Below are 72,089 nucleotides of genomic sequence, written 5' to 3'. Positions count from 1 at the left end.
CCTGTTGGTCTTAGCTAATGAGTTTAATTTAGAAAGTTGTCCAGATTGATGAGAACAATATATGTACAGAGTTTGGTGACTGTAGGAAAAACTAACCCCCCAACTTTTGTCAAAAGATGGCGCTATAGAGTGCCTGCTCCACGCCCATTTATGACCTTTTGCCAGTGTCTAACTATCATTAATATTGATGTGTGTGTTGAGTTTCATGAAATTCTAAGCATGTTATCTGCCTCGAAAAGACAGGAATCCAATTTTAAAGTTTGAGACGTTGCCATGGCAACAGCATTTGATTTATCATCGACCCCTTTACATATTCTTATCGGCCGTGTTTTGACATGATTTTGATGAAGTTTAAAGAAAATCAAGTAAAATTAAGAGGCTGATTTCAAAGCATTTTGAAAATGACACGCTTCCTGCTGCCAGTTGGTGGCGCTATAACTTGGACTCATAATAGTCACCTTTATGGAATCGGCATCATACAACGAACAATCTGGTGAAGTTTCATCAGAATCAGGCAATGTGTGCAACAGTTATTAGACACTTCCTGTTTCTCATTTCTCGCCATAACTTTGTCGCCTTGCCACGGCCAAACCGTTCGAGATATCAAAAATCCCCTCGCAATTTAGCGTCCCCAATGTCTTGAGATCATGCTGACCGAGTTTGGTGACAATCGTATGGAAATCCTGGGAGGAGTACGTTAAATTCCAGAGCATGCGCTTTTTATACAGCCCTAAATATCTCACTTCCTGTTGCATTGAGAAAATGACATAGAGTACAAAAGTTGTTCAGCTCAATGAGTTCTATATGTGTACCGAGTTTCATATGTGTACGTTCAAGTATGTGTGCTATATGGCCCTCAAAATTCCAGGGGGCGCTGTAGAGTCCCCCTGCCACGCCCCGGTACCAGCCTCTGTGGCGTCCTGATGGCCGCAGATTCCGACATGTGTGCAAATTTTCAAGAGTTTTTGAGTATGTTAAGACCCCCTTAAGTGCCCGGAAGGTTAACAAAAAATAAAAAAAAAAAAAAAAAAATAAGAATCCTTAGAAGAACAATAGGGCCTTCGCCCTTTTGGGCTCGGGCCCTAATTACAGTACTCTGTAACGAATTGTGATTTTAAAAGTAATTAAGTAAATTACTCAGGTTAATTTGTACTCAAGTACAAGTAAAATTACAGACTTAAAATTATACTCATAAAAGTACATATACCCAAAAAAAATTACTTAATCACAGTAACGTGAGTAGTTGTAATTCGTTACCTTCATAGGCAACTAGTCATATCTTCCGCTCCATGAAACACGTTAATGCTCAGAAGTACACATATATGGTTCTTTAATGTATTTGTTGGCAATGTCATTATTATTGTTGTTATTATTATTACTACTACTACTACTACTACTACTACATAAAAAAAGAGGTTTGTGTGTGACACTTCAGTGAAGCTTGACAACTTGACCGACAAAATGGCGGACGGGAACAAATCTTCTCAACGCAGGGAATTTGATTTGCGCAGGTACCTCCGACATTGAATAATTAACAACTAAACATAGTGAGCTTTGGCAAAAACCTACATTTACACACCAATTTCTTCAGGGAATTGAACACACAGGTACGTTAAGTGTGACAGGCAGCACAGCATATACTATCGATCATGGATGTATTCGTACCTTTTTGCCTTCCTAATGGCGTATTTTCAGCTGTCAGACGCAGCCAATGCGTGTTTTTAATGGAGTTATCAGAGAAACTGACACAAAAAGCACCGGCGGGTTTCTCAACCCTAGAGGGTTTTAATGGGGTTCGCTAATTTATGATAACACCACTGATCTAAAGAATATAATCGCGTTTTTTTTCCTGAGATTAAACAGCGGATTTGGCAACACTGAAACTCGCGTGTAGTGACATCGCCATTATATATATTTAATTAAGTCACTCTCACTGTGATATTCGTGTGAATAGGGGATAGATGTCAATTAATATTTCATACATTAGCGACTCCACAGTTTTAGAGTCACATCAGTTATTAAATGCGGTGCCAGTCTCGAACATTCCTTTGGCCATTCACGTATCGCGAGACTTGCCTTTTAAATGTAAACAGTTCTGTATTGTTTACCTGTTTACCTGGAGACCGCAGAATATCTCTGGCTATTATCTGTGAAAGACGCAAATCTTGTACATGCTTTATCCTGTGTATCCTGTTGAAGTTTAACTGTTGTCAAAAGACGAATTTCATCTGAAATCATCGGCTGACATCTACATCTGAGAGCACAGTTGTGCAGACCATTCAGACTCTGAACGTAGTCTCCGGACCATAGAGTCTACACAGCGTGCAGAGCTGCACAAACAGAAACACCCTGTGCCAACTGGATAAATCTGCACCTGATATTATTTCTTCAAGACCATCGTCCATCTCCAGCCAGTTGAGCCTCCACTACCAAAGTGCCATGGAGGCTTCTGTGGAGAAGAGCTCAAAAGGTGAGATTGAAATTTCAACTGTGATTGACACAGACCTCACAAATTCAAGAAAACAGGATAAAATAGATGGTTTATAGTAGGCCTAGGAGTCATATATCTGTTGTGTTCTTGTCATATTTGCTCTAGCATTAGAGAACGTAGCATTTGATGTCTGCTGGTAGTGGTCAACTCATGCTTTGGTCAATTTTAAAATGTAGTAAATGTATAATACATTGAATAATGTAGGCCTATCTGTTTGGAAAATGTCAATAACAAGTTATGTTAATTACCTTGTAATTTAATAGTACTATATATTCAGCTAGGTGCCAAGGCAAATAAAATGTTTAAGTTTGACTTCATGATAATAACCTTGGGTCATTTTTGTGGTTATTAGTATTTTCTAATTGTTTTTCCTACTTTAAGAACAACATACGAGCTGGACGAAGAAGAAAACCATGCCTCCTTTCTTCAGGAGAATATGTACGGCGGCAAAGCTCCCCTTCTGCTGCTCCCAGGACACAGTGGAGTCTCCACCAGAGCTGGACATCTCTACACCAGATGTCAATTTGTCCATCTCTAAGGAGAGTGTGGAGCGCCACAACAGCCAGGATATGCCGTGCTTTAGCGTAGGCACGTGCATCATCAAGAGAGGAACTGTGGACAGCCTGGACGGGTGCAACGATGACCATCTCTCCAATTCCGATAGCTACCAAGAGGAGTGTAGCGTTGTACTTCCAGGTCAAGTTCCTGTTGAGTCAGTGGGGGCTTCAGCTTGCCTGAGCCTAAAGGCACTGTCCAAAGTAGATGACTCTACACCCGACGTCATCTCTAAGGACAGTATGGAGAGGCTGCAATTGGAGGCTTCAGGTGAGAAAACAATAAAATGTCAACTAATTATTTAATCCAATGTCAGAGATGTCTCTAATAGTTGTGTTATTAAATTGGTTGATTTTAGTTCCACAAAAGGCCACAGAAGAACCTGAGAAAGGGAAAGGAGTCCGCTCTTTCTTCAGGAGAGTGTGGAAGGCTGTCAAGCGTCCTTTCCGCTCCAAGAATAAAGTGGAGCCTTTTGTGCCTCCTCAGCCAGAGCTGGATGATCCTGAGCCGTCACCTGCCCCAGAGTCCTTAGACATCGTCCCAACCAATGGTGAGTCTGTGATCATTATAACAAGATACATTTGCTTGAAGCCAAAAATAGTTGTATAAATTAAAACTGTCTTAGGAATGAACCAAAATGCAGTTTGTCAAATGTAAAGTTTTTATGCAAATGACTTTATAAGTTATTACAAATCTTGAAGAAGAACAAAGAAGAATTTGTTATACTGCTTTAAGCATTTTATGCAACTTCAAAGGATCTAGCATGCTTATATGTTCTCATGATTTTGTGTGTTTTTTCAGAATCTATTCGCTCTCGCTATCGAGTGAAAAAGATTATTGGACAAGGAGGCTACGGCAAGGTCTATGAGGGCATCCGAATTTCTGATGGCAAGAAGGTAGACAAATAGACAAACAGACAAACAATTCTGTATCCACTGTGTTTTTAAAGCACCTATAGTTTAATACTTAAATACTCAATTCTTTGTGGTTAAGCTAAGGTCAGGTGTTCAATATGCTCATCTGTGTTTTTGATCATTTGCAGGTTGCCATCAAACGTATTCGGAAGACTCCAAAGGATCAGTATCTTCAAATTGTAAGTTGGCTAAACATAATATGTGTTTAGTTGTTTTAGAGCTGATTATTGTAGATAAAACTAACCTTTTGTGGCATCTTTTCTCTAGCCTGGGTATCCGAAACCTCTCATTACAGAAGTTGCGCTGCTTCTAATGATGAAGGAAGAGCCCATAAGCCCTCACTCCATCCAGCTCTACGAGTGGTTTGAGCATCCCCGAAAAGTCACACTCATTATGGAGTTTCCAGATCCCTGTGAGAGCTTGCTGGACTTCATCAAAAACAATCCTCAAATGAGTGAGACAACAGCACGGCTCATCATGCGTCAGGCTGTGCAAGCGGTCCAGCACTGCGTTGAGCATGGTGTTTTCCACAACGATATTCATCCAGAGAATATCCTGCTGAGAAAACACACTTTGGAGCTCAAGTTGATAGACTTTGGCTGCGGTCATCTACTTGATAGCAAAGGCTACGACGGCACCAAATACAGAGGTGAGTTGGCATTTAGTGTAACAGAGTGTGGAAACCAGCATGTGGTGATTTATTGATCGTGAGATGCTTTAAAGTAAAATGTCTTGCTCACAGGAATAAAGGCTTACTTTCCACCTGAGCTCTTCATCTACGGCAAGTTCTACTGCGTCCAAACAAACGTCTGGGCTCTTGGAGTCTTGCTGTATGAGATGATGAACAGGTGTTCCCCGTTTGGTGACCGAGATGAAATCGTGCAAGCCGACGTCAGATTTGTCAACCCAGATTTATCTGAAGGTGAGAGAATAGCAGAATTAGCAAACATTGGTAGAGAGCATAGTAAAACACAAAGCTGTTTTCATACATGCCAACATTAGTGTCACATGATCATGACTAAGCGGCTCTCTCCTGAAAACAGAATGCCGTGATCTGATTCTTCAGTGTCTAACCCGTGATCTAACTGAACGGCCGGTCATCCAGGAGATCTTGCAGCATGGCTGGTTTGAAACAGTGGATCTAAAATGAAGAGAGGTGAGACATTTGTGCTGCCATCTTCAGTTTTGGATCATATATGATAAACATTTAAAATATGATTAGTGAAGTGAGTTAATAATCTTGTTGTACTATAATATATGAGGACAGGAAAAAGACTTGAGTAAAAGACAGTCAGTGTGAAGAATGCTCTGCTTTTTCTTTGCCAGGGTTGGACAAACGGCATCCAGTGAAAAAGCACATTGGATTAACAAATGCTGACGGTTGAGTAAATTATAAAAATTACAATTTAATAAATATATTAGTTTTAAAAGCTTAGTTTTAGTTTAGTTTTAAAACATGGTTGTAGCTTAGTTTTAAAACGTTTCATTAGGAAGCAATAAAAAATAGAAATAATGTATTAAAAATATATAAATAATATCTAATAAAAATATGAAAAAATAATACAATTAAACTGAGTATATAATAAAAATTATAATGTAATAAAAATGACATTAGTTTTAAAAGCTTAGTTTTAGATGCTTAGTTTTAATAGTTTCGTTTTAGCTTAGGTTTAAAATAAATGTTTTAAAAATTATAAAAGGATATATATATAAAATATTATATCTGATAAAAATATTCAAACATTGCAAAAAACTGAGTATTTAAAAAATATATAAAATATATTAGTTTTAAAAGCTTGTTTTTAGCTTAGTTTTAAAATGTTAAAATGTTTTATTAGGAAGCATTAAAAAATAAAGTATCAAATGATATGAAAAATATATATAAAAAAAGTTATCTAATAAAAATATAAAAATAATACAAATAAACTGAGTATATAAAAAATTTAGTTATACATATTATAACTTATAACATATTAGTTTTGAAAGCATGATCGTAGCTCAGTCTTTATTTTAACTAAATATTTTATTAGAAAGCTATAATATATATATATATATAATTTTTATTTTTTTAGCTAAAAGATGTATTAATAAATATATATAAATGAGATCTAATAAAAATACAAAAAATTCAAATAAAATAAGAATATAATAAAAAATAGAATTTAATAAATCTTGTTTTAGTTTTAAAAGCATGGATGTAGCTTAGTTTTTAAAATAAATGCTTTATTAGAAAGCAATAAAAAATGTATACAAAATTCTAAAAAAAAAAGTTATCTAATAGAAATACAAATAAACTGAGTATATAATAACAATTAAAATTTAATAAAAAAATGTAAAAAGTTTTTTATAAGTTTTAAAAGCATGGTTTTAGTTAAAAATATATCTATATATATTAAAAAATAATAAATGAAAAAAAAATGTAATAAAAATGCGGAAAAAAAATACAAAAAGCATGGATGACGCTGAGTTTTAAAATAAATATTTTATTAGGAAGCAATAAAAAAATAGAAAAATGTATAGAAAAATTATTTAAAAAAAGGCAAAAAAAACATTAGCTTTGTTTTAAAAGATTAGTTTAGTTATAATAGTTAACTTTTTATCTTGGTTTTAAAAGCATGGTTGTAGCTTAGTTTTAAAATGTTTTATTAAGAAGCAATAAAAATATAGAAAATGTATAAAAATTATAAAAAAAAATCTGATAAAATATTTAAAAAAATACCAATAAACTGAGTATTAAAAAAAGAATTTAATAAAAATATATTAGTTTTAAAAGTATTGTTGAAGCTTAGTTTTAAAATGTTTTATTAGAAAGCATTAACAATTTAAAAAAATATATAAAAAAAAATATTAAATTATATAAAATAATATTTATAAAAATTTATATCTAAAAAAATATTTAAAAAATAATACAAATAAACTAATTATATAATAGAATTAGAATTTAATATAAAATGTATTAGTTTTAAAAGCATGGATGTAGCTTAGTTTTAAAATAAATATTTTATTAGGAAACAATAAAAAAATATAAAAATGTATAAAAACTTCTAAAAAATATGTATACAAAAATGATATCTAATAAAAATATTGAAAAAATAATACAAATAAACTGAGTATATAATAAACATTATAATTTAATAAAAAATATTAGTTTTAAAAGCATGGTTTTAGTTTTAAAAGAAATGTTTTATTGGAAAGCTATATTTAGAATATATATCTAAAAAATTATTTAAATATATCTAATAAAAATACAAAAAAATAAAAAATACAAATAAACTGAGTATATAATAAAACTAGAATGTAATAAAAAATGTATTAGTTTTAAAAGCATGGTCATAGCTTAGTCTTAAAATAAATGTTTTATTTGGAAGCTATAAAATATATTTAGCTAAATATATATTAAAAAAATATAATATATATAAAATGATGTTTAAAAAAATACAAAAAAATACAAAAACTATTATGAGTATATAATAAAAATTTGAATTTAATACAAATTTGATTTGTTTTTATAAACATACAATAAAATTTATATAAAAATTTCTACAAAATAAAATAAAAACATATCTAATAAAAAATATACAAATAAAGTATATAATAAAAATTGTATTAGCTTTAAAAGCATGGATGTAGCTTAGTTTTAAAATAAATGTTTTATTAGGAAGCAATAAAAAAATGTATGTATACAAAATTATACAAAAATGATAGCTAATAAAAATATAAAAAATAATACAAATAAACTAAGTATATAATAAAAATTATAATTTAATAAATATTGTATTTGTTTTAAAAGCATGGTTGCAGCTTAGAAAAATAGAAAAAAAGAAAAATTATTTTAAAAAGGCAAAAAAAGAGCATTAGCTTTGTTTTTTAAAAGATTAGTTTAGTTTTAAATGTAGTTTTAGTTTAATTTCAAAAGCATATAGTTTTAGATGTTTAGCGTCTAAAACTATGCTTTTAAACCTAAGCTTTAATTTAATAAAAATATATTAGTTTTAAAAGCTTAGTTTTAGTTGAGTTTTACAATTTATTTTTATGATTTTTTTAAGTAAAAAAATATATAAAAATTGATATCTAATAAAAATATAAAAAAATAAAACAAATAAACTGAGTATATAATAAAAATTTGAATTTAATAAAAAATGTATTAGTTTTAAAAGCATTGTTGTAGCTTAGTTTTAAAATAAATGTTTTATTAGGAAGCAATTCACTTTTTTACAAAAAATTATACAAAAATGAAATCTAATGAACATTTTAAATACAAATAAAGTGAGTATATAATAAAAAGTATATGTTAATAAAAATATTGGTTTTAAAAAGCATGGATTTAGTTTTAAAATAAATGTTTTATTAGGAAGCTAAAAAAATATATCTAATAAAAAATGCAAAAAATAACACAATGAAACTGAGTATATAATAAAAATTATAATTTAACAAAAACATTATTTTTAAAAGCATGGTTGTAGCTTAGTTTTGAAATGTTTTATTAAGAAGCAAAAAATATATATATAAAAATGTACAAAATAAAATAATATAATAATATTATTTAAAAAAAACATTCAAAAATGATATTTAATAAAAATAGAAAAAAACAATACAAATAAACTGAGTATATATTGAAAATTATAATTTAATAAAACTTGTATTAGTTTTAAAATCTTAGTTTTAGAGGCTGTTTTTAACACTTTGTGTTGCTTTTTTGGTTGTAACTTATTTTTCAAATAAATGTTTTATTCTGTGACTTTATCGTGTGACTCTCTGCAGTGTATCTTCAAATAACTCACAGCATCACTCATGCACACTCTCTTTCACGCTGCCATTTTATCTTCATTTTCACAATTTTCAAACACTATTCAAAGTAAACATCTGCTAAGTCGCAGTGACTCCGTGTCGTCAGAGGATGATTTGGGTTTATGGGTTTGCGTATCTCTGTTGAGCACTGGACAAAGGGTATGATGAAAGCCATGAAGTGCAAATGGCATTATCCTGCACTTTCCACTGATAACTCACAATTAAAATGAGTGCCGCACTTGCACCAGACTCATGGCTCATACAGGTTTAGAAGAACAAGAATACCATAGCCATCTTAAAGGGGTCTTACCATCATTTTTATTACATTTTGCTTTGCAAAGTCTACTGATAATGTTAGACAATGCTTCTTGAACACAAATGTATTTTCAAACTACTCTTATCCACATTCTCTCTGCATCAAATGATGCACAATATATAATGCAAAAAGTTAAAATGACCATGATTTTCCGTTTGTCAGTCCTGAGTGTTGAAGGTGCAGTATGTAATGTTGACAGCTGGAAAGAGTTCTCACTCAGACTCGATGCTCACATGGGTTGCCAGATCGAGGAAACACAACAGGAACGAGCGCAATTGACAATGGCAGGCGACAAACCTTGGTCCGTTCACACCAGACGCAAATAAAGCGTTAAGCGCGAGTGATTTACATGTTCAGTCAATGCAAAGACGCGATAGACATCCAGCGGCACGAATTGAGGGTTTCGCGCCGCGTTAACCAAAACCTGAACCAAAGGTGTTTGTGGATGGCCAAACTGAACCTGGATTTCCAGGGCAGAGTCTTGACAACATTTGTGTTTCTTCTTATCATTTCTGGTCAGGTAGGTGAAATATTAGGCTAATATCTTCATTAATACTGCTCATATGTATCTTTACCAACTATTAACTTTAGTTCGTCATTTTTGTGGTTTAGACAGCATAAATTATCAGAACAATGTATTCAGTAGTACATTATCTGTGCAATCCATGCTGTTGTTTACATCTGAGTATGACTAGTAATGCTGCGTGTCTGTGTAACTGACCAAATCGTGATGTACTGTAAGTGCAAACCCTCTATATGCTGTGTTTTCCACCAACTGGCAACCCGGGGTGTCCAAATATTTCTGGGTGGAATCACAGACCAAAACTAAAACAGACATTCTGACACAGAACCACATTTCATACTAGAATAACTGGCTGTAGCATTGTTTTTAAACAAGTATGCAAACTTAGTACGTTTTCTAAATATCTGCAAGCATATTATTCTATGTATTTTCATTAGTGCTGTCAAAATTAGCAGGCGATTATTTTTTCCAGTTTAACAGCGTTAAAACTATATAACGCAGGGCCGGGGCTAGGGTTGGCCACCCCACTTGTGGTTTTTTTACTCACTCGCAGAGTCCTGCATGGGTCCTGTTTGCAGAGGTGTCACGTAACGTAGTACAAATACTTTGTTACCTTACTTAGGTAGAAATTTTGGGGATCTATATTTTACTGGAGTAATTATTTTTCAGCTGACTTTTTACTTCTACTCCTTACATTATCACGCAATTGACTTTTTGCACAATTACAATACTTATAGGCAACTAGTCATATCTTCCGCTCCATGAAACACGTTAATGCTCAGAAGTACACATATATGGTTCTTTAATGTATTTGCATTGTACTAAAATGCGTTCATTTTCAATGAGCATATATGCGGCTGAAACAGGTAGCCTAGTGCATCACAAATTTTTCAACATTAACCCCTTAAGCTCTGCAGCTATTTGGGGGATTTCCGCCTGCATTTGGCCTACCTAAATTCAAATGGTTCCCCTATACACATACAATGGAGGAAATAAAAAAAAAGGTTTCATTGTATAGAAAACCATTTAAACTACATAATATCAGTGTAATTCTTTATAAATAACACTATATAGGTTTCAAATATTACAATAAAAACAAAAAAAACATAGGCGCTTTTTGATTATTTTTTTTTCAAAAGTTTTTTTTTTGAAAGTCTGTTATTCAGGATTTAGGTGTCTCAGCTCTTTGCAAATTGTTTTGTTTGATTCCACTAGGTCTCAGGATATACCAGAAAAAAGATTTTTTCATATAACAGTTTCTAACTGGAAGTTTGCCCCCTTTCCCCCTTTTTTCCCCCTAAAAGTGTCCTTCTGTTTCTTTGCAAAAACAGGTTTTATAAAGCACATTACCCCACTGATTCTTGAAAATTTGGCAAAAACATGTCCCAACAAGAAAAGTGCTCATTCTGTTGGAAATGAAGAACATTTTCATAAATCAAAAGAATCAAGATTATAATCAGAGGGTCAGTTGCACATATGTAAGGTTCTTTTATAGTTTTCTTTTAATTTTGTATTAATTTAATTATCAAATCTGGCCCATTGCCTACAAAATCACTTGTCCTCAGATAGGAGATAATCATTTCAGCTTGATTAAAAAAGCAAAAGATAATCATTTAATTGAATAATAATTGTACTATATGAAAGAGTACATTGTAATATGTATCAAAAATTACAAACACTGTGTTTTGGATAATATTTACAATTATTTTTGGTTGCACAAAATGTGTCCCACATATGCGTCACCACCGTCAGATATTTATAAAAAGCAATAAAATCAGGCAACTACAAGGTCAACTGCATTCCTGAGGACCACATTATCAAATCTTCAGCTCTACTGCATGCTTCAAGATCAGCCAAGCTCCTGTAAATTTGCTATTTTCTCTTAAACTTGTTCATATTTTTGGACACTGCTACTGTGGCAACCATAACATGTCAACACCGTCTCTTTTGTATAAATAATATTAGATTTGATTATGACATAAATGTATACTTTTTAAAAACAAGTCTGAAGTAGCTAGCAACAGAGTGGAAACAAGATGGCTAATGTGAACAACTAATGCATATCATGGGAAATAGTAGGTTTTTGTCACCACCGTCAGGTTTTCTGTCTGACGGTGTTGAAATATTTGAAAAATGTTTTATCACAGTGCTCAGGATTGTTATTTGTTGGACCAAATAGTTAAATAAAGTTGTTAAACAAGAAGCCGTTGACTTGAGTGGTATACATTTTGGAATTTTATGTTGTAATGAGGCCACTGTCACCACCGTCAGATTAGTGTCACCACCGTCAGAGGGAGTTTTAATTTTTTTAAATAAATATGCATAGGGGCCTACAATATATTTTGTCAGTGCTGCTGAGTTATTAAAGTAATAGTCTCTTTTAATACAAAAATACATTTGTTAAATAAAAAACATTTTTTGTTTGATTTAAGCAAAAAGTAAACGTTGTAAAACGCTAAAAAGTAAAACGCCTATTTTATGAAAAAAATACAAAATGGGGAGGTGACACCAGTACATTGCTGAAAAGCTAAGACCTTGGTCTATAATAATATACATTCAGATGGTGTAATTAAACACATTTTTTTTTTTTGAAAATTAAAACCTGTTTTATCCAAATTCCCAAGAATCACTGACCCCTTAAAATACTATTTTACTATGTACCATAGCACTTTCCATGATTATTGACTGAATTATGTTTCATTTTTATGTTTGCCTGTGTATTTACTGAAACACCTACTGTACTTTACTGTCAATATTCAATATACACTCAATACATAGCTTAGCAGATTGTTTTGGTGTCCTTTACGTTTCAAAGTAATTATAAGAATAAAACAAACCTGAATAGAAGCACTGTAATACTTATAGACGCGCTTATGAGCCGCGGATCCTCTGCTCTCCATGGAAACGGCCCGTTATTTATTCATTTAGCGTCTATTTTGGATAATGGAGACCGCTATATTCCTCTGAGACGCATATCTCCGGTTTAAGAGTCCAAAAACTGCATATCCCACAAGCCCCTGCACCGTCGAAGCATCTTGTGTGACCCGGAACCTCTCCATGACTCTTCTTCTTCTGCGCGTCTGGTGAGGGAAAGGTGTCATCGTTCACATCTCTGTTCAGCACAGCAGGCGGCCGGAGACTGTAACCTGATCTACTGAGACGCTCTGAATGCAGCCGAAGACACACACACACCTGCTTGAGCGCATCTGGCAAAACAATGGATTTCTCAGCAATGGAGCAACGCAAAAACGTGAGAATGGTCTCGTTTGAAAGAAGAGATCCTAATCTAAAAGATAAAATGGAGTTTGTGGCCGTTTGCGGCTAACTGAAGCAGTAGTATGTGGAGGAAAGTAATAGAATATATTATCATACTCTTCAAGTATATTCTAACATCGCGATTCAATTGAAGATTATTCGATCTGTGTTTGTCACACAATAAAATTTACATGGTCAGATTCTTGAGAATGAGAGCTTTCTTGTGATATATGACTTGTCTGTTTTGTGAAAAATATAAGAAATACACATTCTTTGTAATAATTCTTCACAATCGTTAGGCGGAAATTTGTGTGTGGAACAACATAAATTCTAAGCATAATTTTACTACTTTGTGTATCATAAAACTAAAAGTTATGGTATTCCTCGTAAAGAGGAGACTCTAAGCTTTCAAATGAGACCACATATGGGCTGATACTATATGAGGAAGGTCATGTAAATGAAGCATCAACATTTTGAAACAATTTTTGTAGAGTTTAAGAGGATAAAGGGACTTTTGCGATTAACTGAAGCGACACGTTTTTAGTGATTATCAAGGAAGAGCTATTGCGCACTCCACGGCTACATATAATCCGTTAGAATTTGAATAAAAGTTTTGTTTTTCGTCCTGCTAACGGCTGTATACCGGGTACAAGAAGCTAAATTTCGGGAGTGATAAGTCCCTCATGAATGAAGGATTAATTTTCGAAAAATATAATTTCTCAGAGCAGCAGACTACAGAAATATATTTGAATTTTCGTGTATTATTAATATATATATATATTTGTTAAATGCGTTGCAATTATTTATAAAAGTATAATGACTAAATCTAGGACTTTTTTTTTCACTGTACATTACTTTTCTTGTTGTGGTAAAAAGTTAATAGTTTTTCAGCACTGCAAGTTATTTTACATCATTTTATGATAAAAACACAGTATGACATTTTTATATATATTAAAACAATAACAAATAATTTCATAATGCTGAAGTCAGATCAAATTTAAATAAAAAAAACTGCTCATACGAACATGTGTGTAGCATATTTGTTTGTATCATGATTAAAAAGTTCTAATTTTCAATTTATTATTATTTTTTATTAAAAATGTTTAGTTGTAGTAGCAGCAACTGCAAAAACAGTTTCATGGCCAGAAAAAAATATTTATGGCTGGTAAATTCTCTCAAATCACCAAAAAATTTCGTTTGTATCATGATTAAAGTGGCAGATATGGCAAAAAGTTTTAGGCCCTGCTTGCAAGTGTAGAAATTACAACAAAAATATTGTAATTCCCCTACTGTAGAATAAGATCAAATAACATACCAGTGAAATACTCATTTTTATTTACTTTACAGAAATGTTTTCCAATATTACTGTCGTTGGAATAATAATAAAAAAATATATTATTATTATTATTCTTTTTTCGAATTATTTTTTTATTCTAATTTAGACTGAGACACCATATCACAACTAAAAAGAGGATTAAGTCCCCTTTAAACCTCAAGATCGAGTCAATTGACCAGCTTTTTTCTTTGTTTAGTTTGCACACTGAAATTGTATTGGAGCTCTTAATTGTGAACTCTCAAAGTGCACCAGATAGATGAATTTAACTGTAAAATGTACAAAATTTTCTTACGGGGGAGCATGCCCCCGGACCCCCCTAAAAACACTGCTGTGGGAATTCTCACTCCAAGCTGAACTCAAAAGTTGGCAGCCCTGGTTAAACCTATTAAAATGTTTTTAAAAAGCACATGGATCCATAGCGCCATCACTTGGCAATGTCGCAATGACCGTCATTTGTCAGTGCCTCACTTTAATGAGTGTGTAGATGACACGAAGAAGCGGACCTCAGCTACATTAAAAACAGATGGACGCTATTTGAATGGGTTCCTATGGAAACCGGAAAAGAAAAGCATTCAATCTGGCGCTCATCGTTTACTCAGGAAAAAGGTCTATAATACTTTGCGATTTAAAAAAACACAAGCAAAATAAAATAGTAAAAACCAAAACTGTTCGCCAAAAAACTAAAGCTTTTATTTTGATCTAAACCAGACTTTTATTTTGAAAAATGGTATCATGTTTCCTGTTGAAACTCTTTCGCTTGCTGCCGGTTTCAATCTGAATTCCCCCACTGATACAAAAGTAGCTGTAACTGTACAGCTGGAGATTCACGAAACTTCATATTGATTTGAATACCGGCTTGATGATCGGTATGATTTGTGAGTTGGCTTTTATTGTCAAATACCATTTATTTCTTCTTAACTGTCTGTTCTCACAACATATAGTACACTTATAGTATCATGTATAATACGTCCTCATGTCAACTCATGTCTGGCTACTGCGTTTCAATATTTAAATGGTTGATTATAACTCTTACAAATCAAATGCCAGCCGTTAAATATAAGTTAACAAATACTAATGAAATGATTATATTAGCTTGTTTGCAGATGCAATTAATGATTTCTAGGACAAGTGTATTAACACTCGTATGATTCAATTGAAAGGAAATACACTTACAGGGAGCTGAACTAATGAGTGGAAGGAGGAGAGGCAAACCCAATCGGGGTGGAGGACGGTTCAATAAACCCAGAGGAGGTAGAGGAGGAGGAGGAGGAGGAGGAGGTGGTGGTGGTGGAAGCAGGAAACCTGCTGCTGGATGTTGGGATGATGGAGATGATTTCAGCCTCGATTTTGGCCCCAGTCGGTCATTCAGGCCTCCCTCATCTAGAGGTTCAAGAGGTGTTCGTGGGGCTCGTGGGGCTCGTGGAGGAACCGCCAGAGGAAGATCTCAGGCACTGCCCAGAAAATATGAAGAGGAGGAAAAGAGAGACAGATTTAGACCTGAGCAAGTGCAACTGCCCCTGCAGAAGATACACATGACGTCAGAGAACAAACTACAGGTCAAAGAACTGCTGCGAGAACTTCAGAGTCAGGAGTATCAGACACCAAATAGGTGAACTTGAGTTTGTTTCTATTGAGGCAACAGTGGACTCCATTTTTATTTTTCCTCATTCATTTTCTCCATAGGGACCTCCACTCTAAGCAGTTGTTGGTTGGTTTACAGTGTTTGTTCAGTGTTTAATAATGTATTCTTGTCATGTAGTGGCTCTGATTATGAAGGTGGTGAGGAGGAAGAGGATGAGGAAGAGGAGTATGATGAGCTGGACCATCGTGAGGAAGGTCAGTTCTGGCAAACCAATGACGATGGAGTAGAGTGTGCCGAGAGTGATGACTGGATGGAGGACTTGGTTGAGGAGAAGCACACAAAGCCAGAGCCGGTGATCTCCCTGTTTGCTCTGGGCACTCTTTGCAGGTATGCGGCTCAAATTTTTTATTTTTCTAATATTTATTCTGATGAAAGATTGACATGTATAGTGATGAAAGCCAAAATATTAAATGTCATAGATTAATAATTATTGAGTAATCCACTATTTTGTGGAGGGAGGTCAAAATGGCAATTTTCACCTTAGATTCAGAGTCAAGTTACAGGGGGTGAAAAATTACTTCAGAGAGATGGCAGCATCATTATCTTATTTTTACACAGAGATTGGTAGTTATATTAGTAAAATCTGTTGACTTTAGCAATCTTTGTTGCATAATGTGCCAATGGTGACCATTCAAAAATGGGGAAATAGCACTTTTCAAGTTTTTCTCCAAAGTTTGCATGCCTGTAACTCACGAAGTATTGAAGATATTTTAATGCCCTTTTAGATAGTGGGTCATAGTTTTTGCTTGCAATAATTATGAACGTGACAGTACTTACACAAAAATGTTATATTTTTCACAGTGTGGTTAATAATCGTATTTCACGTAATAACGGCAAAAATAAACAGAAAATATAACTCAAAACTCCCTACTCTACATTACTGATAACAAAAATAAGAAGAAACATGATTATATTTCACTAATGGACCTCTTTTTTTGTTTTTCACCATAAATTATATGGTAATACATTAGTTTAAACTTGCAATAACCATAAATTTGAAAGTATTTTACCAAATAATTACATACAATGCAATGTTAAGCCATTTCCAGTTTTTCATCTTATAGTTAATATCTGTAATGATTGGTTTTTAACTGTATTATATGGAATAACTGTAAAAATAAAATAAAAAAAACAGTAAAAATGTAACACAAAACACTCTTGTGTACATTACTTCTAACTAAAATAAGAAGATAAAATAATTTGTATCTCTTTTTACTATTTAGTTTTTCCACAGTAAATTATATGGTAATTCATAGTTTTTATTTGCAGTAACCATAGATTAGACAATATTTTTCACTAGAAGTATAATGCAATATTAAGTCATTTACAGTTTTTTGTCTTATAGTTAATAACTAATGATTGGCTATTATACAGTAACTGTAAAAAATAACAGAAAAGGTACATAGTGTACATTAATGAGAAGATAAAATTATTCTATATGATGTGTCACGTAAGGGCTTCTTGGAATGTCTTTTTACTGTTTTTTCCACTGTAAATTACATGGGAATTCATAGTTTTTGCTTGCAATAACCATTTTTTTGACAGTATTTACACAGAAATTAAAGATTTTTCACTGTATGATTAATAATCGTATTGTACATAATAACAGCAAAAATTAACAGAAAATATAATACAAAACTTCCTAATGTACATTACTGATAACAAAAATGAGAAGATAAAATTTATACAAATTTATATAAAGTATAATCATATATGATGTGTCACACAGTGACTTCTGGGATTCTCTTTTTATAGTTGTCTTTTTTCCCACTATAAAATAATATGGTAATTCATATTTTTGCTCACAATAACCATAAATTTGACAGTGTTTTTCAGTAAAATTGTATATATTGCAATGTTATGCCATTTACAGTTTTTTATCTTATAGTTAATAACTGTAATGATTGGTTATTATGCAATAACTGTAAAAAATTCAAAAATTATGTACATTAATGAGAAGATACAATTATTTATATAAAATATAATCATATATGATGTGTCACGCAGGGACTTCTGGGAATCTTTTTTTACTATTTCGTTTTTCCACTGTAAATTATATGGTAACTCATAGTTTTTATTTGCAGTAACCATAAATTTGACAGTATTTTTCACTTAAAGTATAATGTTAAGTCATCTACAGTTATTATAATTGGTTATTATGTAATAACTTTAAAAATTAACAGAAAATATAACGCAAATATATAAAAAATATATATAATTTTTTTTTACTGTTGTTTCACTGTAAATTGTTAATTCAGCAGATTAATTCAATGTTAATTCAAAATAGTTTTTGCTTGCAATAACCATACATTTGACAGTATTTTATACAAAATATTTAATATTTTTCACTGTGTGATTAATCGTACTGTACATAATAACAGCAAAAATTTACAGAAAATATAATACAAAACTTCCTAATGTACATTACTGATAACAAAAATGAGAAGAAACATGATTATATTTTATTTTTAAATGTTTAAAACTTCCTTTTGCAGTTTTCACCATACTTTAAAAATGATAATTCACACCTTTACTTGCAATAACCATAAATAAAAAAATTACCAAAAAAGTTTTCTGTTTAAAAAATGTTTACAGTGTATTATAGCATAATGTGTACAGATAGTTTATTCCTGAATGGTAGATGGAGTGTGCTTTTTAGCTTGCTTTTATAAAGTACTAAATCACTCTTTGTTCACTTAGTGCACTGTATATGTAACTCAGTGTTTCCCATGTCGCAGATATGGGTTTGATCGTGAACGCTGTCGACAAGCTTTGGAGGCTGGAAAAGGAAGTGGACATGGTGAGGTTGGAGCGACATTAGAGCTCCTCCTGTCCCAGATGTTCAGAGAACGTTTCGGCTCCAGCGCCCTCAGCCCCCAAACATCAAACCTCCCTTCTCAGGATGAATGTGTAACTATGCGACAGGAAGAGGCCTTTGCTTTGACCGCAATCTACGGTGATCGCTTCTGTGAACGCATCAGCAGTCGTGTTTGGACTATACAGCTTGATTTGCTGTGGTTGGATGAAAGGCGTAACAAAATTTCAGACTCTGCGAATTGTAAGAAGCAGTCAGGGTCCAATCAAGTTTGTAAGTTTTATTTGAAGGGGGCGGGATGTAAGTTTGGAAACCGCTGCAAGTTCAAGCACCAAACTCATGAATCTAGCTCTTCCAGAGATGTTTGTAAGGGAAGTCAACCAGGGTTTAGCAGCACAGAAGCTCCCATTTACCAGCTGGAAGTTCGTTTTCAACAAGGTAGTTTATATCCTTTTCAACCTCCGTTCGTGGCCTTCAGTAGCACAGATGAATCGCTCTCAGGCGCGGGACGCCTCAGTGTTACAGAGTACCTGTTCGGTCAGTCACTAAGTGCTGCGCAGGAAGGAGAGCCGGTGGTCTACACCCTCATTTCCTCTCTGGAGGAGGATGGACCTGCCAGAGAGCTACTGTCAGCTGTTCATTACAAGTACAGTTCTCCGCCCCCTGTTCTGGCTCCGCCCACTGCCACTCCAGGCAGGAATCGGAGCAGTAGGAACACTGTAGACAACAGCATTACAGCCAATACAGCAACCAGAAATCAATCAACCAACACCAAAGAGAGCACCAACCACAGAGTGAGACAGAAGGAAGGTGAGGGATTGGGCATCTTAAAACTTTAATTATGTGTCATAAGGGTACATTTGTTTTTAAATTGAGATTTGACAAGATAAGCTTTCCATTGATGTATAATTTGTTATGATAGGACAATATTTGTCCAAGATTCAACTACTTGAATATCTGGAATCTGAGGGTGCAAAAAAATCTAAATATTGAGAAAATCGCCTTTAAAGTTGTCCAAATGAACTTTTTAGCAATGCATATTACTAATCAAAAAAAAAAAACGTTTTGAAATGTACAATATATCTTCATGTAACATGATCTTCATGTAGTAGTTCACTTTCAGAACAAGAATTTACAGATAATGTACTCACCCCCTTGTCATCCAAGATGTTCATGTCTTTCTTTCTTTAGTCGTAAAGAAATTGTGTTTTTTGAGGAAAACATTTCAGGATTTCTCTCCATATAATGGACTTCTATGGTGCCCCTGAGTTTGAATTTCTAAAATGCAGTTTAAATGCAGCTTCGAAGGGCTCTAAATGATCCCAGCCGAGGAAGAAGGGTCTTATCTAGCAAAACGATTAGTTATTTTCAAAAAACTTTTACAACTTATATACTTTTTAATGTCAAATGCTCATCTTGTTGAGCCAGACAAGACGAGCATCTGAGGTTAAAAAGTATATAAATTGTAATTCCTTTTTAGAAAATAACCCATCATTTTGCTAGATAAGACCCTTTTTTCCTCGCCTGTGATCGTTTAGAGCCCTTCGAAGCTGCATTTTGAAAGTTCAAACTCGGGGGCGCCATAGAAGTCCATTATATGGAGAGAAATCCTGAAATGTTTTCCTCAAAAAACATAATTTCCTTAAGACTAAAGAAAGAAAGACATGAACATCTTGGATGACAAGGGGGTGAGTACATTATCTATACATTTTTCTGTTCTGAAAGTGAACTACGCCTTTAATATCCTAATGATTTTTGGCATAAGAGAAAAATTTATAATTTCGACCCAAACAATGTATTGTTTGCTATTGCTACAAATATACCCATGTGACTTCTGACTGGTTTTGTGGTCCAGGGTCACAAATTTGAATGAATAGTTCACCCAAAAATGAAAATTCTGTTACTCACATAATATGTTTGTGTTTATTCAGAGGCGTCGTATGTAAGAGAGGATGTTGAAGATGAACAAGAAGATGGTGATGATGATGAAGATGAGGAGGAATGTATCCCAGTAGAGAACGAGAGCTATGTTAACTTAAGGAAGAGGATGGTTAAGATGTCCGAGGTCAAAACTGAGCAAATAACGCAAGAGAACAAGAAGCTCTGCAGAGAGTTTAAGAGGAAACAGGTAAAACACCCGATGCCTGTTGCAGACCTACCTTTCCTTAATTGCTTGGATGTGTGTGTGATTGTTTTTGGCATAGTATGAACATTTTCCCATCTTCTATCTGTTTTAAAAATCCACTTCAGTTTCTACACATTTTGGACTAATTGGGGTGCGCTACCTGTTGCTATTTTTACAGCAACACAACTCGGAAAATAAAATACTTAGGGGTGAGAATCTTTTGGTACCTCACGATTCGATTCATTTGGATTCTTGGGGTCACGATTCAGTGAAAAATCGATTTATTTAGATTTTAAAATTTTTAATAGGGATTCACAATTTTTCATCACATTTTTTGTGCATACTGGACAAAACGCACCAGTATTTTAATACAAAAACACACAAGTCTATAGTATGGGTAGTCCTGACTCAAAAAAATCTGTTACCTATTAACTTTTAACTTTCTAATAAATTAAAAATATTTTACACTTCCCATTAGGGATGTGTCCAAATCCGATTATGCTGTGTTCAGAAAGATAATGACGATCTCAAATCTCAAAAGTGAAAGTAAAAACCGAACACACATTCAAAAGCGGTTTCAGTGCCACACATATTAATAGCGTCTCCCTGATGCCCGCAATTTATATACAGTACACGATGATATAAAAAAACACTGAAATACATTTTTTCCTTTCAACTCGTATTTAGGGGTTTCGTAGTAGAAAGCCCTAAATACGAGATGAGAGGAAAAAATTTATTTCTTTTGACATTTGAGATTACACAGAGCGGCAGTAGGCCTACTTACCGCATATTTCACATTAGATGTTTGTCAGTGGTGCCCAGGATCTGCAATTCATTCACCATCATCCTATCAGTCATCTCTTCTTTCTCTATTTATGTGGAAAGGGAAATACATGATATGTACTCTAATGTAACAGGCTACTGCTAACCATGACCTTTAGTGGCTCTGTAGAACACTTTCTGAATACTTCCCATAATAACAAAAGATCAATAATTAATGTAATATTTTTATATAATATAATATCATCCGAACACTTACTGTACCCTTGCTGAAAATGGGGCAGGATGTATTTGTTTTTCCTCCTCCATTGTTGTATCTGTTTTGTTTTCAACAACACCATGCTTTAATAACTCATAGTATCTACAAAATTTATTTTTTAAATTTGCGAATCAATGTGAATTACTAGAAGACTGAATAACAATTCATTTGCAAATTGTTTTTTTTACACCCCTAAAAATACTAATACATTGACTACAGCTAGGCTTCAAGGCTAAGTGGAGACACGGGTCTTTAGGAAATTTTATTCATCCACAGACATATTCCCAATTTTCTTTTCTTTTTCTTATCGCTAAGAAATCAGTGAAGACTTGCATTGTTTCTCTTGTTGCCCTTTGACTGAAAATGTGTGTATTTCAAGTTGTGATAAAAATAGCAAAAGGTAGCGCCAGTAGCTCACCAAGTGCAACCATCTCATCAAAAATAATGGTGCCGTTCATAGTCCAAAATATGTATAAAACAATGTGGATTTTTTTTAAATCTTTCATGGGTTTTCTATTACATATTTCAGTAAGTTATATTAAGCCATAGAAGTCTTAATACCAGGGGTTCCCTTTGAGCGGGCTATTGCTGTTGTGAAAATAAAATGTGAAAATATCTTGAGCTTGTGTAACCACAGACCTTATTTCAGATATTTGAACAGAAACCCATTCCAAAAGACCATTGACTTTAGGACAGTGGAGTGCTAAAGTGCTACCTTGTTTCTGGCTTTTAGAACTCATTCCTTTTTTTCCTTATGCCTTCCTTCCAGTGAGTTTCAATTTTCTGAAATGCATCAAAAGCTTCTTAAAATGTTTCTGTATGACCAAAGAGCCATATCCCAAGACTTCTGAAATCATATGTGACCCTGGACCACAAAACCAGTCTTAAGTCGCTGGGGTATGTTTGTAGCAATAGCCAAAAATGCATTGCATGGGTCAAAATTATAGATTTTTCTTTTATGCCAAAAATCATTAGGAAATTAAGTAAAGATCATGTTCCATGAAGATTTTTTGTAAAATTCCTACTGTAAATGTATCAAAATGTAATTTTTGATTAGTAATATGCATTGTTAAGAACCTAATTTGGACAACTTTAAAGGTGATTTTCTCAGGATTTTGATTTTTTTGCACCCTCAGATTCCAGATTTTCAAATAGATGTATCTCGGCCAAATATTGTCCAATCCTAACAAATCATACATCAATAGAAAGCTTATTTACTGAGCTTTCATATTAAAAATTAAAATGATAAATTATATATATACATCTCAGTTTTGTAAAATTTAACCTTATGACTGGTTTTGTGGTCCAGGGTCACATATGATAGCTTTATGTAGAAAACAGATTAAAATGCAAGTTTATTCACTGAAAATCTTGTCCTCTGTTGTAGCTTTTAAATCAGATATACTGGCTATTAACACATTGCTTCAGGTTTGATGCTATGATTTCAAACTTGTTTCCCCAATGTCTTGTGACCAAACCTTATTATAGAGTACTTTTGAATAAGTTTGGAGCTTGATAGCACACTGTTTCCATTTCTTTCATTATGTGGAAAAGTCAGGATATTGTTAAAATGTTTACCTTTTGTGATACACAGAAGAAAGTGATAGAACATAGATATAGATTTTTCATCGTTTCATTGTGTGTTGTTCTCTCTGTCAGTCGTCGAGGCGCTATACATCGATGCAGGAGCAGAGGCAGAAGCTACCTGCATGGCAGAAGAGAGAGGCCATTTTGGAGTGTTTGGATAAGAACCAGGTTCTCGTCATTAGCGGGATGACTGGGTAAGACTAGTCAATTATATTCTGTTAAAACCAGCTTTTTATTTGGTTAAAATTGATGTTCTTGACATCTCTTCATGTTTAAATTAATGTAACTTCAGATGCGGGAAAACCACTCAGATTCCTCAGTTTATCCTGGATCATTTCCTCCACACTGGACGGCCGGATAGAGTGGCCAACATTATTTGCACTCAGCCACGGCGCATCTCTGCCATTGCTGTGGCCAGCCGAGTGGCCCAGGAACGAGCAGAGGCCCTGGGTCACTCTACAGGCTACCAGATCCGTCTGGAGACCGTCAGGGTAATGCAGTTTATACATACCAATCACATTTACTCTGGGTGCTACTTAAAGGGGTCATCGGATGCCCACAAGTTCATAAGACAAGTCTATAATATACTTTGGTTAAAAATTCCCAATAGTAGTGTAAAAAAACAGCTTTTTACATTTTCAAAATCAGCTCTGCAAAAACTCAACACATTTTAAGACATGGCCCCTTTAAATGCCAACGAGCTCTGCTCGCCCCACCCCTCTCTGAGATTATGAGACGTAATGTTTACTTTAGCCGCGTTTAGCTGCTGTGAAACTTGCCAACAAGCACATTACTAAGAAAGGCCATTCACAAAGATGCATAAAAAAAAACCTTTATACTCTCACTTCTGCTGTGGGTGAAGCTGTATCAGGAACGATTCGCACGAACATAGAGCATATGTCGATCGGGATCGGTGCTTTCCTTTTAAAACCAAAAATTAAAATCATGTTAAATTATTCTTGTGATGGCAAAGCTGAATTTTTAGTATTATTTCTCCAATCTTCAGTGTCACGTGATCTTTCAGAAATCATTCTAATATTCTTATTTGCTGCTCAAGAAACATTTATTATTATTTTTTAGAATTCTTTGATAAATGGAAAGTTTGAAAGAAATATTTGAAATTTGATTCTTGTAACATTATAAAAGCCCTTACTGAAACTTTTAAACAATTTAATACATGCTTGCTAAAAAAAGTATTAATGTCTGTATATGTTTTCTTGTGTTTAGTCTTCGACCACCAGGCTGTTGTTCTGCACCACCGGCGTCCTTTTGCGCAGGTTAGAGGGTGAATCTGAGCTCAGGGGTGTTACGCATGTGATCGTGGATGAGGTCCATGAACGGACAGAAGAGAGGTTTGTGGAAAGCACACATGCATATTACAACAGAGTCACACACATGAGTCTGACAATCACATGATTCCTGTCTCACAGTGACTTCCTGTTGCTGGTTCTGAAGGATTTGATTGTAAAAAGGACAGACCTGAAAGTAATTATGATGAGTGCAACCCTGAATGCTGAGCTCTTCTCAGAGTACTTCTACAACTGCCCCAGCATCCATATACCAGGTACTCCATCCCATTACCAACAAAAAAAGAAACTATATTTCTCAATAAAGGGGACCTATTATGCCGCTTTTTACAAGATGTAATATAAGTCTTAGATGTCCTCAGAATGTGTCTGTGTTGATAATAAGTTATAGCTCAAAAATACCCAACAGATCATTTATTGTATAATTGTGAAAATGGCTATTTTAAGTGGGAGCAGAAACACTGTTTTTGTCTCTTTAAATGTAAATGAGCTGCTGTTCCCCTGTTTGGTTTTGATTATCATGCCTATCACATTGAATTCATGTGTTTAAAAGCCATATCAGTTTAAACTTCTGCTACACAGCTATCACAGTGCATAGTACTAAACTAATTTCTCTTTCATGTCTTATTGCACTTAAACTGTCAAATACAAACATTATGTTAAAAAGGCACATGAGATACAAAACTGTCGGTTATGTCTGTGAAGATAAACAGCTGGGAAAGAAATCACGCAGCAGCAGCGTAATATACAGTAAATAAATCAATAAATCCACTGCTTTCTTGTCTCCTCTGAGGCTGGGACTCTAAATAGTGTTCTGTGCTCGTCTGTGCAACCAACGACAGAACAGTTACATGGGTGGAAATGTGAAGATTAAGGGGCAATAATATTATATGTCATGCTGGGAGCAAAATCTGAGCAGCTCTTTTTTTTCTAGGTTGGTAGATGCACCAAAGATTAGTAGTTTATAAGGATGTTGTCCATCACGCATTTCTTATTTACTTTTTCAAAGGACGTACATTCCCAGTGGAGCAGTTCTTCCTTGAAGATGCCATCGCTAAGACCAGGTATTCTCATAAAACAGTGGTTCCCAAATGTTTTCTGCAGAAACACACTTTCAGGAGGATTTATTTGAAACGTAATTCATTAATGGCAATTAACAAATTCAGTATCAACTTACTGAAAAAACTAAACAAGGATCTTTAAAGTCACTTTAAGTGTAGAAGCAAGTAAAGCATGCAGCTTTACTATGTGCTATAGTTTTATTTTTTACTATGTACTACAGCATGTTACAGTATATGTGACGCTATTGCAAACAGGAACAAGTATACATAGGAATTTTCTGTGTGTGCGTTATTTGAGCGGACTTTGCTGTGCACAACCATAGAGCGTAATATTGAGCAGAGATATTTTCGGGCAGCGCGGCAGATATTTTTGGCCGTTTTTCTCTTTCGAATCCCTTTAAAAAACGGTTGACTGTACACTAGCCTTGCCGCGCCCCCCAGTTTGGGAACCACTGTAAAAAATGTATTGCTATGTCTAGGATTACTATTCGTCTCACAAAAATAAAGATACAGTCTTTACAGCATGACATGTTTTGTTCTTTTGTTGTGAAGGTATGTAATTGAAGATGGTAGTCCTTATCGGCGCTCTACAAAGCAAAATCGTCCGTCTGGTCATGGTGGCACAGCTGGAAAGGGAAGGGCCCCTGTTGAAGACTTTGATGATGATGATCGCAGCTGGCCCTTTACAGCCTTTATGAAAAAGGATTCGGTCAAAGACTCTGTCCCTGATCAGCAGCTTAGTCAACAGGAGCTCACTGTCCGATATTCCAGTAAGAATATTTTATCATGTCTTACTGATTTATTACTAGATTGTTTTCTTTATGTCCTGTGCATGTCCAAATTTATTATTATTCTTTTTCTGTTTGGCCAACTCTAGTTGTGCTTATTTCTGTATTAAGTGATTGTACAAATTACAATCTGCTTATTAAATCATTTCTTTATTTTAGATCTCTCATATTAGATATCTTTTTGCATCTTTTGTTAAGATTACTCAAAGTCTGTAGTGAAAACATTGGCTGCTATGGATCTTGATAAAATCAACATGGACCTAGTGGAAAGCCTGTTGGAGTGGATTGTTGATGGAGAGCACAGCTACCCACCAGGTAAAGAGCACAATAAACCCTTGCACTAAACACCTCTTCAAATAATTACAGCCTTCTCAGAAAGGTTATAGAAATCATAGTGATTGACTGTATTTTTTGTGTGTGTGGGTGAATGCACAGGTGCTGTTTTGGTCTTTCTGCCAGGACTAGCTGAAATAAAGCAATTATATGAGCAGCTGCAGTCTAACAGAATGTTCAACAATAGAAGGAGAAACAGGTACATTGTTTTAATGGGCTATTGCTGTTCATGTAAATTGGCAGTTTATTAGTCTTAACAACTTTAAAGTAAAGGAAGTTTTTTTTAATTTTTTTTTTTTTTTGGAAAGAAATACTTTTTTTCAGCAGAAGTGACAAGGTAGAAATTTATAATGTATAATGTCCTACACTTTTGTGTATTTGAATCATTTCTAACAATGACTGTATGATTTTGAGATCTGTCTTTTCACACTGAGGACAACTGAGGGACTCGTATGCAAATATTACATAAGGTTCAAACAGTCATTGATGCTCCAGAAAGAAAAACAATGCTTTAAGAGCTGGGGGTGAAAAATTTTGAACAGAATGGAGATGTGTAAATTCTTCTTATTTTGCCTAAATATCATATTTTTTCACTTAGTACTGCCCTTCGGAAGCTACAGAAGATACTTACATGTTCCCCGGAAGACAAAATAAGTTAAATTTACCCTGATCTTCAAATTCAAATGCATTGTTTTTCCTTCTGAAGCATCAGTGAGTGTTTGAACCTTCTGTAATAGTTGCATATGGGCCCCTTAGTTGTCCTCAGTGTGCAAAGATGGATCTTTAAAGCATACAGTCATTGTTGGAAAGATTTAAAATGCTAGAAAACCAAAGAATTTGTGGGACAGCAGGCAGTTTAACTGTTCAGAACAACCAAGGGACTCATAAACAACCATCACTAAACAAAAAAACACATGTGGATCATTCAGGTAACAACACAGTATTAAGAATCAAGGGGATGTAAACCTTTTCAAGGGGTCATTTTTCATCATCAACTATTTTCTCTTGTGGACTTCATGTAAACTTATTTTATGTGAAATGTATGTTATTCAGGTCAGTGCTAAATTAACAATAACATTTTGTGTGGTCCGTGTTATTTTGGCTAAATTAATTTACATTTTGCAGATTCTGAAAGGGGGATGTAAAACGTTTGATGTAAATGTTTTGGATGATGATGTGTATTTATGATTGCATGTAATTTTTCTTTAGATGTGTAGTGTATCCTCTACACTCATCACTGTCCAATGAGGAGCAGCAAGCTGTTTTCACCCGCCCACCTGAGGGTGTGACCAAAATAATCATCTCTACCAACATTGCTGAAACTTCTGTTACCATTGATGATGTGGTGTATGTCATAGACTCTGGCCGGATGAAGGAGAAGAGGTTTGAGACGCTGTCGAAACTAAATGTTTATTTTTCATGGATAACATTGAATATTGTTTGTGGCTTTGCATGCATTATCATATGTTTCTGCACGTATTAGGTACGATGCTAGTCGCAGTATGGAGAGTCTGGAAGACGTGTGGGTGTCTCGTGCCAACGCTCTTCAGAGAAAAGGCCGTGCCGGTCGTGTGGCGTCAGGCGTCTGCTTCCATCTGTTTACAGGCCATAGCTTTACACACCACCTGAGCCAACAGCAGCTGCCTGAGATCCAGAGAGTTCCTCTGGAGCAGCTCTGTCTTAGGTAACCACCTTAAAACTGTAGAGTAGTTCACCCCAAAATTTAAATTTGCTGAAATGTACGAAAATGCACCCTCAGGGCATTTAAAATATAGATGAGTATGTTCATGGGAAGAGATTTGGAAAAATGTAGCATTACATCACTTGCTCACCAATAGATCCTCTGCAGTGAATGGGTGCTGTCAGAATGAGAGACCAAAGAGCTGATAAAAACATCACAATAATCCACAAGTAATCCACACAACTCCAGTCTATTAATTAATGTCTTGTGAAGTAAAAAACTGTGTTTGTAAGATTATATACGAGTCTGTAATCCATAAAGTCCATCCACTGTTGTCCTTTTATATCAAAATCCACCATCATATTTGCTTAGAACAGTTTTGGACTGTTTTTGCTTATAAATGGTGCTTGATCTGTGCATATTTCAAAGCAATATTATGGATAGAGGACTTGTATTTTAGCTGAAAGCAATGGTTTGAAATGTCTTGATGGATTTTTTTGCTTACAAATATGCAGTTTTTCACTTCATAGGACATTAAATTGATGGATGAGTCATGTGGATTATTGTGATGTTTTTATCAGCAGTTTGGACTCTCATTCTGACGGCACCCATTCACTCCACTGGTGAGCAAATGATGTAATGCTAAATTTATCCAAATCTCTTCCCATGAACAAACAAACTCTAATTCTTGGATGGCCTTCTCAGAAAATAATTTTTAGGTGAACTTTTCCTTTAAAGGAGACGTTCACTTCCAGAACAACATGTTCATGTCTTTATTTCTTCAGTCGTAAAGAAATTATGTTTTTTGAGGAAAACGTTTCAGGATTTTTCTCCATATAGTGGACTTCTATGGTGTCCAAGTTTGAATTTCCAAAATGCAGTTTAAATGCGGCTTCAAACGATCTCAGCCGAGAAAGAAGGGTCTTATCTAGCTAAACTATTGGTTATTTCTTTTTAAAAAGTTACAATTTATGCACTTTTTAACCTCAGACGCTCGTCTTCTCTTGCTCTGCCTGAACTCAGTTTTTTTCTGGTTCAAGACAGTTAGGGTATGTCGAAAAACTCCCATCTTATTTTCTCCTTTACTTCAAAATCGTCTTACATTGCTGTTTTACCTTTTTTGTAAAGAGCGTTTGATCTTCTTTGCATGTTCACTTTTCCTCAAAAAACATAGTTTCTTTCTGACTGAAGAAAGGAAGACATGAACATCTTGGATGACAAGGGGGTGAGTACATTATCTGTACATTTTTGTTCTGGAAGTGAACTTCTCTTTTAATATAAGCAAACTTAAAGGATTAGTTCACTTCCAGAATAAAAGTTTCCTGATAATTTACTCACCCCCATGTCATCCAAGATGTTCATGTTTTTCTTCATTCAAAATTAAATGTAGGTTTTTGAGGAAAACATTTCAGGATTTTTTTCCATATAGTTGACTTCAGTGGAAATCAACAGGTTGAAGGTCCAAACTGCAGTTAGCTAGGATCGTGTAGAGTCCACTATATGGAGAAAAATCCTGAAATGTTCTCTTCTAATTTCTTTTTTAACAAAGACAGACATGAACATCTTGGATGATATGGAGTGAGAAAATGGTCAGGGAATTTTAATTCTGAAAGCGAACTAATCCTTTAATGTGACACCCAAGTATGATTGTTTTAGCTCTTAAGTTTAAACTTGATTCCATTTCTGCTTTTCTCTCAGGGTTAAGGTGTTGGAGGTGTTTGCGGAGCGTCCTCTAGAGTCTGTTTTCTCTCAGCTTATTGAACCGCCCACAGAGGGCAGTCTGGAGGCCGCTAAACAGCGCCTGTGTGCCCTGGGCGCCCTGACGAACGAGGAGTCTCTGACTCCCCTGGGCTGGCATTTAGCATGTCTGCCTGTGGATGTCCGCATCGGTAAACTCATGCTGCTGGGAGCCATCTTTCGCTGCCTGGACCCTGCCCTCACCATCGCTGCCAGCCTGGCCTTCAAGAGTCCATTTGTAAGTCACCAGACACATATAGAAGATACTCCAGTTTAGCACTATGTTACCTGACTGAGATCCTGCCATACTTGCAGGTGTCTCCCTGGGATAAACGAGAAGAAGCTAATGAGAAGAAGTTGGCGTTCTCTCTAGCGAACAGTGACCATCTAGCTTTGCTGCAGGCGTACAAGGTTAGTACAGGCTCTTACAAAAGTAAAAAGTCGAAATTATGACATACTTAAAGGTTGTATCAGCGATTTCTAGCCTAAAACATAAAGTGTCAATTTCAGCTCACCTTTCTTCACGATCCGCTCGCTGCCTGCCCCATAAATTGTCTGTGAAAAAACCGCGTCTCTCTGGTCAGCCTAGGGTCCGAGATATGCCAAAAAAGCAAACAGTGTTCCAACCAATCAGCGTCAGGGGGTTCGTGTTGTGGACTTTCTTACTGGTGCTGGGATGTGAGGGAGGCGGAGCGAAAGTCCACAACACCAAACCCCTGACACTGATTGGTTGGAACACTGTTTGTTTTTGTGTGGAAAGGTTGGTAGTGCCGATTGTTTTTTTGGCATATCTCGGACCCTAGGCTGACCAGAGAGACGCGGTTTTTTCACAGACAATTTATGGGGCAGGCAGCGAGCGGATCGTGATGAAAGGTCAGCTGAATTTGACACTTTATGTTTCAGGCTAGAAATCGCTGATACAGCCTTTAAGTAATAATTATATGATAAAAAGTGAAATTATGACTTTCAAAGTCATAATTATGAGATAAAATTGACTTGAATAATATGAATTATTGACTTGTCATAATTTCAACTTTTGGCATGAATATTGTTCTAATGTGGTGGAAATGGGCTTCTATAACCACCAGTAGTTTTGCTTTTTTGCTTAAAATTTGTTGGATAATTTGATGCTTTTAGCTTTCAATAAAAGTGTATTTTACAGTACTTGAGCTTTTATTTAATTCTATTCACTGACTTTTGCATTTCACTCTGTTCACACCTGCATTTCAGTATCATTATTTTGATTTTCTTATTCTCAGCATTGGTTTTATTATGCAGATATTAGAAGCTAATAACACTGAATTTGGTTTCCAATTTCATAACCATAAATTACAAATTACCAGAAATTAATCATGATTTTGCAAAAGTATTAAGCAGCACAACAGTTTTCAATATTGATAGTAACACGAAACTGTTTATTTCATTTGAGCAATTTATCTCATTTACTGGTATTAAATTGCATTATTTATCTATTAGTATAAAAAAAATTATTTAAAAATGATAAAATACATATTGAAAGCTATACTAAATATTATGTATCTGTATACACTATAGTTCAGAAGTTTGGGGTCTGTGAGATTCCTTTGTTTTTGAAAGAAGACCCTTAGGCTACAAAAATATACTAAATACTGAAATATTATGAAGTTTGTGAAATAACAAATTACAATTTAAAATGTCATGTCACATGATCCTTCAGAAATTGTTCGAATATGCTGATTTGCTGCTCAAGAAACAATATTTTACATAATATTTACTCAATATGTGAACAGACTGAAAATATTTCAGTGAATTTCCATTGACAATGCCATCAGTAGATTTTTTTTTTTGTTAATGTTTTTGTTAATTAGACCATAATACACTTTTATCAGTCAATTCTGAAATTTTATGATCAGCCCTAGTATATTGATATACTTCTGATAATATCATCATTTTTTCATATTCTTTATGCATTTCCTATTAAGGAGCTGAGGCTTGTTCATTATTGGGTGCATGTACATTCATAGTTCACTCAGTTCATGTGCATGGAATATGCTGTTTAATATAATCATGAAGATTTGTGCTAATGTGTGACGTGTTTGCTCAGGGTTGGTGTAACGCAGCACAGAGTGGCTGTAAGGCTGGTTACCAGTACTGCAGAGAGAACTTCCTCTCAATCCGGGGCTTACAGGTGAGACTAGACTCTGATTGCCTCAGTGTAGATGTCAGTCATTTTGGCATACCTGCATAATTGTTCTGTGTGTGTGTTCTCTCAGGAGATAGCAAGTCTTAAAAGGCAGTTTGCGGAGCTTCTGTCGGACATTGGCTTTGTGAAGGATGGACTAAAGGCAAGGGTCATTGAAAAAATGAGCTCGAAAGGAAGTGATGGGGTGCTGGAGGCCACAGGTTATGAGGTAACAGTGATTCCTGAGTGCTGGGACAAAACTAATTACAGAACTCATATTATAACTGATACAGAAATTCAAGTTTTTACACACTTAAGATCATAGAAATATGGAAACCAGAAACTAGTGAGTGGTAATCTCACAATATGATAATATTGCGATAAGAAGTCAGTGTATTGACTTGTACCTGAACTTTAAAGGGGACTCAACCCTCTAGTATACTGTCTCAGTCTAAATTACATTCACACTGGTGTTATAGAAGCCAAACGAATTACAATATAATAATTATAATAACAATTTTATATTATTGTTATTTTCTGTTAATTCTCTGGAATTACAATACCTAATTTCTACACTTGAAAGAGATATTTTGAATTTTTGATATTTTGAATTTGAATTTGAATTAGGGCTGTGCAATAAATCGCAATCGCAAAAAAATCGCGATTTAAGCACATGCGATTTCTAAACCGCACACGGCTGCGATTTTATCTATCCCCCCAACGGCCCCCCCGCCCCCCTTGAACGTCAAGTTCATTTTATTTTCGATATAGCGCCACATCACAATAGAAGTCATTTAAGGTTATTTTTCCTATAGAACAGGTCTATACATAGTTCTTTTATTAAACATCCTAAATTGCCTTATGTTATTTATCTTATTTACACTAAGGCATGTCATTTCTGTCTCTTCATGGTCGCGTGATTACTCGTGGTCTCCTCCGCGAAAACACGGACTGGATCGCGGACTCCATTCATAAAAACCCAATTTACTATAGCGCGGAATGCCACGTAATACGTCGATTTTTGGATTAATAAATCAAAAGTTGGTCTGTCACTTAATTCAAATCGCGATATGGACTAGTGTCTGTGAAAACTGAAATGCAAAAAGACCGTTTTAATATGAATCCTGCATGTTCCGTTTGCTTCTTTATGTATGAATGGTGGAGACGCGTTTTATTTCTTTACTACATGCAGACTGAAGCACACGTGACGCTCCCGCTAATTTTTGGCATTTGCATCTCACATGAACAGATAAACTCAATCGCCAAATCGCTGCTAGCATCAGAAAACTAGCATCACATACACACAGAAACTTCACTGCAACCTGTCAAAATAAAAGTACGGTTTAACATGTAACAGAACAAAACAGTGTTTATATATTCCTATTTAAATAATTTACATAAAACAATATATATGATAAAAAAAAATATTACAACAATATTAACCACTTAATTATTATTTAAACGTTTTAAACTGAATATAATTTTTCTTCCACGCAATGATTGACAAAAATTAAAAGGGTTTATTTTTCATTTGATTAAAAATAAATGTTTATGCTTTTTCATTATCAGAAAAATTAAAACACATAAGAATTTCTAAAAAAAAAAAAAAAGCAAAAGATTTTAGAACCCTCAAAATGTTAAAATAGAGAGTTTTGGACTTATTTTTCCACTGAAATGAATGTATTCGTTATTGCACAAAGTAGGCTAAAGTACCGGGGGAAAAAAAGTAAAATGGCTTATTTATTTTATGTTGTCTGTTTTAAAGACAATTTTACAGTTTTGTTTATTAAACTTAATATGTTATTTCATGGTGAAATGTTTTGTTATGCACTGCTTGTGCACTGAATACATTTAGAATGTATGTATGTAGCTTGTTTGAAAAAGCAAAAAAAAAAAAAAAAAATCGCAAATAAAATCGCAATCGCAATATTCGTTCAAAAAATCGCAATATGATTATTTTGTCCATATTGCACAGCCCTAATTTGAATTCATACTGCACTTTTAAGCTTTTTATTTGGACAGAAACGGCAGTAGAGCTTTTATTTTGATGGAAAACTCCAGCTTCAGTGAAAACAGGCTTACAAAAATGCATCTCACTACAAAACTAGTGAAATACTGTAATCATCTGCCGTGAAAATGAAGCACAACTGGTGGCTGTTGCATTCCCAAAAGCGTGCTAAACTCACAGCACATGCAATAAACGAGTTCACTGCATTTACTGTGAACTGAGCCGTTCTGAGGCGCGAAAAACCCTGGATCACGAGCTGATCGCCTGAATGAAGTGCACGCTTCACTTTGAAAATTGCAGCAAAAACTTGATGAAGAGATTAAGCCATATTGTGCTTTTAGTTTTAGTCTGTTTGACAGAAACTGTGCCAAAGCATAATGGCCCAAATCACAACTTTAAAGACCTCTTATGTTAGAATATTTTAAAAATCTACACTTTTTGCCAGAAAGACCTACAGTATCTCACAAAAGTGAGTACACCCCTCACGCTTCAGCAACCATTTTAGTATATCATCTTAAGGGACAATACTGTAGAAATGAAACTTGAATATATTTCAGAGTAGTCAATGTGCAGCTTGTATAGCAGTTTGGATTTACTGTCCTTTGAAAATAACTCAACATACTACAGCCATTATTGTCAGAATAGCTGGCAACAAAAGTGAGTCCACCCGAAGTGATAACAGCAGTATGTTGTTTAACCATGCAAAGCCACATGTCCTATTCATCGTGTTTATGTTTTTTTTCTGCTTGACAGGACTATGCAAAGTTGTGTATCCTTGTATTAGAGCAGTTAAAATTAGGTGCTTTAGGTACAATTCTCTCATACTGACCACTCTCCACAAAGATGGCCAAGGCTACTAGAGGTTCAATAACCTGAAACCGAGTGACACTACAGTGGTCAGGGTCATACAGAGGTTTTCCAAGATAGGTTACATTCGGAACAGGCCTTGCAAGGGTCGATCAACAAAGTTAAGCACTTGTTCTGTGCATCGGGTGCAGAACCTGGCTTCAAAAAACTTGAAAAATTAAAAATGGCTTTAAAGGTTGCAGAAGTAGAAGGTCAGCTTGTCAGTGCTCAGACCATACACCGCACACTGCAACAAGTCGGTTTGCATAGGCATCGTCCCAGGAGGAAGTATCATCTGAAGCTGGCTCACAAGAAAGCCTGCAAACAGTTTGCTGAAGACAACCTGTCCAAGAGCATGAATTACTGAAACCGTGTCCTGTGGTCTGATGAGACTATAAGATAAACTTGTTTGGCTCAGATGGTGTCCAGTATTTAAGTATGTGTTGTTTTAGATTGTTGAGTACAATCTATACAAGGTATGTGAACCATTAGAATGAACTTATAACATGACCTGTTCTTTTAACAAAGTGATTTTCTGTCCCTCACAGGCCAACCTGAACTCTGATAACACAAATCTGATGTCAGCCATGTTGTGTGCCGCCCTCTACCCTAATGTAGTCCAGGTCAGTGCTCATATTTCTCTGGAATGATGTGTAAGATGTTTTATATGAATGTGTGTAAAATGTGCCATATATTGTTTAGGTGAGATCTCCTCAGGGGAAGTATAAGATCACCAGTAAAGGAGCTATGAAGATGCAGCCTAAAGCAGAGGAACTGCGCTTCATGACCAAGAGTGATGGAGCCGTCCACATACACCCCTCATCTGTCAACTTCTCTGTAACTATCTCACCTAAACTACATTTACTCTGAACTTGGCATCTAAAAAATTATGTTCATGAGGATTTTGTCCATCAGATTGGATTGTAAAAAGTGGGCATTTTGAGACTTTGTTAATAATATTTATAAAATATTATTTGACCTGTTTGTATATTCTTGGTTACATCATTTGTAGGATTGTATATGGGCCATTCTACCAAATTGGTGCAAACTGCTGTCCCACAACAAAAAAACACATTTTAAAAGCATTTAATTATTCAAATCTTAGATGTTTACTAAGATCCTTCTATTATCTATTGAAACCCACAATAATATTTAAAATATCAGTAAGCTTAATATATACACACACACACACACACACACACACACACACACACACACACATTTATTGTGTACTTTCAATTGGGAGGTGGGTGTCCCGAACTTGTGAAAAATATTTTTTGTATTTTTTTTCATTGTTGTTTCTGAAAGTATCTTTTTGATTATTCTTACCTCTTGATATAATCTTTTTGATAATTATTTACCTCTGAATTTTTTTATAAAATAGCAAAAAATATATATTTACAAGGTAGATATATACCCCTTCTAATTAAATGACTATTACTGTGTTTCAGTAGTGGCAAATTTAGGAAGAGGACAAATATTATACGTTTGTTTTTTTTTTTTACCGAAAATGACACACGCTTCTCTCAAAAGATAATAAGACAATGTACAAGAGGCATCATTGTGGAAAAAAAAAATTTCTCAGCTTTTATTAACATTTGAACAAAAAGTGGCATGTCCAAAATTATTCATACCCTTTTCAAACTGTCACAGTCTGTGGGAAAATCCCAAGTTCTATACCATTCCAAATAGTCCAAGCTGTTCTAAAGCATCCTAATTACCCTGATTCATTGGGAACAGCTGTTTTAATCAACTCAACAGGTGAATAACAGAAGCTCTCTGCTGTTGGTTTGTGGACAGTCATGGCTAAGACAAAGGAGCTTACTGAGGACCTGCGGCTGCGCATTGTGGCTGCTCACAAGTCAGGAAGGGCTATAAGACCATATCTAAATGTTTTGAAGTTCCAGTGGCTACAGTGCAAAGTATTATTAAAAAATACAAGACGTTCCGCACTGTGAAAAATCTCAGAGGACGTGGTCGGAAGTAGGGCTGGGCAATATATCGCATGTGATTGTCATGCGTATCTCATTAGTAAAGCCGGTTGTGTGATTAGTAGTACATTTTTAGATTTTACTAATCTTTAGATTTACTATTAATCGCAGAACCTGCTTAAATGATGAGATATGCATGCAATATATTGCCCAGCCCTAGTCGGAAGCCAAAAGTGACACCTGTGCTGGCCAGGAGGATAGTTAGAGAGGTAAAAAAAAAGAATCCAAGGATCACCACCAAGGCCATTCTGATGAATCTGAGCTCTGCTGGTGGCAACATCTCAAGGCAGAAAGTCCAGCGGATACTACACACCGCTGGACTTTCCACTTCACCACTTCTCCAGATAAGGCACACAAAAGGCTGCTTGACCTTTGCAAATGCTCATCTGGACAAAGAAGAAGACTTCTGGTCTTCTGTTTTATAGTCGGATAAAACTAAAATGTAAATGTTTGGCCACAATGATGTAGCCTTCATTTGGCGTAAAAAAGGAGAAGCCTTCAACCCTAAGAACACCATCCCCACTGTCAAACATGGTGGTGGGAACCTAATGTTTTGGGGGTGTTATTTAACCGGTGGACCAGGAATCACAGTAAACGGCACCATTAAAAAGGAGCAATACATCAAATCTCTAAACAACAACATCAGGCAGTCTGCAGAGAAACTTGTCCTTGGGCACCAGTGGACATTTCAGCACGACAACGACCCAAAACACACAGCAAAAGTGGTGAAGAAATGGTTAGCAGACAAAAACATGAACGTTTTGCAGTGGCCCAGCCAGAGTCCTGACTTAAATCTAATTGAGAATCTGAGGAGGGAGCTAAAGATCAGGGTGATGGCAAGGAGACCCTCCAACTTGAAAGAGTTGGAGCTCATCGCTAAAAATGAATGGGCAAAAATACCAGTGGAGACATGCAAAAAGCTGGTCAGCAATTATAGGAAGCATTTGATTGCTGTAATAGCCAATGAAAGCTTTTCTATTGATTTTTGAGAAGGATATGAATAATTTGGACATGCCACTTTTTGTTCAAATGTAAATAAAAGAATAAAAGTAATATTTTTTTCCACAATGACGCCTCTTGTACAACGTCTTATTATCTTTTGGGAGAAGCCTCATTTCCAGTCAAAAAAAAAAACTTGCTGGTTGAATAAAAGTAACTTTAAATCAATATTTGCCAGGGGTATGAATTATTTCAGGCTTGACTGTATATACTGTCTTAAATCAAGTTTGTTTAATTTTGTGTAGATACGGCACTATGACAGCCCATACCTGGTGTACCACGAGAAAGTGAAGACCAGTCGAGTGTTTATCCGTGACTGTACCATGGTATGCGTTTATCCCATGGTGCTGTTCGGTGGGGGTCAAGTGAGCGTGGAGCTGCAGCGTGGAGAGTTCATCATTTCTCTGGATGATGGGTGGATCAAATTTGCTGCTGCGTCTCATGAGGTAAAACAGACTTTCACTAGAGCATTTTACCATGCTAGGAGTATGCTGTGCCAGTATTTGATTTCAGACTGTGTTCATATAGGTGGCTGAGCTGGTGAAAGAGCTGCGGTGGGAGTTGGATCAGCTCTTAGAGGAGAAGATCAAAAATCCCAGCATGGATCTGATCAGCTGTCCTCGAGGATCTCGCATCATACACACCATAGTGTCACTCATCTCCACACAGTAACACAAGTCATCCAATACACAATGTTCTCCTCATACCACTCACATACTATTCACAATTAAAGGGATAGTTCACCCAAAAATGAAAATTCTGTCATTAATTACTCACCCTTATTTCGTACCAAACCCGTAAGAACACAATTAAAGGAGAAGTCCGGTGTGATATTGACCTAAAGTATAATGGATCATGATAGCGAGCGTGAACTTACCTTTCATAGCTCATCTCGGCTTGTCCCCTGCTCTCCGAAATCTGGCGTTAGTTAGCCGATGCTAACAACAGGTTGTCGTTGAGGGTGCCTCGGGCATCGGACTAGCCATGTAAATAAATCACTGTTTTACACCATTTACGAGGCACATAGTAGCTCCACACTTCATTGGTAGACTTCCAAGGGCCCTGACATTTAAAACGAGACATTGAGAACTTTGAAAAAGCACTGGTAGTTTATTTACAAGAAGATTTATACAGACAGTACCTTCAGGAAATTTACCGTTCGCCGCCATCTTGAATTTAGTCACGATAAGTCGAGTGACGAGCAGGAAGGAAACTACAACCTGATAAGTCACGTGAGTACTCGCGTTACTTTTGGACTGGAGTTAGTGCAGACAGTTGGTAATTGCAAGGATGTCAGACGATGAAGCTACTGAGTTTTATGAAGTAGTAGTTTAGTTTCCTTTCTGCTCATCACTCGACTTATCGTGACTAAATTCAAGATGGCGGTGACCGGTGATTTTACTAAGGGGAATGTCTGTATAAATCTTCTTGTAAATAAACTACCAGTGCTTTTTCAAAGTTCTCAATGTCTCGTTTTAAATGTCAGGGCCCTTGGAAGTCTACCAATGAAGTGTGGAGCTACTATGTGCCTCGTAAATGGTGTAAAACAGTGATTTATTTACATGGCTAGTCCGATGCCCGAGGCACCCTCAACGACAACCTGTTGTTAGCATCGGCTAACTAGCGCCAGATTTCGGAGTGCAGGGGACAAGCCGAGATGAGCTATGAAAGGTAAGTTCACGCTCGCTATCATGATTCATTACACTTTAGGTCAATATCACACCGGACTTCTCCTTTAAGATAGTTTTGATGAAAACAGCTTTCTGACCCAGCATAGACAGCAATAAAACAGTCCATGTGACATCAGTAGTTCAATTGTAATGTTATGAAGCTACTAGAATACTTTTTGTGTAAATAAAATAAAATAAAATAATGCCTTTATTCAACCATTTTTTTGTCAGATAGCTTTCGGATTTCATCAAAAATATCTTAATTTGTTTTTTGAAGATGAAACGAAAGTCTTAGGGGTTTGGAACGACATGAGGGTGAGTAATCAATGACAGAATTTTTTTTTTTTTTTTGGGTAAACTGTACCTTTAAATGACACCTGAAAACAGCCTTATAGCATGTCAGTAGACGGTTTTGCTGAAATGTAAAGGCACTTCATTTTAGTTTCATCTTCTTTTATAGAGTGAATGCAGAAACTGTCTATTGACATTGTGTGATTTCACACAAACGTTTCCTAAATCCCAGAGTCCATATTGGACTGCTTTAATGCAGTATTACTGAAACAAGCACTATCAGACAGCATGTGCATGAAACTTGAATGTATGGCATGAGGTATTTGAGTAAGAATTGTGTCAAATATAAAGATTACTATTGTGTTTTGAATTACTAACTGCTATTATAATGTGGGACTACTATGAAATGTTCTATTTTGGCCAAAAGATGGATTATCACATTTATTTAAAAATAAATGAACTGGATAAAAAAAATAACAGATTTTCTTATTTAAAAATAAACTTTTTTTTCCCTGATTAATATTTAAGCACTTAAGGTTACAAAATAATAATTGTATGAAATTTAAATATGTTTAAAATATTCATTACATGACTGCATTTTTTATTACAGTATTCCTTCAAAAATATATATCTTTTATAATCGAATTACAGGCTTTTTTCATTACATCACTAGCATTTTAAGGTTTGATTGTAGTTATAAGTTTTAATTTAGAAAATTATAGTATGAAAGCCTGTTTCCACCACTGATTAAAAAAAAATTTAATAAAAAAAGGCAACTGTGACTTTTTATCTCAGAATTGTGTGATACAAACTTGCAATTGTAAGTCGTGAGGTCCAATTCTAAAGGGGGAAAAAATACTAATGTTCTCAGAATCACGAGTTTATAACTCGCAATTCTGACTTAACTTGCAATTTGCAAATTATAAAGTCAGAATTCTGAGCTATAAATTCACAATTCTGAGAAAGTGTCACAATTGCGAGTTTATTTCACAGTTCTCATTTGCAATTCTTATAAATTTCAATTTCCGAGTTTATATCTCACAAATCTGAGGATAAAGTCAGAACTGCAAGATGTAAACTCACAATTGCGAGAAAAAAAGTCAGAATTGCAAGAAAAAAATTCACAATTCAGATTTTTTTTCTTCTTAAAATTGTGATACAAACTCGCATTATGACTTTTACTCAGAATTGCGAGTTTATATCTTACAAATCTGAGTCACGAGGTCCAGTTCTGAGGGGAAAAAAGACTGATATGTTCTCAGAATTTCAAGCTTATATCTAAATTCTGACTTAACTTGCAATTTGCATGTTATAAAGTCAGAATTGTGAGCTATAAATTCACAATTTTGAGAAAAAAGTCATAATTGTGAGATATAAACTCATATATAATAAGAGTCATAAACTTATATAAAGTATAAACTTCTTACTTTATAACTTGCAATTTCGAGTTTAAATCTCACAAATCTGAGAAAAAGTCATAATTGTGAGATGTAAACTCACCATTGTGAGACAAAGTCAGAATTGCAAGAAGAAAAAAAAATACAATTCTGATTCTCGCAAATCTGAGCCAATTCTGAGGGGGGGAAAAAACACTGATATGTTCTCAGAGCTTATATCTCAATTCTGACTTTATAACACAAGTTGCAAGTTAAGTCAGAATTGTGAGATTAAAACACTATTTTGAGAAAAAGTATGAATTGCGCGTTTATATCTCACAATTCTGACTTAATTCCCAATTTCAAGAAAAAGAGAAAAGAGAAAATATGACCTCTTTTCATTTGTTATTCAGTGGTGGAAAGGGCTTCCATAGAGTTGTAATGATGTTTAGTGTAAGATTTATTGTAGGGAAAACAAACATCCCCTACTAAAGCGAATTATGGACAATTGTAGAAATACAATATCATGGTCTTAGAAGCAGTACATTATGTTGGTCATGTTATATTCTGCCAGGAATAAATGTGCAGTTGTGTACTGTTGCAAAAGTAAAATTCACATTCTGAAGTAATTTTAGATCACTGAGAATGTAAAGCGTGTTGTGTGTTTGTACGTCTCTCCTGGCTTCAGCAGAGCATCAGGAAAATGAGCCTGAGAAGAGACAGAGATCAGGTACATTTCATTAATTTACAAATATTATGCCTTTTTCTTGGACTAAAGCAAAAACTTTACACTTAACTTTAAACTTTTGTTCTGTCTGAATTAAAATGTCCTTTAAATTCATGTTACCTGGTTAACAGCATCTGGCCAGTTCTGGGTCTCTAAACAGAAGGCACTGTGTTTGGAGTAAGCAGCTCCACCTTTTCCTTTCAGTGTCCCATCCAGGAAGTTAGAGGTGTAGAACTGAACCCCAGGCTGCGTAGTGCTCACCTCCAGAACACGACCCGTCCCAGGATGCACCACTCTACACAGACCAACATGTGCAGTAATATTAAGGCACATGAAGACTAATCACATAGTAACATAGGCCTGAGATCACACAGGTTACCGTGCACATTTTCGCTCCAGTGGCTGTTCACCAGGTGCACACAGACAGAAGTTGTGATCAAAGCCTGGACCAGGAAAGTCTTTCAGTCTAGAGCAAAGGAGGACAGGCTTTCTCAGGTCAAACAGGGTCTTCTCCACAGGTTTCACCTCACCTATACATAGTAAAGAAACAGGTTTGACCATTTATAGACATTTAAAAGATCGAATACTCTAAAGTAAAGAGTGATTAAAAAATACCTGTGGGGATCATTGTATCATCCACAGGCAGGTACGACTCAGCTGAGATGGTAACCTCATGGTCATAAATGTCTGGTGTCCCCTGCAGAAAGTAAGATATAAAATGACTAGTGGTGGGCATAGATTAATTTTTTTAATCTAGATTAATCTAGATTAAATCTTGAAATTAATCTAGATTAATCTAGATTAAAATGGCTAATTTAAATTCTGCTGAAGGCATTCAGAATATGTGTGCTACCCAAATAATGACTAAAAATAAGTCTTTGAGAACGGGTTTCTAAAGCCAGGTGGCGCATTAGATCAGGCGCTCATCTCCTGTTTCCAAAATGCATTACAAACTGCTTGACAATTGCATTTACAACACAATTAACTATACAAACTTGTGTAACCAAGTACTTCTGCGCAAAAGGCTGTACGACGTGCGCGTTCCCGTAAAATACACAGGCGCGCGGGTATGGATAGCCTATCTGCGTGCATAGTCTTCCAATAAACTGCGTTGCTTTTAGAAGCGTCAATTCAGTTGTTGCATATAGTTTAATGTCTTTATTTCGGGATTATCAAAGTAAATTATAACTCAAACTTGAGATTTTACTGGGGCACAGCAGATTTTCCCTGGGGCACGTGCCCCAGTAAAAAGGGTCTAGCAACGCACGCACCTGCCCTGAAGCGGCTTCACAGCTGCATCCATGTCTGCACGTCTCATTTGATGTGGTAATTTCACAGAAGTTGAAGACTCGTTCCCGCCTCCTACAGTGCAATTCAACTAGATATACGTCATCCGCGCTAAAATATCAAGGTGAAAGTCATCATATCTTGCGTAGTTTAGACCCAGCTCCCAACCCAACTTTGAGAATAGATTAACGGCGATATTTTTTTTATCGCGCGATATGAGTCTCACGTTAACGCAGCACGTTAACGCCGATAACGGCCCACCACTAAAAATGACATTCATTAATTTTGCCCAATCAAACTTCAACCTTGCAATATAGGACAAGGGTTATATACTGTGTCCTCGTGTTCCTACCTGTCCAGCCAGGTTGAAGTATGAATGGTTAGTGAGGTTGATAGGTGTAGTTCGGTCAGTCTGTGCGTGGTACAGCACACTCAGTGTGTTCTTCTCCAGTCTGTATGTGACAGACGCATTTAGTTTTCCAGGATATCCTTCATCACCATCTGGGCTGCTGTGACTCAGCTTCACTCCGTTATCCACCGCCTCTGTAGTCCACACAGCCTACAACACATAAACGTCCTCATTGAAATGTGACCCTGGACCACAAAACCAGTCTTAAGTAGCACGGGTATATTTGTAGAAATAGCCAAAAATCATTAGGATATTAAGTAAAGATCAAGTTCCATGAAGATATTTTGTAAATTTCCTACTGTAAATATATCAACACTTCATTTTTAATTAGTAATAAGCATTGCTAAGAAATTGACCCGTATGACTAGTTTTGTGGTCCAGGGTCACAAATGCCTACAACAATGTCTGCTAAATAACATGTAACGAAGCTTGTTTTGGACCAAAAAATGACAGATTTTCTTGTTTATTTTAAAGTTCATACATACGCTATATTGCCAAAAGTAATGAACAGGTTTAACTACTTTAGTAATTTCCATGAGAAAAAATCTTAATGTTTAAGCATATAATGATATTCTAGGGAATTGTGTGCTTCTTATTTTAAAGAAATTGGACACAACCCTTTTCTATTCTAACATGACAATGCCTCTGTGTGTAAAGCAAGGTACAAATTGAAATGATTCAGTCAGTGTGGAAGAACTTGACTGGTCTGCATAAAGCCAAGTCCTTATCCCAGCTGAACATCTCTGGTGTGACTTTAAAGGCTGTATCAGCGATTTCAAGCCTGAAACATAAAGTGTCACATTCAGCTTACCTTTCTTCACGATCCGCTCGCTGCCTGCCCCATTAATCGACTGTAAAAAAAAACGCGTCTCTCTGGTCAGCCTAGGGTCCGAGATACGCCAAAAAAACAATCGGTGCTACCAACCATTCCACAGAAAAACAAACAGTGTTCCAACCAATCACCGTCAGGGGTTTGGTGTTGTGGACTTTCGCTCCGCCTCCCTCACATCCCTGCACCAGTAGGAAAGTCCACAACACCAACCCCCTGACGCTGATTGGTTGGAACACTGTTTGTTTTGCTGTGGAATGGTTGGTAGCACCGATTGGTTTTTTGGCATATCTCGGACCCTAGGCTGACCACAGAGACGCATTTTTTTTTACAGCCAATTTATGGGGCAGGCAGCGAGCGGATCGTGAAGAAAGGTAAGCTGAATGTGACACTTTATGTTTCAGGCTTGAAATCGCTGATACAGACCTTGAGCCAAAAACTCACCACCAAACACCAATGACTGTCATTTTAGACACTTTCAAAACTGCTGCAAAAGAAGTGGAAAAAGAATTTTTAAATACATGAATTATGCCTCCATCTTTGTTGCCACAGTTTTGGAAGTGCCTTTTTCTGTTCTAAAGTAGGGAGTGTCCCAATACTTTTGTCCATATAGTGTATGTACAAGTCATTGGTATTTGGCAATGAGATTTTGGCTCAAGGTCCGCATTTAAAGTCACACCAGAGATGTTCAGCTGGGATTAGGACTTGGCTTTATGCAGAACAGTCAAGTTCTTCCACACTAACTGAATCAATTATTCCTCTATGAACTTTGCCTTATACATAGAGGTATTGTCATGTTAAAATAGAAAGGGTCCTGTGCAAACCGTTGCTATAAAATTAAGCACACAATTCCTTAAAATATCATTATATGCTTAAACATTCATGTACTCATTGAAATGACTAAAGTAGTCAAACCTTTTCATTAGAAGGGGGTGTCCCAATACTTTTGTTTGGTTTGTTTACCTTGTCAAAGCCCTTCAGTCCTCCATGCAGAGCATTGGGTCCATTGTTTATAGCCAGTTTATATTCCTTCTCATCTACCACAAACCGGCCCTTGGCAATGCGGTTTGCAACCCGGCCTACCACAGCTCCAAAGTAGCGAGGGTTTGAAAGATAACCTAGAGTGAAATAAAGGAAATTAATAATTTTCATTAAATGGAGTGTTTTCTTGATGCGTCATCAATCGGCCATATTGGTGGGAGTAATCATAAACAATGCCACTGAACTGAACAAAACTCACATATTTCACTGATTATTGCTGCTGAAAATGGTCAATTATTGTCATGTTTTGGGCTGTACTAATCGGTCGGACCGAGAAAAACATTTGCCCCCAGTTTCACAGACAAGGCTTAATCCTACAGTCGTGGCCAAACGTTTTGAGAATTACATAAATATTGGAAATTGGAAAAGTTTCTGCTTAAGTTTTTATAATAGCAATTTGCATATACTCCAGAATGTTATGAAGAGTGATCAGATGAATTGCATAGTCCTTCTTTGCCATGAAAATTAACTTAATCCCGAAAAAACTTTCCACTGCATTGTTAAGGTGGCTTCAGGGCGACCAAGAAAGTCCAGCAAGCGCCAGGATCGTCTCCTAAAGAGGATTCAGCTGCGGGATCGGAGTGCCTCCAGTGCGGAGCTTGCTCAGGAATGGCAGCAGGCAGGTGTGAGCGCATCTGCACGCACAGTGAGGCCAAGACTTTTGGAAGATGGCCTGGTGTCAAGAAGGGCAGCAAAGAAGCCACTTCTCTCCAAAAAAAAAACTAAAGAGACAGATTGATCTTCTGCAAAATGTATGGTGAATGGACTGCTGAGGACTGGGCAAAGTCATTTTCTCCGATGAAGCCTCTTTCCGATTGTTTGGGGCATCTGGAAAAAGGCTTGTCCGGAGAAGAAAAGGTGAGCGCTACCATCAGTCCTGTGTCATGCCAACAGTAAAGCATCCTGAGACCATTCATGTGTGGGGTTGCTTCTCATCCAAGGGAATGGGCTCACTCACAATTTTGCCCAAAAACACAGCCATGAATAAAGAATGGTACCAAAACACCCTCCAAAAGCAACTTCTTCCAACAATCCAACAACAGTTTGGTGAAGAACAATGCATTTTCCAGCTTGATGGAGCACCGTGCCATAAGGCAAAAGTGATAACTAAGTGGCTCGGGGGGCAAAACGTTGAAATTTTGGGTCCATGGTCTGGAAACTCCCCAGATCTTAATCCCATTGAGAACTTGTGGTCAATCCTCAAGAGGCAGGTGGACAAACAAAAACCCACTAATTCTGACAAACTCCAAGAAGTGATTATGAAAGAATGGGTTGCTATCAGTCAGGATTTGGCCCAGAAGTTGATTGAGAGCATGCCCAGTCGAATTGCAGAGGTCCTGAAAAAGAAGGGCCAACACTGCAAATACTGACTCTTTGCATAAATGTCATGTAATTGTCGATAAAAGCCTTTGAAACGTATGAAGTGCTTGTAATTATATTTCAGTACATCACAGAAACAACTGAAACAAAGATCTAAAAGCAGTTGAGCAGCAAACTTTGTGAAAACTAATATTTGTGCCATTCTCAAAACTTTTGGCCACGACTGTAGTCCTAGACTAAAATGTAAGTCGTAGCGGTTTCAACTGAAAGAAACTTGCACTGACTTATATTAAAATATATCAGTGCCTTTGTTTTGTCTCAAGATGCACACCAGTAATATTTTTTTCTAAAGGCACGTTTATTAAAAAAAAATACTTAAATGTCCTAAATTAAACTATGACCTAATCCTGGCTTAGGCTAAACCCTGTTTGTGAAACCGTGCCTTGGAATACTATAGACTGCCAAAAGGTATAACAAATTAAGGAGAAGAGTGCAAAAAAATTGTGAGGAACAAAAGGCATTTGTGGTTGGCCAAAATGAATCAGGATTTCCAGGTTAATATCTTAATTAATACTGCTCAGCTCCTACGTATCTTTATCACCTTTAGTTTGTATCTTCAGTAGCTTTTGGAGGGAAGTACTAAATTACAAAAATATATATGATATTTAAGCAAAATAAGAAAAATGTACATGTTAATTCTGCTCAAAAGTTTACACCTCTGGCTCTTAATGCATGGTTTTTCCATCTGGAGCATCAGTGAGCGTTTGAACCTTCTGTAATAGTTGCATATGAGTCCCTCAGTTGTCCTCAGTGTGAAAAGATGGATCTCAAAATTCTACATTCATTGTTGGAAAGGGTTTAAATACACAAAAACACTTAAAAAAATAATAATTTTGTTGGACCTAAAGGATTTTTCTGAAGAACAGCGTCAGTTTTACTGTTTTACTGTACTGTTTTGTGTTACAGTTTTTTAAAAAAGGGACTCATGAACAACTATCACTAAACAAAAAAACGTCTGTGGATCATTCAGGTAACAACACAGTATTAAGAATCAACTTTTTAACAGGGTCATTTTTATCAATTTAACTATTATTATTTTCTTGTGGACTATATATTAACATCTTTTATTATGTGAAATATCTTATTCAGGTCAGTACTAAATAAAAAATACCAAATTTTGTATGATCGCTCTTATTTGGGCAAAATAGTTAACATTTTGCAAATGTTGACTTAAACTATTAAAAATTATTATTAGGAGACTAGATTAGAAGTAAATCCTTGAAAAGGCCATTAAGTATACATGATGTCTCCTGTATCCTTTGAAATAAAACAGATGAGTCAATTGTTGACATTAAGGAAGAGTTTGGAGCTATAAATTAATGGGTTAAAAAATGGATTCAGCAGCCTATAACTTGGTATTTGGGAAGATTATTCATTAAAAATGGTCTTGACTACATCCAGAATTGTTTTAACAATTAATCTTTTTTTTTTTTTTAAACAGAAAATGCAAAATCATTTGTGTGTTCTCTGTTTAATTGATGTTTAGGAGAAACAGCCAAGCTATTGAAGAACTACTATTCTATTGATTTATTCTTTTTGGCCACATCTGTTTGAGTGAATAAGCATAGAATTTGTTAGAACAGGTTCCAGGTGTCTCTAATCAACACATCTGTCGCAAACACCTGCCATTCACAATAATGAAACGCTTCCAGCTCTGATTTCCTATATATTGAATGCATGAACTTGCCTTCTAAATCATTGTATCCTAACACTATATCCGCACTTTGGCCGCTGCGATCTGGTGTCCTGATGGACTTTATCACGCAGCCCAAAGAGATGATCTCCACACTCACACTACCCGACCGCAGGCTCCATTTCTCCACCGGACCCAATGCAGTGCTGCACTCCTCTTTACACACCTCCGTCATTCTCAAACAAGTTCGCTCAGACACGATTTACAGGTCCACCATTGGAATGAAACTTACAACACTGCACCCCAAATGACTACACTTTGAGTTAACAAACTACAAAGTTCCGCCCACTGTGTCAGAATCACTTCTGTCGTATTTTGAGCACTGAGTAAGTGAATAGAGTTTGTTGGTGTTATGCCGCCACCATCTGAATTGGGGTAGTATTGCGCATTTAATGTGGAAATGTTTGGCCCATACTGCTCTTCTGATTTTGTAATACAGGTCCTTTTCAAAAAATTAGCATATTGTGATAAAGTTCATTATTTTCTGTAATATACTAATAAACATTAGACTTTCATATATTTTAGATTCATTACACACTAACTGAAGTAGTTCAAGCCTTTTATTGTTTTAATATTGATGATTTTGGCATACAGCTCATGAAAACCCCAAATTCCTTTCTCAAAAAATTAGCATATCATGAAAAGGTTCTCTAAACGTGCTATTAATCTAATCATCTGAATCAACTAATTAACTCTAAACACCTGCAAAAGATTCCTGAGGCTTTTAAAAACTCCCAGCCTGGTTCATTACTCAAAACCGCAATCATGGGTAAGACTGCCGACCTGACTGCTGTCCAGAAGGCCATCATTGACACCCTTAAGCAAGAGGGTAAGACACAGAAAGAAATTTCTGAACGAATAGACTGTTCCCAGAGTGCTGTATCAAGGCACCTCAGTGGGAAGTCTGTGGGAAGGAAAAAGTGTGGCAGAAAACGCTGCACAATGAGAAGAGGTGACCGGACCCTGAGGAAGATTGTGGAGAAGGACCGATTCCAGACCTTGGGGGACTTGCGGAAGCAGTGGACTGAGTCTGGAGTAGAAACATCCAGAGCCACCGTGTACAGGCGTGTGCAGGAAATGGGCTACAGGTGCCGCATTCCCCAGGTCAAGCCACTTTTGAACCAGAAACAGCGGCAGAAGCGCCCGACCTGGGCTACAGAGAAGCAGCACTGGACTGTTGCTCAAATTTTGCATGTCATTCGGAAATCAAGGTGCCAGAGTCTGGAGGAAGACTGGGGAGAGGGAAATGCCAAAATGCCTGAAGTCCAGTGTCAAGTACCCACAGTCAGTGATGGTCTGGGGTGCCATGTCAGCTGCTGGTGTTGGTCCACTGTGTTTTATCAAGGGCAGGGTCAATGCAGCTAGCTATCAGGAGATTTTGGAGCACTTCATGCTTCCATCTGCTGAAATGCTATATGGAGATGAAGATTTCATTTTTCAGCACGACCTGGCACCTGCTCACAGTGCCAAAACCACTGGTAAATGGTTTACTGACCATGGTATTACTGTGCTCAATTGGCCTGCCAACTCTCCTGACCTGAACCCCATAGAGAATCTGTGGGATATTGTGAAGAGAAAGTTGAGAGACGCAAGACCCAACACTCTGGATGAGCTTAAGGCCGCTATCGAAGCATCCTGGGCCTCCATAACACCTCAGCAGTGCCACAGGCTGATTGCCTCCATGCCACGCCGCATTGAAGCAGTCATTTCTGCAAAAGGATTCCTGACCAAGTATTGAGTGCATAACTGAACATAATTATTTGAAGGTTGACTTTTTTTGTATTAAAAACACTTTTCTTTTATTGGTCGGATGAAATATGCTAATTTTTTGAGATAGGAATTTTGTGTTTTCATGAGCTGTATGCCAAAATCATCAATATTAAAACAATAAAAGGCTTGAACTACTTCAGTTGTGTTTAATGAATCTAAAATATATGAAAGTCTAATGTTTATCAGTACATTACAGAAAATAATGAACTTTATCACAATATGCTAATTTTTTTGAAAAGGACCTGTATGTGACCCTGGACCACAAAACCAGTCTAGCACAGGTATATTTTTTTTTTTGTAGCAGTAGCCAAAAATACATTGTATGGGTCAATTATGACAAAAATCATTAGGATATTAAGTAAAGATCATGTTCCATGGAGATATTTTGTAAAATGACCGTAAATATATCAAAACCTAATTTTTGATTAGTAATATGCATTGCTAAGAACTTCATTTGAAAACTTTAAAGGTGATTTTCTCAGTTAATTTGATTTTTCTGCGCCTGTTTCAAGTTGTATCTCAGCCAAATATTGTCCTATTCATCAATGGAAAGTTTATTTATTCGGCTTTCAGATACATCTCAATTTAAAAAAATTATGACTGGTTTTGTGGTCCAGGGTCACATGCTTTTCAGAAACATTTTGAATTGCAATTAAAAAGCTAATATTAAAATGCATTAAACTAAATTAATACAAACTTGAATAAAATTGCACGTTACACGTGAATAAAAAAAAAAATCAAAAACAGACATTGCAAAACAACATTTTTTTTTTTCAAAAAAATGAATTCCACCATAATAATCTCTCGTCTTGTCTAATAAATAAAGCAATCTTTGTGGGATTTGAGGAGGACCGATAAGTGCAACAGACTTAAGACTGCAGATCTAATAATAGGCTATTGATCTGGAATACTAATTATAATAAAAGCATAACTACAATACAATAATTACATTTGATTAATAATCACTAATTATTGCAATACAATTACTATTTTATTTGTTTAATTTAATCTGTACCACAGTGTCATTTGCTCACAGCTTTGTACATTTATTTCTTCTTGAATTTCGATGCATTTGTATTTGCTTTTTAATAATGAATTATCTTGTGACATTCTGACCTGGAGAGTTATAAAACGGGCAACATATGCAGATGGATTTTAAATGTGTCAGTCTAAAAATAGTCCAGTCCTAGATATGCTGTGCCTCTGAGAGTTCCTCCTTTAAATCCTCACATCTCCTTTATTTCCTATAGTTTTATAATTTCATATAGTTTTCTATAATTTCTGTGTTTAGTTTGTGTATGAGTCTGAGGTCACTATAATGATTTATTTATTAACATTTTTGGAACTTTACAAATTTGTGTAAAACATGAAGACCGTGTTCTCGAAAGAAATCCAAAAAAGCGTATTGTTCTTTAGTAAAATATAAAATCTGTGAAATTAGTGCCACAAATTGAGTTTATTGATGAGTAACAGTATAATATAATTCGTTGTGAATTGAATTGTTATAGTTTATTTATACATCGTATATTCATGTAAGAGCTGTTGTCTTTTTATTTTGTTATCCACACTGACAAAGCCATCTTTGTTGCCCAAACATCTCTGAATGAGTGCGTGAAGTTGATATGTACAGTATGAGGGAAACTGGGGTTGTGCGACGTCACACAGCAAAGTTTCAAAAGATCCAAGATGGCGGAAGACAGCGGACCGAGGAATCGGCATTTCTCAGCCTCGAACCACAAATGCATGAACTTTGCTGAAGGTGACAACCTCATTTCATATCTTGTATAATCGGAAAGTCCTTCTTGACCAAGTCGTTTTGTTTTCCCGGTGGCTGTTTGTTAGTTCGCGTTAGTCTGCGTTTTAATGACCGGTTAAAAGTTGACAAACAGGACTTGAACTCGTGTTATATCTGGTCACGGTCAAATTTGATCAGGTGTGAATCAGTTCGCGCCAGAAAGGGGATCGTCTTGCGCAGTGAGGGCTAAAATAGAGAGTTTGCCAGACATTCAGCGCTTGTTGACTTGTGTTGCTGGCGTTAAAAGCCTCGTGAGACGCGCTCTAGAGAGTTGGGATACCTGTCATTGACACCATAACGGTTTTATGCGTAATATACACACTCCAAGCGCATGTTTATTGGTGAACCGCAGTGTTCTCGGTGAGTTCTTAAGTTATTTTTATGCGTGCTATTATTAGATGGCTTAATTTGCAACCTTGCAAACTTTGGAGCCAGTCTTTCTTTATGTTCTTGCGTTGTCATGGTCGTTCAGTATGCGTTATGCATTGAACTTGAATATTATGATGGTTTGTGAGTGGAAATGTATTTATAAGTTATATAAATAATTTCAGCATTTCACTGAATTCGCCAGCTGCTTTGTGATTGACGAGCTCGTGAGCGCGCGCAGATATGAACCCGCACGCGGTCAGGTCTTCAGAGATCTTGCGCGCCACTGGAAACTAATGCAACTTTCGTGTCTGCATTCACATCAAATGCTTTGTGCGTCTTGTATGTTCTCTTAAGCTTTAGGGTGGTGGATGTCCTGTAAGCCTGTGTGTTTAGTCTCAGAACTTACCAGGGTAATTTGCCATGTAAATATACTTTTACTTAGGGCTCGGCTGTTTTGACCAGTAGATCAACATGTGCTGATGTTGAAATGCGCAGGGCAATTATATTAAGATATCTTTTATCACTGCAATTATATTAGCCAGTTTATGAACTGATAAGACATTAGCAGGTGGTTGTTGTGTTAGATCATGTCTGATTTGTTAGTTGTGTTTGTCTCAAGTTAATTATCTGAGTTTGTTTTCCACATCATTGATAATGGACGTTTAAATGTCATATGACGATCTATACTTTGCCTAGTTAAAATGGTTTCAAAATTATTTGACTAAACTGGTTAATATGAACTTATAATAAACAATACTTCTACAGCATATTTTATTTTTTTTAAAGAAAGTTAATTTAAACATCTACCCCAGGTTTCACAGACAAGGCTTAAGCCTAGTCCTAGACTAAAATGTAAGTCTGAGCTGTTTTAACTGAAAGAAACTTGCACTGACTGATCTTAAAATAGATCAGTGCCTATGTTTTGTCTCAAGATGCACATAAGTAATGTTTTTTTCTGAGTACGTTTATAAACATTACTTAAATGTGCTAATTGAACTATGGCCTAATCTTGGCTTAGTCTAAGCCCTGTCTGTGAAACCGGGCCCTAGTGTTGTATTTTTCAAATCACGTTTTTTTTTAATTTATATTTGTTAACATTAGCACTGTGGATAACAGGAATGAACACCTTATTATGAACAAATTAAAAGATGAATAAATTATTAATAAATATATTGCTCTTTAACTAATGTGATCTTATTTTCGTGCTATCATTTTATGTCCTGACATAAGGAAGAGGTTAATTAAAAATAAAAAAATGTACTATAAACGTTAATATTATAGTATTTTTAATCTGCTCTTCTTTCCATATTTCACTTTTATGAGTTTAACAACATCACCAGGGTTTTGAAATTTAAAATGGCTGGAAAATCCTTGAAAATAGCAATGTCCCTTGAATAGGTACTTGAAAAGTGCTTGAATTATAAAAGGCAACATGTCTATTAAAGTGTTTATTTTTTTTTTAATAAGTACACATCTTTTCATGCTGTTGATTCAATTATACTTTTGTTTTGCCGTTTCAGTTAATGGCATAAAACTATCCAAATCAGATAATCCATTGCATTTAAAAAATGATTCACTGTGTTAAAGTGCTTGTGAATCATTTGATACAGATCGGAACTTCAAATATTGCGAATCATTTAATTCAGATCAGAACTTTGGAGCACGTAGCATGAAACATTTGATTCAGATTGGAACTTCAAATCGTGTATTGTGAATCCTTTGATTCAGATCGGGACTTCAGAACCCGTAGCGTGAATCCTTTGATTTGGATCGGAACTTCGGAGCCCGTAGCGTGAATCATTTGATACAGATCGGAACTTCAAATATTGTGAATCATTTAATTCAGATCAGAACTTTGGAGCACGTAGCATGAAACATTTGATTCAGATTGGAACTTCAAATTGTGTATTGTGAATCATTTGATTTAGATCAGGACTTCAGAGCCCGTAGCGTGAATCATTTGATTCAGATTAGGACTTTGAAGCCCGTAGCGTGAATCATTTGATTCGGATCGGCACTTCGGAGCCCGTAGCGTGAATCATTTGATTCAGTTTGGAACTTCAAATCGCGTATTGTGAATCATTTGATTCAGATCGGGACTTCAGAGCCCGTAGCGTGAATCATTTGATTCGGATCGGAACTTCGGAGCCCATAGCGTGAATCATTTGATTCAGTTTGGAACTTCAATTCGCGTATTGTGAATCATTTGATTCAGATCGGGACTTTAGAGCCCGTAGCGTGAATCATTTGATTCGGATCGGAACTTCGGAGCCCATAGCGTGAATCATTTGATTCAGTTTGGAACTTCAAATCGCGTATTGTGAATCATTTGATTTAGATCAGGACTTCAGAGCCCGTAGCGTGAATCATTTGATTCGGATCGGAACTTCGGAGCCCATAGCGTGAATCATTTGATTCACTTTGGAACTTCAAATCGCGTATTGTGAATCATTTGATTCAGATCGGGACTTCAGAGCCCGTAGCGTGAATCATTTGATTCGGATCGGAACTTCGGAGCCCGTAACGTGAATCATTTGATTCAGTTTGGAACTTCAAATCGCGTATTGTGAATCATTTGATTTAGATCAGGACTTCAGAGCCCGTAGCGTGAATCATTTGATTCGGATCGGAACTTCAAATATTGTGAATCATTTAATTCAGATCAGAACTTTGGAGCACGTAGCATGAAACATTTGATTCAGATTGGAACTTCAAATTGTGTATTGTGAATCATTTGATTTAGATCAGGACTTCAGAGCCCGTAGCGTGAATCATTTGATTCAGATTAGGACTTTGAAGCCCGTAGTGTGAATCATTTGATTCGGATCGGCACTTCGGAGCCCGCAGCGTGAATCATTTGATTCAGTTTGGAACTTCAAATCGCGTATTGTGAATCATTTGATTCAGATCAGGACTTCAGAGCCCGTAGCGTGAATCATTTGATTCGGATCGGAACTTCGGAGCCCGTAACGTGAATCATTTGATTCAGTTTGGAACTTCAAATCGCGTATTGTGAATCATTTGATTTAGATCAGGACTTCAGAGCCCGTAGCGTGAATCATTTGATTCGGATCGGAACTTCGGAGCCCGTAACGTGAATCATTTGATTCAGTTTGGAACTTCAAATCACGTATTGTGAATCATTTGATTTAGATCAGGACTTCAGAGCCCGTAGCGTGAATCATTTGATTCAGATTGGGACTTTGAAGCCCGTAGCGTGAATCATTTGATTCAGTTTGGAACTTCAAATCGCGTATTGTGAATCATTTGATTCAGATCAGGACTTCAGAGCCCGTAGCGTGAATCATTTGATTCAGATTGGGACTTTGAAGCCCGTAGCGTGAATCATTTGATTCAGTTTGGAACTTCAAATCACGTATTGTGAATCATTTGATTTAGATCAGGACTTCAGAGCCCGTAGCGTGAATCATTTGATTCAGATTGGGACTTTGAAGCCCGTAGCGTTAATCATTTGATTCAGTTTGGAACTTCAAATCGCGTATTGTGAATCATTTGATTTAGATCAGGACTTCAGAGCCCGTAGCGTGAATCATTTGATTCAGATTGGGACTTTGAAGCCCGTAGCGTGAATCATTTGATTCAGTTTGGAACTTCAAATCGCGTATTGTGAATCATTTGATTCAGATCGGGACTTCAGAGCCCGTAGCGTGAATCATTTGATTCGGATCGGAACTTCGGAGCCCGTAACGTGAATCATTTGATTCAGTTTGGAACTTCAAATCGCGTATTGTGAATCATTTGATTTAGATCAGGACTTCAGAGCCCGTAGCGTGAATCATTTGATTCGGATCGGAACTTCGGAGCCCGTAACGTGAATCATTTGATTCAGTTTGGAACTTCAAATCACGTATTGTGAATCATTTGATTTAGATCAGGACTTCAGAGCCCGTAGCGTGAATCATTTGATTCGGATTGGGACTTTGAAGCCCGTAGCGTGAATCATTTGATTCAGTTTGGAACTTCAAATCGCGTATTGTGAATCATTTGATTCAGATCAGGACTTCAGAGCCCGTAACGTGAATCATTTGATTCAGTATGTAACTTCAAATCGCGTATTGTGAATCAATTGATTTAGATCAGGACTTCAGAGCCCGTAGCATGAATCATTTGATTCAGTATGTAACTTCAAATCGCGTATTGTGAATCAATTGATTTAGATCAGGACTTCAGAGCCCGTAGCATGAATCATTTGATTCAGATCGGAACTTCAGAGTGCATATTGCAAATCATTTGATTTAAGTTGGAACTTTGCGTATCAGAAATCATTTGATACAGATCGGGACTTCAGAGCCCATTGCGTGAATCATTTCATTTAGATTGGAACTTCGAAGTGGGTTTTTGAATCATTCCGTGTACTGCATAATTTGTGATCCATGCTCTGATCTGAAAACATCGTTTGCAAATCACTATTTAGATCAGAACTTCAGAGCGGGTTTGCAAATCTTTTGCTTTGGATCGGAATCTAGGAGCGCAGATCGTGATTCATTTGATTCGATTTGGGACTTCGGAGTGCATATTAATCATTAATCATTTGTAAATCTTTTTTTTTTTTTTTCAGATTTTTTTTTTCTTAACCAGTGGAAAACATGATCAAATCATAAGTGAGATCTCTAACTGAAGTCCTTGAAAATCAAAATAGTAGTGCTTGAAAATTCCTTTCTTTTTACAGTTTCTGGACAAACCCTGCATCACACAAACATGGGTTAGTAAATCATAATGCTATATTAACCTGATCTCATGGCAATAGTACTATAGACTGCCAAAAGTTATAACAAATCAAGGAGAAGAGTCCAAAAACTGTCTTAGGAGCAAAAGGCATTTGTGGTTGGCCAAACTGAACCAGGATTTGCAGGAAAAGAATCTTGACATCATTGGTGTTTGTTCTTGTGATTTCTGGTCAGGTAGCCGAAATATTTGGCTAATGTCTTAATTAATACTGCTTGTACATATCTTTATCACCTGTTACTTTTAGTTTGTTAAAATTTTGCACCCTTTTCTGCTGACCAAGTCCTTCACCATATGATTTAGCAGCTTCCACACATTTTTTCATGGTTTAGACGTATTCAGAAGTACATTAACCGTGCAAACCATGCTGTTGTTTACATCTGAGTATCTCCAAAATGGCTGTGCATTCGGGTAACTGACAAACCGTGATTTAAGTGTAAACCCTCTATTCGTGCGAATGACCTACCTCTAACTCCGTCCCTAAACCTACCCGTCACTGGGGTACAAAATCATACGAGTGAACCCCTTTGACCTAAAATACTTAGTCCCCTTGACAGTTCAAAAATATAACAATGTATTTGGCAATCATTCAGTCTAATATGTGAATGTCCCAAATCTGAATTGGCCTGTCCTTAAATCAGTTTTGAATGGACTGTCCCCTCTCTCCAGTGTGTCCTTGGTGTGTGTGTTTGCTTGCTCATACTGACACTGCTTGACTCTGTTCCAGCGGCTCTGCTCGAGCCTGAGGAGACTAGAGTGAAGGGGAGAGGGTGTTTGTTTTGTGTTACATGTGTCTTAACCAGTGGACAAAAATGACCAAATTTAGCCCTGTGGCTGAAGGGATCTAGGCTTATCGCAGCTCATGGATAAAGTGCATGGGGTTAAAACAGAGATCCACACTCCTGGAATAGAAACTGACCGCTGTAATGAGCTGCTAGTGAAGTGTTGAAAAGCAAAGCTGCAAATGCAAATGTTTGACCAACAAGGACTTGGTCTCTCAGTGTGTGAATTTTTCACATTCATGCTGTTTTTGGCCAGGATTGCCCACAAACCCTTGCACAACAAAGAGGAGATTGACAGTTATTTTAGGCATTTTAAACAGTCTTGAATTTAAAGCTGAAGTTGCCACAATATCGGGTCATTCTACGGAATTGGTGCAAACTGCTGTTTTTTGAAAAAGTGAAGTAAAAAAAAAAATATACATATATATAATATTTTCTTTGTAAATTATGAAACTTCATGTAAAAAAAAAAAAAATGTTCCGCATTTTTCACGTCAATACCGAAACAGTGCATGTATGTTTTAGTCTATTGGCCGAGACTGATTTTAGCTAAACCTATAAATTTATGATCAGGAAAAATTCCTGTGTCCCTATCTAATATAGCTACAAGGTGCGAGTAGATCATTTTGAGGTAAATGTGTTCAAAAGTCAGAAAAATTTGTGTGTAACTTCAACAAAACTTCACTACCGAGCACCTTTTTTCTGCAATTAAACACTTTTATTTTTCTTAAATATATAGTAATTTATGTGCTACTAACAGGAGAAATTTACTTGCAGAGCAGAAATTTACAGATAATGTACTCACCCCCTTGTCATCCAAGATGTTCATGTCTGTCTGTCTTAAGTCGTAAAGAAGTTGTTTTTTGTTGAAAACATTTCAGATAGTGGACTTCTATGGTGCCTGCTATTTTGAACTTCCAGTTGCAGTTTAAATGCAGCTTCAGAGGGCTCTAAATGATCCCAGCTGAGGAAGAAGGGTCTTATCTAGCGAAACGATCAGTTATTTTCTTTTAAAAAATGTGTAATTTATATCACAGGCACTGTAGAAGTCCACTATATGGAGAACATTCCTGAAATGTTTTCCTCAAAAAACAATTTCCTTACAACTGGAGAAAGAAAGACCTGAACATCTTGGATGACAAGGGGGTACATTTTTGTTCTGGAAGTGAACTACACCTTTGAGTGCTTACTGTTTAAGTATCATTTATTTCTAAAGTAGTTTTGGTTTGTTCTATTTTTCGGCAAGTAATTTTAGTGCTTCAACTCATACTAAATAGAAAATTATAAAGTGAAATACGGTAATAACCCTTCAAATTACGCTGTTTTTCCCCTACAGATATGACTGGTGTGGAGGATGTTCCATTGTGCCGCCCTGTTGGAGCCTTGAGGTCATTGGAGGAGTTTAGCTCTGATACTAATGGACTGGCACCGTGTGCTGTGGCAGAAGAGCTTGAGCAAGAGGACGACCCAGTTCCCGAGGGGGCTCGACCCATCCAAATTGTGCTCGCCAGCGAGGACGATCATAAGTTTGAGTTGGATGCTGCTGCGTTGGAAAAAATTCTGATGCAAGAACATGTCAGGGATCTCAACGTGGTTGTGGTGTCTGTGGCCGGTGCCTTTCGTAAAGGAAAGTCCTTCCTGCTGGACTTCATGCTGCGTTACATGCATAATCAGGTTAGATCAAACCCCTGTCTACTAATGTAAGCATATGAGTAGTTGACAAATGCACTTAATTTGAGATTTATATTTGTCAATGAGGAATTGTATGCTTTTTTTTGTGTTATGTACCTGGTTCCTTTTTATTCATTTTTTTAATCATTTTAATCTCCTTTAATTCACTTTAGTCTTTAGTAAGCATTTAATTAAAAGCTTCATTTTCTTATTTACTTTCTGTTAGGGAGATAAGCCTTACTTCAAGAATTGATGAGAAAATTGTGTTAATCCAAACTGAGTACATTCATTATTCAGTCATTAATGTAGTTCTCAAAGGGATAGTTCACCGAAAAATGAAAATTCTGTCATTTATTACTCACCTTCAAGTTATTCCAAACCTGTTCGATCTTCGTTCATCTTCAGAACACAAATGAAGATATTTTTTATGAAATCCGAGAGCTTTCTGATCCTGCCTAGACAGCAATGCAACTACCACACTTAAGGTCCAGAAAGAAGGGTTCGTATAAGGTACTTGAATTTGACTTTTTTTAATTTTAAGGCCCGAAAAACCTTGAAAAGTGCAAGAAGTGTATTAAAAGACAAAGTTTCTTTAAAATAAGTGTTGTTTTTTTAATAAGCACATATCTTTTCATGCAAAATGTACAACATTTAAAAAAAAAAAAATGTTTTTATATATATACCTATTACAGTTAATGTCATAGTACTGACAGTGTTGTGTAAACATGGCTGAAGATGCAAAAAGAAGAACAGATGCTTTGTTCACAAGCAGAGGAAGATCAGAAAAAGTATTCTCGTAGCTTCATAAGTTAAGGTTAAACCATTGTCACATGGACTATTTTATCGATTTCCTTACTACCTTTCCAAGTCTTGAACGTGGGAGTCGGAAAGAAGCTTTCGGATTTCATCAAAAATATCTTAATTTGTCTTCAGAAGATAAAAGAAGATCGCCAGATTGGCCCTTTATGTGAGGACAGTAAAATTACACGTCAACCACCCATATGAATTCAAATATGTGAGGCATGAGAGACACACATCTGTTAAAAAGAAGTCTATCTGAATTATCATTCCTGAGAACAAGTTCCTGATGACTCCTGTCTTTGACACGTCTTAACTTGCACAGGCCCGGTCCTGCATATATAAAACCAGCTAGGTCACATGAATGTGAGCATGCATTCTTGATTAAGTACATTTCAGAACATTCACATCAACAATGTCTTTTGTCTTTGTGTTTTTGTAGTCCTCTGAGTCATGGATGGGTGGAGACGACGAGCCATTGACTGGTTTCTCCTGGAGGGGAGGCTGTGAGAGAGAGACCACAGGAATCCAGGCCTGGAGTGAGGTGTTTGTGATGGAAAAGAAAGATGGAACTAAGGTGGATGGGCGTTCACTTAAAGATGTGCATTATGTCACTGTAAAGATATGTTAATAGTGTGATAAGACTAATGTGTGTGTGTGTGTGTGTGTGTGTCTTTAGGTGGCTGTTTTGCTGGTGGACACTCAGGGAGCCTTTGACAGTCAGTCCACCATTAAAGACTGTGCCACAGTTTTTGCTCTGAGCACCATGACCAGCTCTGTGCAGGTGTGTAGAAGCACATTAGCTTAAATAATCATATTACAGTATTAAGTTACGTAACAGTCTTGTTTGTTTTAGGTTTATAATCTTTCCCAGAATATCCAGGAAGATGATTTGCAGCATCTCCAGGTAGAAACTTTCTTTGTTGGAGAACATTGTTAATTAGTGGTGTATTAAAAGTTGGTGTGGGACAGTAACCTCATGTGTCTTTTATAGCTTTTCACAGAATATGGTCGACTTGCAATGGAGGAGATCTATGAGAAACCATTTCAGGTAGAAAAGCTGAACATTTCTGTACTGGTTACACAACACAGATGCCACAGATATCCCCTCAATATGTAAAATAAAAAAGCTATATTAAGGCACTGATTTACATCATATTTAATATATATTACACGTGTATATGGGCCATTCTAATTTGGGGAGAGGACAAATATTCCAAAACTTTCTGAAAATACAAAATGAGACTATTACTAGATGTTTACCTTGGATATTATCCAATTTGCATACATACACATTTATTGAAAATAAAAATAAAAATTCAAGACACTATTGCTCAAAAGTTTGGGGGCTGGTTATTCAGCAAGGACACACTAAATTGATCAAAAGGGAGAATAAATACATTTATAATGTTACAAGAGATTTCTATTTCCTGTAAATGCTGTTCTTTTGAGTGTTTTATTCCTCAGATAATTCTGGGAAAGATGTTTTTCACAAATAATAAGCAGCACAACTGTTTTCAACATTGATGGTAATAATAAATGTTTCTTGAGTGTCAAATCAGCATATCAGAAATTATTTTTGGTTCGAGTGACACTAAAAACTGGAATAATTATGCTGAAAATTCAGCTTTGCAATCACAGAAATAACATTTTATTCAAATAGAATACAGTTAATTTAAATTGTAATGTTACATGGTGGTATTGTTTTTACAGCCTTGGTGGGCATAAGAGACTGTTCGTGTAAAGTCTGATGTGATGAAACAATACAATGTTTTCATACCAACACTATTTACTATGAAATCTGATAATATAGTAGAATGATTATAGACTTACTTTTAATACTGTGGGATCATTTTCAACCTGAATAAATTGGGCATCTGAACAATTGTCACATCACTTTTTTTCTAATTTTGTAAGAATAGGCCTTTAGCTTCACTTTTTTTTTTTCTTTACTGTCTTCTAGAAACTATTGTTTCTGATCAGAGACTGGTGTTATCCATATGAGCATGACTATGGGCTCAAAGGAGGGAATCACTTCTTGGAACGAAGACTACAGGTAAGATAAAGCACAGAACATGGCTTTAAGTGATAGTTCACCCAAAAATGAAAATTCTGTTATTAATTACTCACCCTCATGTCGTTCCAAACCCGTGAGACCTTCGGTTATCTTCAGAACACAAATTAAGATATTTTTGATGAAATCTGAGAGCCTTCTGACCCTGCATAGACAGCAATGAGTACTCGTGATTTGGAGGAGAAGAATTGATGAATAAAGTCATCAATAAAGTCGTTATTTTTGTTTTCTTCATGCACAAAATGCAAAAAATTGTGGTTGAACCACTAATGTCACATGGACTATTTTAACAATGTCCTTACTGCATTTCTGGGTGTGGGAACAATTTAGTTGCATTGCTGTCTATGCAGGGTAAGAAAGCTCTTGGGGTGCTAGGGTGAGTAATTGACAGAATTTTCATTTTTGGGTGAACTATCTCTTTCAGCATGTTAAATGGACTGTGAGTCATGTTTTATTTTTTCCCTGTAGGTGAAGCTTAATCAACACGAAGAGCTGCAGAATGTTAGGAAGCATATTCACAGCTGTTTCTCCAGCATAGGCTGCTTTCTGCTGCCACATCCAGGTCTGAAGGTGGCCACCAACCCCTACTTTGATGGCAGACTGAGAGGTCAGTACAGATTTTCTCTCAGACACAGTCATAAACATGTATATTTAAACTCTAGGCTCATCATGACCTTTTTTTTATGTCCAGACATTGATGAAGAGTTCAAGAAGGAGCTGCAGAATCTAGTGCCTTTGCTGCTGGCACCAGAGAACCTGGTAGAGAAAGAGATCGGTGGAGCTAAAGTCACGTGCAGAGACCTGCTGGAGTACTTCAAGGTCAGATTTGATTATCTAAGCTGCAGTAACAGCTGTAAACACAAATAAGATCAGGTGTTAATTGTGTCAGGATTGAAACCGAAGAGGCTCTAGAGAGTTTGTGCGGCAAATGATGCAAGTGTTTACTGATACTAAAGCAAATAACTTTAATTATTAATCACACTACAGTAGAAATATAGTGCATTAGCCAGTTGTCAAGCAACATGAATGTAGAGTTGAGCTGTTGTGAGATCACTGGTGTGCTTTTTATAGGCTCATCCAATCAGATTGTATTTCAACAGCATTTTCTGCATTATGACTATCCAAATGTTTATTTTCCCTGTTTGCAGGCATATATTAAAATCTATCAAGGGGAGGAGCTTCCACATCCTAAATCCATGTTGCAGGTGTGTTGCTCTCAATCTTTAAAGTCACCTACAGTGCTGTTCAAAAGCTTTGATCAGAAAAAGCATTTAATATTATGAAACACGTAAAATAATTTAATTTTAGATAACTATAACAATAGAATGCTTTCTATTTTAATATACACTTCTGTTCAAAAGTTTGGGATCAGTAAGATTTTTTTTATGTTTTTAAAAGAAGTCTCTTCTGCTCATCAAAGCTGCATTTATTTAATCAAAAATACAGTGAAAACAGTAATATTGTGAAATATTATTACAATTTAAAATTTCATCAAGTATTACTCAGTTTTTCAGTGTCACATAGAAATCATTCTAATATGATTCATTATAGTTGTTGCTTAATATTTTGTATGAACCTGTGATAGTTTGTTTTCAGGATTCTTTGAATAAAAAGTTCAAAAGAACAGAATAAAAAAAAAGAAATCTTTTCTAACAACTCTTTACTATCATTTTTAAAAAAATCATTTTAAAACATTCTTGCAGAATAAAATATTGAATATTAATATTTGAATTAAAAAAAGAAAAAAGAATTTACTGACCCCAAACTTTTAAACAGTAGTGTATATTGTTACAAAATGATTTTTTTTTTTAAATGAATGCTGTTTTTTCTTTCTTTTATTTTTTTTAAAACTTCTACCAAAAAATTACTAAACAGCACAACTTTTTCCAACATTGAAAATAAATCAGCATATTAGAATGATTTCTGAAGGGTCATGTGACACTGAAGACTGCAGTAATGCCTGATTTTAAAAATTCAGCTTTGCATCACAGGAATAAATTATATTTTAAAGTATATTAAATTGCAATAATATTTCACAATATTACAGTTTTTTTTTCTGTATTTTTGATCAATAAATGCAGCCTTGATGAGCATAAGAAGCTTCTTTAAAAAAATCAAAAATCGTATTGATCCCAAACTTTTGAAGAGTAGTATATTTTTAACAGTAATTTATTCCTGTGATACATCAGATCATTATAATATGCTGATTTGCCGCCCCAAAACATTTCATATTGTTTTATCATTATCAGTGTTGAAAACAGTTGTGCAGTGTAATGTTTCATAATTATTTCATGAACAGAATTTTAAAAGAGCAGTATTATTTAATATTTATAAAAAAAAAAAATACATTATTAAATAATGCTAAAATAATCATTATAAAATTAATAATTTTTTTAGTAACATTATACATGTCTTTACTGTCACCTTTAAGTAATTGAATGTGTCCTTGCTGAGTAAGAGTAAAAAAAATAGTTCTGAACCCATACTTCTGTACGGTAGTCTATATGAAAGTGTTAAATGCCCACTGTGCCTTTATTTACTTTTAGGCAACTGCTGAAGCGAACAACCTGACAGCTGTCGCTGGAGCAAAGGACACTTATAACCGAACCATGGAGCAGGTAGAGTTACTTTGAGCTGCTAATTTTTCATCAGTTTGACAGAAACATGCATGTAGACAAATAGCAAGTAGTGTGAGCCAAATGCATTCTGCAAGCTTCTTTAATTTTAAATGGATCATGGATGGAGAGGGACCTCAGTTCTCTTTAAATATAGCAGGAGCGTGACGTGAGATGAGCTAGCCTATATAACTGGAAATAACTTGAGGCCATTGCACTAAAATAGTAGGTTTGGCCTAGATAACTCAAAATACAGAGATGCCTGTTATGGTTTAATCATTTCTACATGTATGGTGATTAGAAAGACTAGGGAATGATTTTAAGCTTTTGTTGTGTGTATATCACAGGTATGTGGAGGTGACAAACCATACGTCGCTCCTGTTGACCTTCAGCGCTATCATGAAGAGTTTAAGAAAACCTCTATTCAGAAGTTCTGTGCGGTGAAGAAAATGGGCGGCTTGGAGTTCAGTCAGCGCTACCAGGAGCAGCTAGAGACTGAGCTGGATGAAGTGTATACAAATTTCACAAAGCACAATGAAAGCAAGAACATTTTCTACGCAGCGAGAACTCCGGCCACGCTGTTTGCCGTCATGTTTGTTACCTACATGGTCTCCACAATAACAGGTTTCATTGGCCTATCGGTAATCGCAGCTCTGGCCAATTTGGTGATGGGGATTTCGCTGATGTCGTTCTGTGTCTGGGCGTATGTCAGATACTCAGGAGAGTATCGAGAAGTGGGGGTGGCGATAGATCTCATAACAGAGGCCCTGTGGGAACAGGTGAGTTATGCTTCCAGCGTGTCTTTCCATGTTTCAGTTGCTTTCCTGTTGACTTTTGTGTTCATCCCCTGCTATAAACCTTTCACCTTTAGTCTTGTCATAACCCACTTTTCTAAATGTCAAAGTAATTTGACTCCCTGTTGATGGCAATTGTTAAGAGGGCCCTGAGACAATGGTGGGCCTATCAAGCTTCTCTATAGTATAACATACTCATGCTCAGCTCAGTCAAAGGGCTTCATTTTAGAAGCAGCCCTGATTTTAATGTCAGGTTTCCTTCATGTGTCCTAATGGGAGTGGCAAGGTTTAGCTTGGCTTATGTTGAATTCACATTGTTTGCCTTCATCTACATTATTGTCAGTACTGAGACTGTGTTAGCCTTGGTGTTAGACTATAATACTATATAGAGTTTTGTGTTTCTTGACTTTCTTTAGGGGATAGTTCACCTAAAATTAACTGGCCCTGACCCCATAATTAACTGGCCCTCAAGCCGTCCTAGTTGAATATGGCTTTATTCTTTTATAATACAATCTGAATTGTATTTAAAAAATGTCCTGCCTCTTCCACGCTTTATAATGGCAGTAAATGGCACATGGAGGCGGAAAAAAATCGGGGTTAGTGGAGAAAATTTGGGGTGGAAGGAAAAAATATTTCTCACATTTTTTGCATTCTCTCGCAAAACTTTCCTTAACTTTTCCATCTCTCGCAAAGATTTTTGCGTTCCCTCGCACAACTTTTTCCTTCTCTCGCAAAGATGTTTGCGTTCCCTTGCAAAAACTAGTTGATTGGGACAAACACTTCCTGTTTACAGCTTGCAGTGGTTCATATAGCTTTGCATGTTCACAATGTAGCGTTTCATAGAGTTTTATTTTAAACTTCGACTCAAGTATAAAGAAATACAGTCAGTGTTTAGGCTAGTTCAACGCACCATTTTGGGACATTTTATAACGCTCAATGTCAAGACTAGCAGAATAGCTCATAATATGAACGTAAACCGCTAAATTGCATGTTAAATGTATCCTCCATAGAAAGGAAACGCGTAATTAATGGGCTAAGACAGTGGTATAAAAAGGCAGAATTTAGTATACAGTTTATTAATAAATTATACATACAGCAAAGCAAATAAGCCCAGAATTTGAACAGAAAGCACTAAATTGCATGTTAAGCATTTTTGTCACATAAAGACTGGGGCTCAATAAAGACTGATTAAAAAAGACCAAATATGCTATAGAAATGATCTAAATTTTAAATTTAAATATATTGTGTACATAAGCAGATGCTGAATTTCATAAGCTTTTTCTTCCCCATAGAAAACTGGCTTAATATAAGAAGAATAAAAAAAATACCATGTACAGGCGAGCAACGCAGCAGTCTATTATGCCACGTTACTTAACGTTAAGACACGTTGACTTCCTAAATGCAGCTTCAAAGGGCTCTAAACGATCCCAGCCAATAAAAAAGGGTCTTATCTAGCGAAACGATATATATATATATATATATATATATATATATATATATATATATATATAAAAAGTATATACATTTAACTTCAAATGCAGGTCTTGTCTAGCTCTGCGATGTGCATGCATACTCTGTACAGAGAAGTCCACTATATGTAGAACATGCCTGAAATGTTTTCTGAAGAAAGAAAGACATGAACATCTTGGATGACAAAGGGGTGAGTAATATATTTGTGCATTTTTGTTCTGGAAGTGAACTAATACTAAATTTAATATTTAAATTTTTATAAGTATTAAAGTATTTATTAATACCGAATTGGGCCTCCACTGTTACTGTTTTAGTACATTAAGCCACATTAAGCATATTAGAATGTCACAAAACGGTGCCTTAAAATTTAAGAACTGTATTTCTTTATACTTGAGTCCAAGTTCAAAATAAAACTCTAAGAACCGCTTCACTGTGAATGTACAGAGCTGTATGAAACTCTAACATGTAAGCTGTAAAGTAAACAGGAAGTGTTTGTCCAAACTCAACTGGTTTTGCGAGAGATTGCAAATATCTTTGTAAGGGTAGATATTTGAAAAATATTTTTTTCTCCCACCCTGATTTTTTTTTCCCACTTATCCAGCCAACACCAATATTCATATTTGCAACCTTATAAATGGTAATCTCTAGGTTCAGGCTAACTGTCGTACACGCATTTGTGGGAGACGAAGGCATAGTGTAAGCTCTGGTGAGAATATGCAAGTCTCTCTTTCTTTACAAAACCTTGTTTTGTACTTTTAATTTTATGACTGGTATTTAGTTTTGCTCTTTCCACTGCACTTCTGTGTTTGTCACTTCTCAGCAGAGCTTATGCTACGCCTACATCCTATGACCTCCACTGGAATGCCGCTCTCTCATGAACATGTTTGTGACAGTTAACAGAAACCTAAAGATTAAAGTTTATGAAGTTTTAAATAGGGATATTTCTCTTACACAAACGAAACTATTAAGAAATAAAAAAAAGTTCATAGAGACAGTACACAATCCGAGTCTTATGAGGAAACGGTTGATTTATATGATGAAGATTCAGCCACTTTGATTAAACCACTCTATTGTTACTCAATTTTATGATATTTTAGAAGCATAATTTTAAAGTTTGTAAAAATTTTTGGGTGAACTGTGCCTTTAAGGATTCAAACGCCTGATCTTTAATCCAGGGTTCTCATCCTCGTGGAAAATCTGGAAATATAAAGGAATTGATGTGTTTCAGACCTGAAAAAGATGCAGTTAATAAAATAATGAAGTAAATAAAATCTCATGACTTAATGAAATCACGTCATGGACATTTTTATGTCTCAAAAATACATTTTGAACTATTATTTAATTAGTTAGACATTGCACTTTTATACAGTTACTAAAAATCCATATACAATAGTTTTTTTAACTAAAATTTATACATCTGAATAAATACGCTTTCCATCGATGTATGGTTTGTTAGGATAGGACAATATTTGGCTGAGATACAACTATTTGAAAATCTGGAATCTGAGGGGGCAAAAAAATCTAAATACTGAGAAAATTAATTTGGACAACTTTAAAGGCAAAGCATATTAATAATAAAAATAAGTTTTGATATATTTTTGTTAGGAAAAGTGAAAAATATCTTAATGGAGCCTGATCTTCCTAATGATTTTTGGCATAAAAGAAAAATGTATAATATTGACCCTTACAGTGTATTTTTGGCTATTGCTACAAATATACCTGTGCTACTTGAGACAAATGTTCCAGCTGATTTATGCATAAAATGAGGGACCAGAGCCATATCTAGGGATTTGACACCTTTGACCTGTAAGCAACCACACAAAAGCTGTTCAGACAAGCACCATTAAAGTTTTGATTGTTGTTTTTCTCTCCTTTGTTGATTCTAGTTGCTGAAGCCAATTACCGAGCAATACATGGAAGAAAATGTCCGACAGACTGTTGTGAACTCAATAAGAGCCACGCTAACAGATCAGGTGACACAAGCTACAAAGTTGAAGAGCAACTGAAAGTTTGCTGTGCCTTATCTGCCCAGTGTTTGAACAATCACTGCTTTTATGTTGTGTAGTTTTTGTGATGTTTGGTCATGTAGACTCTAACCAAAGTTTACAGCGTACTTTACCCTGACCAATATACACACCAACCATGCTGACTGACACTAGAACAGCGACGGACATCAGTACAAAAGCTTATAAATTCAGGTTTAATCATCAGGTATGCATGCAGCTTTGGATTTCTCTTGCTTTGAGGGATTATTCGGGGAAGCAGCACAAATATTTTACAATCTGAAAGTTAATTTGAGCACTAAATGTTTAATCCCTTATATGCTTAACGGTTGAATTACTGCTCTCAGTGAATGATCCGACCCGTAGCATTTTTACATTTTGCCTTCTAGCGCAGTTACTCCGTGTGAAAACGTAATAGCATTTTTGCTGGATTTCTTGTGAGGTATTTTTTAGAGCCTTTAAGGAATGCTGAAGTTGTAAATCCATCCAAGACACCCCTTTATTGGGCCTCTTTCTGTACAGTGTTGTTTTAGACTGTATCATAGCCTCATGCATGTAAATGAGTGTACAAATATCAGCTGTAGAACACAAGAGGATTTAATTTACAATGTTTGGAGAGGAGTATGAATGTGACGCTGTATTTGCCTTTTGTTGTCCTTCAGAGCACCTTTCATTGTGCGCAGTCTTCTGACACATGGGAGTGCTCGCGACAAGACTTGATTTGTCAGTCTTTTAAGGTTATGCCATGTAATTTATTTTTTAAACAATTAAAATATTTAAAATTTGTGTTTTCTGGCTCCTTCAGGGTTATTAGCAAGCTAATTATGGGTTTCAAGTGTTTTCAACTTAATGTACATTAATGTATAATGAACAAACAGTAGTATGTTTATAGTAATAATCAGTTGAAGTCAAAAGTTTACATACACCTTGCAGAATCTGCAAATGTTTGGAAAGCTATTTCACATTAAATGTTAACATAGTTCACAAGAGAAAATAGTTGAATTTATAAAAATGACCCTGTTCAAAAGTTTACATACTCTTGATTTGTAATACTGTGTTGTTACCTGAATGATCCACAGCTGTGTTTTTTGTTTAGTGATAGTTGTTCATGAGTCTCTTGTTTGTCCTGAACAGTTAAACTGTCTGCTGTTCTTCAGGAAAAAAATCCCTCAGGTCCCACAAATTCTTTGGTTTCTTAGCATTTTTGTGTCTCTGAACCCTTTTCAACAATAACCGTATGATTTTGAGATCTATCTTTTCACACTGAGGACAACTGAGGGACTCATATGCAACTATTACAGAAGGTTCAAATGCTCACTGATGCTCCAGAAGGAAAGACAATGCATTAAGAGCTGGGGGTGAAAACTTTTCAACAGAATTAGGTTTTCTTATTGATACTCTTAAGTTTTTTTTTTTTTTTTTTTTTTATTAGTACTGCCCTTCAGACGCTACATAAGATACTTTCATGTTTCATAGAAGACAAAAGTTTAATTTACCCTGCTCTTCAAATTCCAAAGGTTTTTACCCCTGGCTCTTAATGCATTGTCTTTCCTTCTGAAGCAGCAGCAAGCATTTTGAACCTTCTGTAATAGTTTCATATGAGTCCCTCGGTGTGAAAAGATGAATCTCAAAATCATACAGTCATTGTTGAAAAGGATTCAAACACACAAATTCTGAAAAACCCAAAAAATTGTGGGACCTGAAGGATTATTCTGAAGAACAGAGGGCAGTTTAACCCGTGTGCGACCTTATGGACATTTTTGTCCATTTCAGTTTTGTTTTTTTTGTTATAAGTGTGCCTTTGTTAATGCCAACTGCATACATTTTGGCTCAGGTTTTTAGTTTTATTAATGTCCACATTAAAACGGCAATTTTTTATCCCAGGGCCGTTCGACTATTAATGATGCAATATTTGCTAATAGGCATTCATTCTATTGGCAAGGCTTCAAATTTTACATTTTTACCATTTTTTACTAAATTGTGCCTTTTTTCAAAAATATAAATGCCTCAAAATTAATGTTGTTCTTCACTGACACACCCAAGAATCTAATAAGCAAAGAAAAAAAATTCTGCTCAGCATTTAGTATATGGAAATAGATTTTTTTTTTCATTAAAAACCCACCTGTGGCATTATGCAAACAAACCAGCATTTAAAGGGCTAAAATTCAGAAAATTAATGAAAGTTTGGTATCTATGGATAGA

At 35.8% G+C, this 72,089-nt stretch overlaps 3 protein-coding genes across 4 annotated transcripts; 2 read left to right on the top strand and 1 right to left on the bottom strand.

The window, feature by feature from the left end:
- Positions 1–15,365: 15,365 nt before the first annotated feature.
- Positions 15,366–40,698, top strand: dhx57 (DEAH (Asp-Glu-Ala-Asp/His) box polypeptide 57). The gene is made up of 22 exons (XM_073834225.1): positions 15,366–15,787; positions 15,938–16,147; positions 18,559–19,445; positions 20,567–20,763; positions 23,459–23,580; positions 23,679–23,877; positions 24,614–24,738; positions 24,817–24,950; positions 25,703–25,757; positions 26,307–26,524; positions 26,741–26,857; positions 26,978–27,074; positions 28,085–28,258; positions 28,359–28,559; positions 30,255–30,531; positions 30,609–30,704; positions 32,377–32,460; positions 32,546–32,683; positions 35,857–35,931; positions 36,011–36,145; positions 38,544–38,744; positions 38,827–40,698. Exons 1-22 carry the CDS (start codon positions 15,366–15,368, stop codon positions 38,968–38,970), a joined length of 4,308 nt encoding a protein of 1,435 aa, XP_073690326.1. The 3' UTR covers positions 38,971–40,698.
- A 141-nt stretch (positions 40,699–40,839) lies between these two features.
- Positions 40,840–49,270, bottom strand: galm (galactose mutarotase). The gene is made up of 7 exons (XM_073834226.1): positions 48,996–49,270; positions 45,851–46,005; positions 44,002–44,208; positions 42,978–43,059; positions 42,742–42,892; positions 42,483–42,657; positions 40,840–42,344 (listed from the first exon to the last, which is right to left on the bottom strand). Exons 1-7 carry the CDS (start codon positions 49,174–49,176, stop codon positions 42,267–42,269), a joined length of 1,029 nt encoding a protein of 342 aa, XP_073690327.1. The 5' UTR covers positions 49,177–49,270; the 3' UTR covers positions 40,840–42,266.
- Positions 49,271–52,442: 3,172 nt separating this feature from the next.
- Positions 52,443–70,673, top strand: atl2 (atlastin GTPase 2). 2 transcript variants are annotated; one of them, XM_073834222.1, is made up of 13 exons: positions 52,443–52,530; positions 59,799–60,136; positions 61,374–61,508; positions 61,611–61,715; positions 61,788–61,838; positions 61,926–61,982; positions 62,895–62,987; positions 63,474–63,612; positions 63,697–63,824; positions 64,154–64,210; positions 65,552–65,623; positions 65,968–66,399; positions 69,771–70,673. In XM_073834222.1, the coding sequence occupies exons 1-13, from the start codon at positions 52,458–52,460 to the stop codon at positions 69,888–69,890; spliced, it is 1,800 nt and encodes a 599-aa protein (XP_073690323.1). In that variant the 5' UTR covers positions 52,443–52,457; the 3' UTR covers positions 69,891–70,673. The 2 variants fall into 2 exon arrangements, with proteins under 2 accessions (XP_073690323.1, XP_073690325.1); XM_073834224.1 differs by lacking the exon at positions 52,443–52,530 and adding an exon at positions 52,720–52,926.
- The last annotated feature ends 1,416 nt before the right edge of the window (positions 70,674–72,089 follow it).

This window comes from Garra rufa, chromosome 2, assembly GCF_049309525.1.
Source record: "Garra rufa chromosome 2, GarRuf1.0, whole genome shotgun sequence".
Classification (NCBI taxonomy): domain Eukaryota; kingdom Metazoa; phylum Chordata; class Actinopteri; order Cypriniformes; family Cyprinidae; genus Garra; species Garra rufa.
This window is presented reverse-complemented; position numbering and strand designations above follow the sequence as displayed.

What these genes read in the sequence shown, in the direction of transcription:
- dhx57 (XM_073834225.1), top strand. Translation starts at nt 15,366, where the DNA reads ATGAGTGGAAGGAGGAGAGGCAAACCCAATCGGGGTGGAGGACGGTTC. An exon ending in CAGAGTGAGACAGAAGGAAG is followed by an intron (nt 19,446 to 20,566) that starts GTGAGGGATTGG and finishes GTGTTTATTCAG; the next exon opens with AGGCGTCGTATGTAAGAGAG. An exon ending in CTGGAGCAGCTCTGTCTTAG is followed by an intron (nt 28,560 to 30,254) that starts GTAACCACCTTA and finishes CTTTTCTCTCAG; the next exon opens with GGTTAAGGTGTTGGAGGTGT.
- galm (XM_073834226.1), bottom strand. Translation starts at nt 49,176, where the DNA reads ATGACGGAGGTGTGTAAAGAGGAGTGCAGCACTGCATTGGGTCCGGTG. An exon ending in CTGGAGCGAAAATGTGCACG is followed by an intron (nt 42,658 to 42,741) that starts GTAACCTGTGTG and finishes TGGTCTGTGTAG; the next exon opens with AGTGGTGCATCCTGGGACGG. An exon ending in GGCCAGATGCTGTTAACCAG is followed by an intron (nt 42,345 to 42,482) that starts GTAACATGAATT and finishes GTCTCTTCTCAG; the next exon opens with GCTCATTTTCCTGATGCTCT.
- atl2 (XM_073834222.1), top strand. Translation starts at nt 52,458, where the DNA reads ATGGCGGAAGACAGCGGACCGAGGAATCGGCATTTCTCAGCCTCGAAC. An exon ending in CCATGACCAGCTCTGTGCAG is followed by an intron (nt 61,716 to 61,787) that starts GTGTGTAGAAGC and finishes TGTTTGTTTTAG; the next exon opens with GTTTATAATCTTTCCCAGAA. An exon ending in CAGAGGCCCTGTGGGAACAG is followed by an intron (nt 66,400 to 69,770) that starts GTGAGTTATGCT and finishes TGTTGATTCTAG; the next exon opens with TTGCTGAAGCCAATTACCGA.